This window comes from Limanda limanda, chromosome 9, assembly GCF_963576545.1.
Source record: "Limanda limanda chromosome 9, fLimLim1.1, whole genome shotgun sequence".
Classification (NCBI taxonomy): domain Eukaryota; kingdom Metazoa; phylum Chordata; class Actinopteri; order Pleuronectiformes; family Pleuronectidae; genus Limanda; species Limanda limanda.
Genome location: NC_083644.1, coordinates 10,210,914 through 10,281,105, shown reverse-complemented (window position 1 = coordinate 10,281,105; position 70,192 = coordinate 10,210,914). Strand labels below are relative to the sequence as shown.

Genomic DNA, 70,192 nt, shown 5'->3' with positions numbered 1-70,192 from the left:
TCAGCTGCACGGCACAAAAACATATGACGTAACCAACGAATCATGGACGATTAAATTCGTCGGCGACTATTTTTGTCATCGATTTTTGTCGACTATGTTGATTAATCGTTGCACCACTATACGACAGTACAAATAAAATAAAATGTGAACTCTTGAACCTTTTTTTTTGGCAAGCAAAGTTGGCAATCTATCTTTGCAGGCTAAACAAGCTTGAAAACTCATTCAACGTAGACGTAACATGCAGCTGTATACGGATGTTAAAAGCCAGGCTGTTTTTTTGAGCAATTAAAACTCTCTCTCTCTCTTTCTCTCTCTCTTGCCCTCTCTCTGCTGAAGTGCATAAGCGAGCCAATCAAAACCTGTTAATGCAAAAAATAACACAATAACAACATTATTAAGAAGGCCATACACTTGCATTGCAGTGCCGTACTGTAGGTCTATATTTGTTTGGCTGATGAGACCGATCCTGTATCTTCCCTGCTCTTAACAGTTAGTGTAGAACAACCTACAAACATAATGGGCATAACCTTCTATATAAAATGTTTTAAGTCACCTGACTGACTTTGCTTATTAAGCTTTAGATAACGGCTATCCAGGGGTGTGTAAAAATGTGTGTTTGAATGGTTTTCCCCAACTTTTTCCCTTAGTAGGCCCATTCTTTGGGTTCTGCCACTTTACGGCTTTTTAGAAAGATATGTTAAATAACTCTCTTAAATAACCATGTATGTAAAACTATTTTCAAATTGCTCTATAGGTGACAGCACATGTTTCAAACATGTACCATGTATTAGGTATGTGCCAGATTCAAATGGTTAAATAACTGATCCAAAGAAGTTAAAACTGAATCAACTTCAGTTCGCAAAGGCAAAAATGTTTCAGAGTTACACTGTATTTTGGACAATAATTCTCTCATGTGTCATGCAAATATAAATTAATGTTGCAAAAATAAGCATAAGCAATGTGTCATTGTCAGGGTATGGATTTGTTTTTTGTTGTTGTCTGGTTTAGGTTAAACCTCTACCAGTGACATTAGACCTGCCATCAATTGATCACAGGGTATTAACACCACCAGTGAGATAAATGCTACCAAAAATTTTTTTTTGCCGATACACATTTTAGATTGGGGTCATTTATTCTTTGCCACATAAGATAGATGCCGCTTGGAAGGAATCTGTGCACCAGTAAAATCTCTTTATAATAGCAGGGATCAAATTCATCTAGTTTACGCGAGGGAATGTACATTCCTAATGTCCTCACACCCATATGGTACACTGGACCTAATCCTGCTTTGGCCATACACATCCCCATGTAAACATCATCAATAGGAATAAAAGGGATGGACTTGGACATGTTGTTTATGACCATAGCTGAATAGCCCGACAGGAGGAAGCCTCCACCACCACAATAAAGGGGATAAGAGTTTGACTCCTGCACTTGTACCGGGACATAGTACTTGCTCCCTGGTGATCTGATGGGCCCCAATTTCTTAAGCACATGTCCGGTAAAGAGGTGCTTGCTTCCATCATTGTCCCTGAGGCCTTGGAGATACTCAACCATGTTGTCTGTGTTGGCAAAAACGTCATCATCTCCATTTAGCAAGAAGCGAGCTTTCGGACAGTTTCTTTCCATCCATTCTAGGAAGAGCACCTGCTTTAAGGTGAGGTTATAGAACGTGTCTTTAAAGTCCCATTGAAGAATGTCATTGTACTCATTTTGTTCCAGTTCAAGAAGTCTGTTCTTTCTCTCTCTTTCAAAACCAGAACCCGTCGCTCCTGAGATGAAGATCCTCCGGATCTGCACACCATTGTGCAGCCTCTCTGTAGCCCAGGTTTTGCGCAGTACTTCTCTGCGTTCAAAGTTATCAGGGATGCTTTTAATGACCAGGAGGAGAAAGACCTCTGCAGATTCATCAGCTCCTCCGCATTTGTCAGGAACGTCCAGCAGCATGGGGAAATGTCGACAGTGCTTATGGTAGAGAAAGTCTTGAATATGAAGAGGAAGAGAGCTGAAGTTTTCCACTTTGGCAGCGGAAGTGTTTTGTTGGCATTTCGGGAAGGAGTATACGTAGGAGATGTTCGTGGTGGATCTTTTTATTTCACTTCTCCCCTCTCTCACAGCTTTTGGGATCCAAATGGCTGTTTTGGCAGCAAAGTCTTTACTGAGATAGAGGACGATCAGACACAGAGAAAGCCCCAGCAACACCGTTGTGGTGCAGATTTTTCCCATCTTTAATTCTCTGCAGAGAAAAAAACAGATTTCTTATCAACTCATTTTTTCATACTTGAAATTAATGTTAAAATGTCTGACACAGTTAAAGAATGGACAAAAAGTTTGTAATAAAAAATACACATATTTTAATTAACTGTCTTCCATATACATGGTTAATTTACAGTTGACCATCATCCTGGTCTTTTTAGTCTCTATCGACTCATGGGAGGAATAAAATATCTCTTCAATGTTAACCAGCTGGTCACTGAGGTTGTCGGTCTGGCTCTGAGCAGGATGGGCTCATTAGATGCCAACACTAGCTGCCTGCAGTTTCTGAAAATGCGAATGGTGAGTGTGAATCAAACAGTAAAGTTGAGGCAAGCAGCTGAAGGATGAAGTGAAACTTCTATAGGCCCCGATTTGTGCGTACGCAACGGTTTTAAATGAGACCCCAGGACCTAATGAGTTGAGTGTTGGTGTTTATTCTTGAAAGTGAGAGCAGGTTAGAAGGAGTGTTCAGGACACACGAAACTCCAGCACAGTAAAAAACAACCTTTGGATTATTGCCTATTATAATGGAGACTCTGACTCATGCGTACGAACGTTTTGGAGACGGGCAGGTGGTGAACTGAAAAATATTATTGATCCACTTCATAATTTACATTAAAACCCACATATTAAGTTGTCACATCTGTTCCACACGAACCTTTTAATTAAACAAATAAAATAAAACAACTTTCAGCAAATTGCGTTAATATTCCATTAAACAGCGGAGTTACAGAGCCGAGTCATTAATAGGTTTTATTAATATCTTCTAACTCTGTGCGTGTATCATCAAATTGCTGCGGTGAACGTGACTGTGCCATCAGGAGCACAGAAGATCACTTTGAAGAAATGAAACTTTCCAAACAACATCCCAGAGGAGTTGAGGATCCACTGGTGTGAGGGAATCGGTCCGGTGCTCTAAATAAATAAATACTGTCGTGACACTGATGCGTGATTCTGCGTGATTTGTGCACGCAGAATGGAAGGATGAGGTAGAAACGAGGGTTCATAAATGTCTGATCAGCTGATAGAGATTCTATCGATCTGTGATCTTTTTTCTATTTCAGTCTCCGTTCTTTCTATCACACTCTCACACAGTGTGTTATCCACAGCAGCAGCATAGTATCAGTGTATTCTCTCTATTTCTGACATCACTGCTGTCCCATCGCTCTTCACCTCACCAGCAAACTCCTCATGTCAGTGTCAGGAAGTTTCTCTTCCTCTGAAGTGGGTTTCCTGGAGGGCGGACATGAAGGCACATGCACGTACGAACGTTTCCAGATGGACTGTGATTTATAAAGTGAACCTTGCGTTCAGGTGTACGGTCTGCATCCAGCGCACTGTTCTATAAATGAGACTCTTGGGCAGCAGCCGAGTTCAATTACATGCACACGCCGGGATTGACCGTTAGCTTAGATGATAAAAGTCTCTGAAGCACAAGAGACGTCAGACAGTGAAGTCCTCTGCTTACCTGTCTCACGCTGCGGCCTCAGCTCTCTGTGTCTGTCTGTCTCTCTGTTTCTGTGTCTCTCTGTCTCTGTCTCTCTGTGTCTCTGTCCGTCCAGCCGCTCTGATGCGCGGCTTGACCACCGTGACGTCATGAGCCGGTCCTGGAAAGTCAGCAGAGGGAGGGGCTTGTACCGTGACGACACGACTCGGGACCACCTGTAAGCCTGACAGCCCCGCCCTCCCGATTCAGAAATATTACGAGAATTAAGTCGTGATTTCACAATAAAAGTGATCAAGTTACGAGAAATTAAGTTGTGACATAATGAGAACAATATGTCATATAATGAAAAAATTGTCATAATATTTCGAGAATAAAGTCGTGTTATCACAAGCTCTGCTTTCAATAACTGGTTATTTCCAGAAATGTTTTTTTTCTCTCCCCTTGGTTCTTTAATATTACTTTTTCATATGACGCTAAAACTGTATTTTTGTTAATGAATTTCTTCTCAGGTACGACTTTCTTCTCTTTAAATCACAAAGTTTTTCTTGTAATATTACAACATTATTTTCAAAATTACTTTTTCATATGACGTTATAACTGTATTTTTGTTCATGAATTTCTTCTCAGGTACGACTTTCTTCTCTTTAAATCACACAGTTTTTCTTGTAATATTACAACATTATTTTCAAAATTACTTTTTCATATGACGTTATAACTGTATTTTTGTTCATGAATTTCTTCTCAGGTACGACTTTCTTCTCTTTAAATCACAAAGTTTTTCTTGTAATATTACAACATTATTTTCAAAATTACTTTTTCATATGACGTTATAACTGTATTTTTGTTCATGAATTTCTTCTCAGGTATGACTTTCTTCTCTTTAAATCACAAAGTTTTTCTTGTAATATTACAACATTATTTTCAAAGTCGTTGGATTTATTTTTAAGAGCCTTAATACTGTCAAAAAATGAGCAGTGGGGCAACATTTATAATTTTAGTATTAAATTGATGGCTAACAACACTATACACCAGTATTAATACATTTAATATTTAAACAGACAGTCCACCTGAACAACAACTTGCTGCTTTGATGCTCCTCTAAAATGTTCCTCTTTCAAAATGAACTTGTTGCCCTGAAGTTAGCTACAGTAGATTACAATAAACTATAGTTTTATACACTTTATTGATGTGGTACAAAATTATGTTAGAGTGATGTAAGTGAAGCTGAAGTTTTCACGTGTACATTAACGTTACATTATCAATACTATTGGTGATTAAATGCTAGCTAGCTAAAGTCTAACGGACTGTATGTATAAAAGACTGTGACTGGGTAAATTCTGACATCTGCTTGTGCTGTTTCGTTGATAGCTGATGGAAATTAGCTCCTCTAACTTGGTTTATCTTACATCACAGTACGCATGTATGGATTCAAGTGCATTCTTCTCTTTAATTAATTAAACACACTTTTTGCAAGGATTGACAAATTCCCTGTTTCCTTTTGAAAAAACAACAAACATAAATATTCACAGTACACAGAAATACCGCTACCATAACTCTTTTAATACAATGACATATTGGCAAACTTTTGACTATGACACAAAAAAACAACAATCAACACCCCTGTATAATAGTAACCACGCATGTCAGCTTTATTCCTAAACCCTGAGTTATTTTACTCTCTTAATAAGTTATTTTAACATGTATTTATAACAATAATTAAAAAAAATGTAGACATAATTTGGTCATGGCACGGTGAGTATAAATGTAGGTGTAGAAGGTGCATTTCACATCTGTGAAAGGGTTGTTTTAACATCTTGCAAGAATAACAATTGCCGACTTTGATATAAACATCTTCTATGTATTACATTAAATAAGGAGAGACATAGTAGGTCATCTGTAAGTTTAAAATAGCACAAAATAAATCCTTTTTTTAAGATGTTTAAAAAATAAAGTCGATTTTGACATTTCTATAGAATAGACTGTTTAAAGAACAAAAAATACTTTTATTCAATCCTTGTAAGGTAAAACCATACCCTTATCATTCTGTACATACGAGTCCTGACTGGAGAGGCACTGCCCCACCTTATTACTGTAACCAGAATCTTGTTTTGTAAATGACAGTGCAAAAATGATGTCAGTCCTGCAAAACATCTTGTCTTCTGACCTATTGTTCAAACATAATTACACAAGATATAGTAAACAAATAAAGAAAAATGTACTTAAATGAGCTCAAGCTAAATATAAACTAACATCAAAACACACAAACACACACACCGCATTCATCATTAATGGCCCGCCCACTGATAAAATGGTCCAATCTCTGATCGTCAACAAATTTTGTGTCAGAACACACTTTCCCTCTTCATAGATGTGATTATAGTGCCGTACTGTATATTTGTTTGGCTGAGGAGACCTGTCTCTACCAGTGACATTAGAGGATGTGTCATAGACCTGCCATCAATTGGTCACAGGGTATTGACACCACCAGTGAGCTTAATGCTACTAAAAGGATTTCCTTGCCAATTCACATTTTAGATTGGGGTCATTAATTCTTTGCCACATAAGATAGATGCCTGCTGGAAGGAATCTGTGCACCAGTAAAATCTCTTTATAATAGCAGGGATCAAATTCATCTAGTTTATGAGAGGGAATGTACATTCCTGTTGTCCTCACACCCATATGGTGAGCTGGACCTAATCCTGCTTTGGCCATACACATCCCCATGTAAACATCATCAATAGGAATAAAAGGGATGGACTTGGACATTTTGTATATGACCATAGCTGAATAGCCAGACAGGAGGAAGCCTCCACCACCACAATAAGGGGGATAAGACTCTGACTCCTGCACTTGCACTGGAACATAATACTTGCTCCCTGGTGATCTGATGGGCCCCACGTTCTGAATCAAATGTCCGGTAAAGAGGTGCTTGCTTCCATCATTGTCCCTGAGGCCTTGGAGATACTCAACCATGTTGTCTGTGTTCGCAAAAACGTCATCATCACCATTTAGCAAGAAGCGAGCTTTCGGACAGTTTCTTTCCATCCATTCTAAGAAGAGCACCTGCTTTAAGGTGAGGTTGTAGAACGTGTCTTTAAAGTCCCATTGAAGAATGTCATTGTACTCTTTTTGTTCCAGTTCAAGAAGTCTGTTCTTTCTCTCTCTTTCAAAACCAGAACCCGTCGCTGCTGAGATGAAGATCCTCCGGATCTGCACACCGTTGTGCAGCCTCTCTGTAGCCCAGGTTTTGCGCAGTACCTCTCTACGTTCAAAGTTATCAGGGATACTTTTAATGACCAGGAGGAGAAAGACCCCTGCAGATTCATCAGCTCCTCCGCATTTGTCAGGAACGTCCAGCAGCATGGGGAAATGTCGACAGTGTTTATGGTAGAGAAAGTCTTGTATATTACCAGGAAGAGAGCTGAAGCCTTCGACATTTCCAGCAGAAGTGTTTTTTTGGCATTTCGGGAAGGAGTATACGTAGGAGATGTTTGTGGTGGATCTTCCTATTTCACTTCTCCCCTCTCTCACAGTTTTGGGGTGGCAAATGACTCTTTTGGCAGCAAAATCTTTACTGAGATAGAGGACGAACAGACCAAGAGAAACCCCCAGCACCAACGTTTTGGTGCGGATTTTTCCCATCTTTAATTCTCTGCAGAGAAAAAACAGATTTCTTATAAAAAAAAAGTTCATACTAGAAATTAATGTCAAAATGTCATAGTTAAAGAATGGACAAAAAAATCTGTGATAAAAAATACACAAACAGTAAAGTCGAGGCAAACAGCTTAAGGATGAACTGAAACTTCTATAAAACTCTGTAAAGCCACGAGCAGCTGTAGATTCAGATGATAATTCCCATGTAGGGTCAAAATTGTCCTTATTCTGGACAAATGAGACAAACAGGAGAGAGCAGACTGAGCTTCTGAGCCGACATGAGGTGGTTTGTAGAATCCACATACTGTATTTTTACATGGGGTGGGGGATGGCAACAAATCCAATGCTGTAATGTCTCCTTGCTGTCATGTGTGAATTAAGTTGCACAAGTGATGTCAGACATTAAGTCAGTAAAACAAACTAAAATACGAAAAAGAACCGCCCAAAATAACTGTCGCTCAGTGTGAAGAAGTCATGCAGAGAAACCCATAACTGACAGTTTGAAAAAATCGACCACAGCCAAGTCAGTCAGTCAGTAAGCTGCGAGCAGCTCATGTGTATTTATGTCATGATACTACTGTAGAAGAGCTGTCAGAAGCCTTAATATCACACGTGGTGATTGATTATGTATATTACACACACACACCTTTAACATTACACATTCATTGACGAACTCACCTACCCCTACTTTAAGAAACTTCTTCAAACAGACCTTTGAACAGGTAAGGACTGGACAAAATGTCCCCACTTTACCAAAGTGTCTTCACTCTGTAAGGTCTTTACTCAAAATGGTTCTCAAGTGTCACAAAGAGAAACACACATAAATACAGGAAGTTACAATTTCACCCTCAGCAAAAAGAATTAACACAACAACTTACAAATTATTCCTTCACTTAAAACTGACCAGAGTTCATCATCTCTGCCTATATAACTCAAATGCAGACATTAGAAAAATAAAAAAAATAGGAAACAAAATAAGAAGACTTACAGTCAGTTGGTGGATAAGCTGGCAGGCAGGCAAAAACAAACTCTTAACACGGTAAAAACTGAAGAACCAACAGGAACAAAACCATAGAGGAACAGAGCAGAGGGAAACTGACCTGTTCTGAGAAAGCAGACAGAGGAACACAGACTTACTACCCAGAGCTGAGTTACATATCTCTCTCTCTCTCTCTCTCTCTCTCTCTCTCTCTCTCTCTCTCTCTCTCTCTCTCTCTCTCTCTCTCTCTCTGTGCTGTATGTGAACGATGAATGACAGCAAAAGTGCTTTGATAAAATGACTTTACTCTCAAAATCCTGATTCCTTTGTATCCTGTCGAGTTTGCAATGACCAAATAACCCCAACTAGGGAGGACCTCTGTTTACTCTGGTGTCTGTAAACAAACTGAGCTGGATTGTGTGATGATGAGTGATAAACTGATGTGATTCAGCACAAGACACCCTCTTCTAAGTTTGGCCCACGACAGGCTGATCAGAGCCAAGTGTTTGTTCTTACCACCTTGGGGCAGATAAACCAGGATGTCCGCAACACTGTTTATAAAAATATCTGCAAACAAACAATCAATAACATTGTTTATTGTAGATCTGTTTGAGGGAGACTCCGGAGCATTACCACAGGCCAAGCAAACAGTGACGTTTAGAACTGGCACGTACCCAAGTCAAACTATTTAACTGGTTTACAGAGAGATTAAATTAATTGTTGTCATTGCAACCTTGATGATTTATAAGGATATTGTTCATCAAGTCATAATGGTGTCACTGTCATGCAGCATGTTGTCTCTGGTGGACTCACCGAATCACGTGACAATTATTCAATGAAAACAATTTTTTATAAATTAAATAGAAATAAAACAGATCTGCTGACGCGCTGTTTTTATGATCCTCTACACGTCGTCTGTGTTAGCGAAATAATCCTCCACAGTCAGGTGCGATCGCGACTCCGTTATTGTTTTAAAACCGATTTCTTTCAAATAGTTCCGCGACGCTGTGGCTCATCTGAAATATCTCCCGTTACTTTACAGCGGAAACTCACTTCCGCTCCTTCTACTTCAGCTCGCAGTGGTCAGGACGTGTCGGGTACTTACTGGAAAAAACACGTTATGAAAGTAAAGTGTACTCACCGTAGAAAAGCTACTAGTCCCAATTTTGCCCGTAGATACATAGATTCATGTTAAATTGTGCCATGTCTCTGAGCTGCGGTGCGAGAGCCTGGCTGGGCGGTGCCTGTTGGTTGCGAGAATAAAGACGACTGCTTTGGCACTGAATTTGTGGTCCACTGGGCGTCATTGAGTCATTGATTCTACTTAAATTGCAACTTTGCATTTAATTACATTGAAGATATTACATGTTTTTAAGGACTGACTGACTGTCTGTCTGTAGGAGTGACTGACTGACTGTCTGTCTGACTGACTGTCTGAAATAAGCATCCGCAGTCAGGTGCGATCAAGACTCTGTTATTGTTTTAAACCGATCATTCAAAATGTTAGGGTTTAAAATGTTGTCAGGTGTCATGATGAGGAGAAAAAATGAGGATGTTAAGTTATTTAGTATAGAGAGTTGTTATGTTAGGAGGAAAACCTTCACTCAACAGTCCTCTGTTTATTCAAAACAAGTAGTCAAAGGTTGTCTTTATCCATGACTGCTCCACAACCATCCTATTATTGTAACAATGGAGACGAAGGTCCTATAATCTCAGGGAAGTACTTATCTAAACATGCCTGGAACACCTGCCTTTGTATCCGTGGGTATCGCCAGGCAACTTTATACGTTAAGTTAAGTTGGAGGACTTGTTCCTTTTCATTCCACAACTTTCAAGTTCAACTGGCAAGATAATGCAGCTAAGGCAGCATAGCAGACTTTATTAATTAGTTTATAGGGAGGTGTTCTGGGTTGACTGAGGTCCAAAGAAAATTTTTATAGTCATAAATTTGTACTTTGGGACTGTGATCTGGTGCAACAGGAGTAATCATCATCTCTCTCCCCAGCTACTGATCGTCATGCCTCTGCAACACGCATGCAGCTACAGGTCTCGAATGGACTAATCCTGTTTGTTTGCGGCTGTGGTCTAATTCAGAGCAATTTAGAGACAGAGAGAATTTCATCACCAGGGTTTTAAAATCCAAGCAGGTGATTCATGTTGCTCCAAAGTGCTGAGTCTGATCCCTGTTTTTTATAAGAAGCAGAAGGATTTAAGCAGATACACCAACTGCTACATCCAAGCACACTCTGCTTCGATACCAGGACTCCAGCGAGCTCCTTGACCTTTTACGTAAAATGGGAATGTTTTGTTGTCATCTGCACCTTTGAGAAATAATTAATAGTACACCCAGTTTTGTAAACATCTCTGAAGTTGAGCTTAAGCTGAAGCCATAGAAACTGCACGTCAGCACAGGAAATTAGTGAAAATGACCAAAAGGAAACACGGAAACACTCCAGAAAATGTTGTCTGACACATGGTATCGGGCTGAATCATCAGAAAGACTGCATCTGGTCCTGCAGTAGTGTATTTATGCTTCATCAGTTTAAAATTAAAAAGAAAATCCAAACCTGTTGGAGACATGTAACAAAACAACACACACATTTGTTCCCATGGTAACACCAGCGTTTAGAAACCATCAGAACTTAAACCTGCAACCAAAGAAATATCTCTTTGTCTCTTTACTCACACTCCTAACACTGACTACATGTACAGTTTTATTAGTTTTATTGTCTCTGAACAAGCTACACTTCATTTCCTTTTTTATTTCTTCAAAAACAAAAGTTTGAAATGTGGGGAAAGACACTGATTTAATATCTTACAGTTATCAGTCTGCACAGTGGATGTGAAGCTATAGACGCCGAGCTTTAGAGATGCTGGAAGTTGGGTTTTCTTACCTTTGGACAGAGTCAGGATCATTAATAAAGTTGAGATTATTAACTCCTGGCTTCAAGTTAATATTTACCGAAAAGACACAACAGTTGTATCAATCATTTACCAACATTCAAATACATAAAAAGACAATAAACCTTGGCCCTTCCCCTCTGTGACTGAGCTGAAAAGCAGCAGCCGTTTCATAGAGAGTTGCAGTAAAAACTGTCAAGTTAAGTTTGCAATATATTTTCAGTGAATGTTTTCTTGAAAAGATGTGACGCAGTTGTGTCACCAAAGGTTCGCGCCCTCTCTTGTCTCTCATATCCTCTCATAGACAAAGACAGGAAATGTGGTCAAACTACCAGATGAACTAACAAGATAAGCAGGATCCAGTTAGGACTGGGTTATCACTCAACAATAATAAACCCACACCACTGCACACACCCTTTAATGTGGAGGTGCTGCTGTTAAAAATATAGGGGATTCAAAACCATGGGTTTCTCTTTTAATCAACTGTATTTTCTCACCAGAAAACTGCTCCTCCAAAACGTCACCTGTGAAACATGATGTTCCACATAAGAAACGGGAAATGGTTTACCATGATATTTATGTCGCACTTTTGTAGTCCTGATAACCACTCAGAGCATTTTACAGTCCAGTTTTAGACCCATTTGACCACAGCCAACCTTCTGGTTGGAGAACTACTCGCTCTCCCTTGTCAGCCACAGCCACTCCTGTGAATGATGAATTGAATGTGTGTGTAGAGTGTATTTTGACTGGAACTTGATAAAAACTAAACCGAACTATCAAACTACATTTAGTCCAGGAGCTGAATCATACTTTTGGGGATTTTGTAGAGCCCAGTGCTGTAGATTGTTTGCATTACATTAAAATAAGGAATAAATATATTCTTCTCTCCACCACAAATATTTATGGTTTGAAATAAATTACCATTATTAAGAAAATCTGTTGAATGTGTTGAAGTTGCTCAGCAAGTTTCAATCATGTTGATTACGATTTATTTGGCTTGAAGAAAACAAACAGTAGTTGACGTGACTGAGGGATTCTTCTGCGTGCCCTGTTTGCACATCCTGGTAGCAACCATAACCTTGTGGAAATAACTCATCACTGTGGCGTCTGAATTCCGGTGAAAAAAGTCCCAATAAACATAGAACATTGCCTGATATTCATATTAATTGTGTCTGCGTTGGATTCATCCTCAAACACACTTCACGTGATTCATAAGTCAAATCTGGGTCACTGTTACAGTAAACACATTTGTGAAATGTAGTGGCTGTTCAAACACACGTCTGTACAGGTTATTCTAGTAGTGTTGACCTGGCCTACGTGACATGGATTTGTTTTTTTAATGACTTAATGACTTTTAATAATAGCTGCTAAGACTAGAAGAACAGGGGACTTTTGTTTGAATCAGGAAACAGATTGACAGTGACCTGGTTGACTGCCAGTTAACTTTTCAGTTGTCATCCTGAGCATGACTGAGGGATCTTTCGCGTGTCCTGTTGGCACATCATTATAGCAACCATAGCCGTGTGAAAATAACTCAAACACTGTGGCGTCTGAATTTCAGTGAAAAAAGTCCCAATAAACATAATCGTTTACATCTCTCTAATGTTTCTAACACCGCGTAAACATACTTTTAAGTCGTATACATTCCTCTGTGACTTTTGATATAGCATAACACTAAGGTTAAGATTACGATTGATTGAAAGTGCAGACAGGCTAACATTTGACATCAGACTCAGATTCAAATGTGTCAAATGAATCCTGCCAACCTTTAAATCAGAGCAACGACTTTAGTCGAAAACAAATACAGACCACTGTTCCAGCTTTTGTGCCCATGTAGAAACCAGTCACCTGCAGTAAGACGATAATGTGGAATACATCTTCATGGCCTTTAAATCGAAAAATGTAATCAAATGACATTATGATGTGCACTTTAGATTTACCTTCACTGAAACTAATCCAAACAATGGCAATGGGACTGAATGAAACACCTGAATTCAATACTTAAGAGGTGTGTCCCAATACTTTAGTCCTAAGAGTGTACACTCATAGTATCTTTGTGGTGGGATGTAACATAATATATATATTTCTGTTACTGTACTGAGGTACATTTTTCATGTACCTGGACTTCATTAAAGTAAGTAGGTAAGTAAGATGAACGGAAGTGAAATGAAAGTTTGGCCAAGGCACACTGATGGAGAAAACGTCTTCAGCGCCTTTAAATCCAAAAATTAAATCAAATGAAATTATGATGTACACTTTTAAAACTCTTCTTCTTCCAAATACAACATACAGCTGTTTTTGCGTTCCTTCCCCCTCTTTACAGGAACTTAGGCATGAATCTAACAACCGATAAGATATGAGCTGCATTGCACTACCCACATGTGTGCTTGTGCCTCTAAATTTAAGTGTATCCTCGAATCAAAATATCACAAATAAGTTTTTTAAAAAGTGCTCTTCCATGTTTAAAATGTGCTCCGTGTTTGCCACAAACACACACATGTATATATATATACACTGTATAGTTCAGGTGTACAGATGTGCAGCTGAATGAATGGTATCTCCTCTCTGGAGGTTACAGAACGTGTCGGTCTTTGAGTGTTTGAGTGTTTACTGACTTCTCTAACCTTGAGATTAAAACTCTTTGAGATAGAAACTCTACACAGTGAGAGGCCTGGATGGCTGCTTCGACCGAATTAATGAGCAAATTATAAGCAACATTTGAAAGAGGTTTTCCAAACACGTATTCAAGTGAAATAATACATTTTACCGTTTAAGTTACTGCATTCAAACTCAAACACACTTCACATGATACATGAGTCAAATCTAGTTCACGTAAATGCCTTTAAACAAACAGACTTATTTCCTGCAGTTCTTTATTTGTATTTTCTTGTGTTTTTTTAGCAAAGCTTCACTCTACGTCTTCAGAGCTTTTATTAGCTTGTTCAAACAGTTGCATAATTTGCACGTCTTATTCTCTGTGTGTGTGGAAATAGTGTGTTGTGCGTAAATGCACAAAGACAGATGATGAATGTTCCACGTTTCCAACGGGGCAGGGTGGGACCCTCTTGACGTCAGCGTACAGTGACATCACACGTGTGCAATCTGTCTCACAGTGGACATTTTACTGTTGGTAGGCAGCTGGGAAACTGAAGCAGAGGAACAAAAAGGACAGATATTATATCTGGGAATCAACATTTGATTATGAGTCACTGTTACAGTAAAAAGTTTGAGATATGTACTGGCTGTTCAAACACACGTCTGTACAGGTAATTCTAGTAGTGTTGACCTGGCCTGTGTGACAGGACAGGGATGTTCTGTCACACATGATCTTGGCTGCTGTCAAGACTAAAAGAACAAAGACATCTGTTTGAATAAGGAAACAGACTCTTGCTATTGAGAAAGAGGATTCGAGTGAATGTTTGATCACATAAACCCGAAGCAGGATTAGTGCAGGAGACAGCAAGAGTTTCTTGAGAATTATTTTGTCCTGGAAAAACAAAGCTGAACTCTAGACTCTCAGGCAGCAGGTCGACAACACGCCCCTGCCGGGACTTCCACACACAGATGATGCCTAAGAAGCAGCAGAATGTTGTAACGTTGAGGTGAGTCAGCGACTGCCGGGCTTTCATAGTGACCTGGTGTGACTGAAGGTGTTAATTATTAATTATTAAACTTTTGACTTGTCGTCCTGATGAGCCGGATGTGCTGAAGTTGCTCACACCTAAACTCAAACATTAACATATCATGGAATCTGAGCCTTATCATGAACAGAAAGGTTCTTGACCATGCCATCGGGCTGAGCCACGACCTCACCCCCCGGCGACGTTACATTTGCCAGCAGTGCTCGAAGTTGGCTGCCGTCGTGCTTGTTTGCTCTGCAGAAGGAGTGCGTGACTTCTTCACTCCAATATGCAAAAGCCTGGTTTGGAAACAGAGAGACAGAGCAAGCAGGAGCCATTTCACAACAGAAGTTGCAGAAAGGATTTGATCAATCTTGAAGGTTGAGTTGGGGAATCTTACGCTTCTTCCTACAGTTCAGATGCATGCAGATCAGATTACGGTTGATTGGAGACTCTAAATTGACTGTAGCTGTATTTGTGAGTGTGAATGGTTGTTTCTCTCTGTATGCTGGCCCTGTTTTGTGATAGCGACCTGTCAACGGTGTCCCCTGCCTCTAAATTAATTTTGGAGTTGCCAATTCATCCACAAGATCATTTTTTGAGGTCAGACACTGATGTTGGACGAGAGGGCCTGGCTCATAATCTTCTTTCTAGTTCTTCCCAAGGTTTCTTGATGGGGCTGAGGTCAGGGATCTGTGCGGCCCAGTCAAGTACTTCCACACCAAACTCACCCAGCCATGTCTTTATGGACCTCACTTTGTGCACTGGGGGGGGCCAAGCTGGAACAGAAAAGGGTCTTTGTTGACACAAAAAGCTGGAAGCATAGAACTGTCCCAAACGTCTTGGTAATGTGAAGCATTAAGATTTACCTTCACTGAAATTAATCCAAACAAGGGCAGTGGGACTGAATGAAACGCCTGCTTCAATAATTAAGAGGTGTGTCCCAATACTTTTGTCCTTAGAGTGTACACTCATAGTATCTTTGTGGTGGAATGTAACATAATATATATACTTCTGTGACTGTACTTAGGTACATTTTTCATGTACCTTATTAAAGTAAGTAAATTAGATGTATGGAAGTGAAATGAAAGTTTGGCCAAGGAAGTTTTACAAATATTTATGTATGTGATGTATGCAATATTAAGCATTGACAGTGTGCTGAGAGAGTTCCTTTGTTCATTTCGCTGTGAACCACAGACGGAACGCAGATCAACAGATTGGTAACCTGTGGTTTAGAGACAGACCTTGTGCAAGTTCGTTGATCCATCACTTAGAGGTGCAGATTGATATCTCTCATGAAAGACACACAATCTACTTGTCTTTCGCACAGTGGTAGAGTGACATTCTTTCAGTTCATTGAATTCTGTTTGATGGTTCTCTCACCATCTTTTGTGCATCAGTCACAGGCTGTTGTCATGGGGGTTTCTTGGTGCATGCTTGGGGCGGATGTGGCTGAGGGGGTTGGGCAGTTGTCCTCTAACCAGAAAGATTGGCAGCTCAAACCCAAGCCCACACTGAAGTGTCCTTGGGCAAGATGCTGAACGCCCCCTAAATTGGCCCATAATGAATGCTAATTGTAATTCGCTTTGGATGATACATGACATGTAAATGACATGTAATGTAATGTATTGTTTAGCATTGTAATACGCTAAACCAAGATAGTGAACATGGTGAACATTACAGCTGCTAAACATGTGCATGCAGGTCTCGTCTTTGTGAGCATGTTAGCCTGCTAATGTTGACATACAGTTAGGTCCATAAATATTTGGACATTGACACAATCTTCATCATTTTGGCTCTGTACACTGCCACAATGGATTTGAAATGAAACAATCAAGATGTGCGTTAAGTGCAGACTTTCAGCTTTAATTTGAGGGTATTTACATCCAAATCCGGTGAAGAGTGTAGGAATTACAACACATTTTATATGTGGCACCCACCTTTTTAAGGGACCAAAAGTAATTGGACAAACTAACATTTTCATAAATGTAATTGTCACTTTTAATACTCGGTTGCAAATCCTTTGCAGTCAATGACAGCCTGAAGTCTGGAGCCCATAGACATCACCAGACGCTGGGTTTCGTCCCTGGTGATGCTCTGCCAGGCCTCAACTGTCTTCAGTTCCTGCTTGTTCTTGGGGCATTTTCCCTTCAGTTTTGTATTCAACAAGTGAAATGCATGCGCAATTGGATTCAGGTCAGGTGATGACTTGGCCATTGCAGACCATTCCACTTCTCTGCTTAAAAAAACTCTTTGGTTGCTTTCGCAGTATGCTTTTGGTCATTGTCCATCTGTACTGTGAAGCGCCATCCATTGAGTTCTGAAGCATTCGGCTGAATATGAGCAGATAATATTGCCTGAAACACTTCAGAATTCATCCTACTGCTTTTGTCAGCAGTCACATCATCAATAAATACAAGGGAACCAGTTCCATTGGCAGCCATACATGCCCACGCCATAACACTACCTCCACCATGCTTCACTGATGAGGTGGTATGCTTTGGATCATGAGCAGTTCCTTCCCTTCTCCATACTCTTCTCTTCCCATCATTCTGGTTCAAGTGGATCTTTGTCTCATCGTTCCATAGGATGTTGTTCCAGAACTGTACAGGCTCTTTTAGATGTTTTTTGGCAAATTCTAATCTGGTCTTCCTGTGTTTGAGGCTCACCAATGGTTTACATTTTGTGGTGAACCCTCTGTATGTACTCTGGTGAAGTCTTCTCTTGATTGTTTACTTTGACACAGATAAGCCTACCTCATGGAGAGTGTTCTTGATCTGGCAAACTGTTGTGAAGGGGTTTTTCTTCACCAGGGAAATAATTCATCTGTCATCCACCACAGTTATTTTCCGTGATATTCCGGGTCTTTTGGTGTTGCTTAGCTCACCAGTGCGTTCTTTCTTTTTAAGAACGTACCAAACAGTTGATTTGGCCACACCTAATCTCTCTGATAGGTTTGTTTTGATTTTTCAGCCTAATGATGGCTTGCTTCACTGATAGTGACAGCTCTTTGGACTTCATATTGAGAGATGACAGCAACAGATTCCAAACACAAATACCAAACTTGAAATGAACTCTAGACCTTTTATTTGCTCCTTGTCAACCATGGCAGCCAATTGTCCAATTACTTTTGGTCCCTTAACCCTTTGATACACAAGCTATGCAAACCCCCTCTAAGGCACAACATGGGTCAAAAATGACCCGTATTGACTTTCAATGTTATTTCATGCACGGCTGAGTGGTTCTTTGCTATATTTTTGGAAATCTAATTATTTCATCATTTAATATTCAAAGTATTCATTAAATATCTTGTTTTTGATTACCACAAATCATTATTTTCATTTTATCTTTCATAATTTATGAACTAAAATATTTTTTGTATTTTTAAATCAAGTTTACACACATGGGTCAAAAATGACCCGATGGAGTTTAAATTAATAATATCTTTGCAATAAATGTATTTCATCATTCAGAATTTCAGGAATTCCTCAATTAACTTGTTTTTGATCATCACAAATTCTTATTTTCATTTGTCCTTTTCTACGTTTTTAATAAAAAACATTTTTGTATCACTACCCTTCCATGGATCAAAAATGACCCGTATTCATTTCACATGTTATTTCATGCATGGCTGTGCTTCTTTGCTATATCTTTTAAAATCTATTCATTTAATCATTTAATATTTCAAAGTATTCATTAAAATATCTTGTTTTTGATTACCACAAATCATTATTTTCATTTTCTCTGTCTTAATTTTTGAACTAAAATAGTTTTTGTATTACTTCATCACGTTTACACACATGGGTCAAAAATGACCCATGTATGCAAGTGTGAATTTGATAGGAACCTTTGATTTGTAAATGTTTGTAGTCAGGAACATGTTTACAGTGGACAACTTTTCACATGCCACACTTGTCAAAACTCAAGATTTACACACATTTCCTACTGGCCACTGATGAAACAGGACAGAGAGCAGTTCATGATTCTGTTCCACGTTTCAACACAGAGAGGAGGATGAGGATGTGAAAACCAAGATGCACGATTACCTAAAAGGAAGCACTGCTCTACTTCCCTCTGCTGGCTCTTCAGTGGGTGGACAATTATACAGTTGTGGCCTCTGCTGCTTCAGTTTTAATATTTCTTTTTTTTTTAGATTTGACTCAGCTTTTTGAAAGCATCGTTGTCTCAGGAAAAAGTCAATATCAATCCAGTTTGAACACAAGAATGGAAAAAAAAAACATGCACTGAAGTCCTGACATTTCCTAGAGGGGCTTTAGAGTCTGTTTTTAAGAACATTTTGCGGAACATTTAGTTCAAGCCCTCTGGTAAAATGTCAAAATGTGAGAATACTGCAGGAAAATGTCCAGAAAGTTCACAGAGAGCATGCTGTTGATGACGTTTCTCACACAGGACAAACACGAAAAACTGAATCCAAATATCTCAGGATGAAAAAGAGGAGTCAGGCACGTGGAAGACAAGGGCAACACGACTTGAGGGCCTGCTGAGGGTGTAAAGGACTCGCATGGAATAAGAGAGTAATGCTGCAGTTCTCCTCCGACTCCTCCAGGGGGCAGCCGCGTGCTGAGAGGCTGCCCTCAACACCACAGACGAAGCTCCGTGTCCTTCACAACAGCAAACATGGCGACGGCCACAAAAATCATCCAGAGGCTGCGAAACTTCTTAGCAGGGGTAAGAAACCGACTTTAAACTGAAGTCAGGACGATGAGTGATTGTTACACAGGTGTATCACCGCTGGGAAAGCCCCCCCACATGTGCTATTTAACCTGCCAGTGTCAGTTAGCATGTAGCATTGAGGAGCTAGCTGTTCGAGCTAGCTGGAGGGCTGTGCACACTTTTTCTGTGATGATTCTGCTCTGTTAACGAAATGACTGTGAAACCTTTTCAGCAAGAGCTGCAAACCAAACTCCAGCTGCGATATGAGGAGGTCGGCAAGAGGTAAGACCCCCCGACAGCTGTGGCATTGACCCTGGGAGAACTACTGGATGCTAATCAGTATTGGTACCTGTGCTGTAGGTGAAGCAGGAGCTGCCTTGTCTGAAGAAACACTGTTGAGCTTTTAGCTGGTTCGACACAAAGACATAACTGCTGCATTAATAAAAGCTCTGAAGGAGCAGAAATCAAGAATGAGTAGGGACGGGAATCGGCAGGGACCTCCCGATACGATACTATCACGATACTTGGGTGGCGATACGATATGTATTGCGATTTCTGTGGGTATTGCGATTCGATATTACGATTTCCTGCGATTTCTTTTGGTTATTTTTTTTTTTAAATACTGGACCATGGAAAAAAGTTGAATCATAGTACAAATACAACACAGTCAAATTCACTTAGAGCTTTACAAGTTTTATTTCAAATATTAACATTAACTTAATGACTGCCCAATTATTGTATAGCCCCAGTTAACTGCACACAAACTGACAGATTAAGAAATGTATGCCAGTTAGGCTACTTTTAAACAATAAATAAAAGGTAAATTAAATAGAATGAATAAAAGTTCATTCATAATTTCAACCTTGAAATAAACAAAAAGTGGGCTATGCTTCATTGTTGTCTGCATGTAGGTGATTCAAAGCTAGTGCTTGGGTATGTTTAGATTCTTGTGCAAAAACAAGAGCTGGTCAACTTGCCCCCCCCCCCCCCATATATACCCCCGTATAAACCAATAAATATGTTTTAAAAAAAAAAAAGGCAGCATGGCGATTTAAAATCGTCATTCACAAGAATCGCGATTTGTAACTGAATCGATTTTTTCCCCCATCCCTAGGAATGAGCAGAGCTTCTTAGAAGATCATTAAGTTGCATCTTAAGCTGAATACCCCTCACCTCACCCTCCTCTTCCAAACAAATGTCATTTACATGCATATTCCCCCGCTATTCTGTTATTTGCTGTAGCTACAAGTTGAAAGTATTATGTTTTCTGTAGGACACAGCCTCCGCCCAAACTGCCTGTCGGCCCGAGCCACAAGTACGCCAGCAACTACTACTTCAGCAGAGACGGACGCAGACTGTCAGTCCCTGCCACAGTCATCATGTCATCACAGAAGGCTCTCACTGCTGGCAGGTAAATGATATAAGCTCTGCCTTTCTCTATGCAGTGATAGTTTGTTTGTAACTGTATAAGGACTTTATTCTGATGCTGAACATACTGAACATTTTTACCTTGGACTGATTAACGTAAATAGCAGAGGAAGTATCACTGATGACAAAGATATCAGATACGTTAATGTGCCTGAATTCTTTCATCCAAATCTATAAAATGTACCTGAGAAATTGGTGAAAATTAACAAGAAAATGAACAAAAATTCCTGAATCGGCCCCCTGGTCTGGAGCCACTCTATATTTTAGCAGGTTCTTCCCTGACCCATACTGCATCCTTCCCCCAATCTGTCCAGGATATATAAATATATGATGCTAACGAAAAGACAAAAAAACAAATGCAAATTAAAACATAACCTCCTTGGTGGATGGTCAAATGCCTTAACATAGTTAAGCCTGATCAGCAGTCAGTGATTCACGCACTTCCTGTTGTTACTTAATGCTAAAGGCCATGTTCAGTTTGCTGTTTGGAGAGCTTTTACTGGGAAGTACTAACACATGAAGTACTCTGTTAAAATGACAGCAGATGCATTTTATTGAGTCGGGTGTTTACTAGGTGAATATCAGAGACAGAAAATGAGATAGCAGATATGGTCATAGTTAAAGTAAGAGGAGATGCAGTGGTGCCTGGGCCCCACTGGCTACATATGCAGCCATCTGCTGTTCACCCTGGCATGTGTCTGCAGCAGAGCAGCTATGTAGGTTTCTAGTATGACTACTGTAAATCCTTGAAAAAAAGGCAGCATCTTCTGCTCCTACAATAACAATAAAAAATCTTGTTAAACCAAAAGAATGGCTTGCTTTTACTTTGAAATGGGTACAGGAAGTGTTGTGGATATTTATGTTTGACATATTTGACGGATAGAGATTGAAACTGTGGTGAAAAATCATTGTCCTTGTGTATTGTGCTGTGAACTGCGTGCACACAGAGACGATAGGCGAGACCTGGACTCTAGAAGAGCAGCTCACACGCCTGAGCCTGCGCCAATGTGTATTTGCAGTTTTAGCTGAATCGTTGTAAATGTTTTTTTTTTTTTAATCTCTTCTAGCCAAGTTGCTGAAGCCCCAAAGCCTCCAGTTACCCCAGGTGCTGTATATATAGATCCACCACTGTCCACAGACGAGCCGTACCTCTGAGCAGCAGGACAAACTCCTTCAGCGCCTACAGCCTCATTTCTCCAGCCAGTGCTGCTGTAGAGGCCGAAACCACAGCACATGGTTTCTGTATCCTGTACAATAGAAAGTGTGAATAAAATGTGTCCTTTGTGTAAGTTTTTTGTCGAATGGGTTATTCTGGTTTAATTATGAGCTGAACAAATATGAAATGGATGATAAAGCATCATGGTCAATTGTGCAAATAGACTTACTGGGTGTAAACAATGTGGAAAAGTTGAGGACTCAATAGATGTTTTCCAGATCAACAGTTTGATCCTCTGTGGGGTTGTGGTTGAAAGAGGGGAGGACCTCATATTAAATACTTTTTATAAAAAGACGTTGAGTGGTGACACAGATATTTCGCCTCACTCTTGTTCATGGTGACCCCCACTGTCTGCATGTCAAATTTCATTGGTTTCACAAAATATGGGAGTGAAATAATAGTGCCATGTAAATAACTGAGGGGGTGGGGCAGAGACACAGAGTGCTTGGTGCATGGTGGGAGTTCCTCCAGGTGCCAAGGTAATTCATTTTTATCAAAAAGACATATATATTCCATTTCCCTATACCTGCTATCATTGTCTGGAGATCAAATCAAACACATCCAACAACAGTGTCTTTCTCAAGATGTTTAAAAAAAACGCCTGCAATTTAGTTCACTTTCTCAGAGGGACAATTGCTATATTAATAGAAAACCTGTCTGTCAATGGGAGGCCAGTTGGGAAACCTATTAGTTAAAAAGCTCTTGGTATAAAATCTCATCATTACAAATAGTGTTTATGAGGTCAAGAAATGTGTAAAAGAGAGAAAGTGCTCGTATATCACTTGTCTCTCTGGTACCGGATAAGATCAGTGGAGGTCTTGTGATATTGCTTTTTAATAGTTTTGTATATTTTTCTTCGTGGAGCTTTCCCATGTGAAATCACAGAAGCTCTAATTATGAGAGAGGACACATCACACATGACTTCTATTCGGAAGAATTAAATCTGCATCCAGATTGAGTAATTCATAACCTTCTCAACAATCAGTAAGTTTAGTTTTTCCTTAAAAAATATACAATGTGAATTATTTAGTCATATCTATGTCGGTATTTGTATATAAAATGTAGAAGTCCAATGCCCCCACCCTCATTATCTTGAAATGAAATATTTACATAACGACATTACGCTTTCTTGTCTTGTTAATATACATATATGTTATATAGCAGATTTCCTGTTGCTAATGAATTCGTAAATAAAAAAAAGTTAAATATTTACTTATATGTTTAAAGTAGTGAGGAAAGTCTTTCATTCACACGGGGAGATGGACGGGAGAGCCTCTGACGTCATATCTGTGCGACCGTGTGTATCTCAGCAGCAGCAGCAGCGGTGGTGGTGGTGGAGCAGGACCTGGAGGTGGAGGTGGAGGACTTTCCATACAGAGACAGCGTGGAGGACACATCCAGCATGGTGCACCTCGGGGTCTGGTTCCTCCTGCTCGGCTCGGTGCGGTGGTCTCCCGGTAAGAAGCCCCGCGTGTCCCGGGTTGTGTCGGAGGACAGTGACGAGGACAGGAGCTCACCTCTGTTTGCACCGAGACACTAAAGTCAACGTGATCAGGGGACTTTGACACTGACATGCACTCATCTTACTGCAGGTGCTTGAATATAAGTCCATTAGTATCATAACTATTATTCGTATTATTATATAATTGCAGTTTTGGTGGGTTTTTATTTCAGAAATGTTTTTAAACTTGAGTGAAGCCCCCATGAGGCAACATTCTAATTTGCGAATATGGGTTTTACAAATAATATTTCATGGATTGAATGAAGAAAAGCGGCAGTGACAATACATTTAATCTTCAGTCCCACCTGACAGGCGTCACATGACTGTAAACTCAAAGTCATCATTTATTATTCATCATTATGTCAAGGTGCATCCTGCTTCTGAAGGCTTCACCTCTCCCGTGTCCTGATTCCTTTCTTGTGAATAGGGTTGCAAGATTCCGTGAATAGTCAAAGTTGGAAACTTTCCATGGGAATAAACTGGAAATGTTGTGGGTAATTTATACTAACTGTATTTACCTTGTCATATACAGACATAAATATAAACATTTTGTTGTGTCATAGGCTGATTTGAGCCCTGAGGAAACTTGGGGCACTTGACTATATGCTTCTGCATCTTTGTGTCATTCTTAACATAAGTCTTTGCACAGTATTTGCAAATGTACACAGCCTTTCCTTCTACATTGGATGGGGTGAAATGTCTCCACACATGAGATAGTGCACGTGGCACTGTTCTGAAAAATAAGATGAGAAATAGAGTTTTGAATGATGTTTTTATTGCTCAGCGTTTAATTTGCATAGTTTTTTTTTTCCAAAATTCCCGAGCTTAATATTCCCGTGGAAGGTTTCCGGAAATGTTTCCGGAAATTTACCGGAAACTTTCGACCCCTTTGCAACCCTACTTGTGAACCCTTTAGATGATATTGTTGAGTATTTTATTTTGTGTGATTACACTCTGATAGTGAACTGTACATGTGCACGTGTGTATCAGGTGCTGCAGGCCACTCTCTGCCCGGCTGCCTCTTGCAGATGGAGTTTAAGTGCGACGATGGTTCGTGCATCCCGAGGTCGACGCTGTGTGATGGACGCTCAGACTGTGTGGACGGTTCGGACGAGCAACACTGCAGTGAGTAGAACCCTGGCCATGTTCACCCGTCCTGACACACAGGGGATGAAGATGACGCCATCATAAGCACCGCACCATTCATACAATTACTCATATTATCCCAAAAGTACACACAGTACACAGAAAGGTCCACGCCTGCAGCACAGATCAAATGTTAAAGGGATAGTTCACAGAAAAATGGAAATTCACTCATGTACTCACCACCTTGCAGATGGAGGGGTGGGTAAAGTGTTAGAGCCCAAAAACACTTTTGGAGTTTCAGGGGTAACCAGCGTTCAAAATCCAATACAATTGAAGTAAGTAGTGACCGATTCTCAAAAAAACAACAGGACTGTTTCAAAGCAGAACTTCCTGAATGACACTTGATAATCAACAACGTAACTGTTGTTAGTTGTCTAGTTCCTGAGCAACAGCGCCCTCTGCAGCCAGGCAGTGTGATTTAAAACTGTTGGGCTTGTTTTCCGAGCAATGAAGGGGTTTTCATGTAGAGAAAAACAAACTCCAACAACAACTGAAGAGTGGTTATTACCCATGATCCTTCCTGACTCAGAAGAGCTGCGCCTGTAACAAATTCACCAAACTCTGTTCTGAATTCTTCATATTTTACATGTTTCCTCTCAAAATATTAGAGTTAAAAAGTTAAAAAGACTAATAAGCCGTTACAAAACAGTTGAGGACTACTCTTGAACTTGTGGTCCTGATTCTGAAATGGGAAACATTCCCCCGATTCCAAGTCAAATCATTTTTAAGCTGTTTTCAAAATAAAAAGTTACACGGTTTTAAGTTCATTTTAAACTTATTGTTTTTGTTGAATCTTAATTCTACTTAAGCTTTCGTGCATTTCTGTGTTGTAAACATATACACACAAAGTTGAGTTTTGTTCCTGTTAAAATCATTAGGGATACATTCCAGAGCGACTTACTGTTCAGAGCAACCTTTGAGTCACAAAGAAAAACCCTGCAGAGGAAATTTTATTTAAAAGGATTCAATGTGTTAAACCTTAACATTGTTAATATGGTTGAAGGAATAGTTATTAGTAGGGGCTACTTACAGATTGGAGATTTAGACCTGAAAGTCGCTGCTTTGACTATCTGCCAGGAAAATGCAGAAAGATTTAAATATAGGACGTGTGTGTGTTGTACTTGCCAGTCTATGATAAGTGGAAAATGGTTTTGGTTTTGTATTTATAAAGCGCTTTTCTAGACTACATCAAATCATATGTAGTCAGTGTAGTACAGTGCATCTTAGCAGCATTTCTGGGTTTGCAGATGGGGGAGACTGGGGAATCGAACTGCAGACCTTCTGGTTGCAGGACGAACGCTCGACCCCTCAGCTTCAGCCGCCCTTGTTGAAATGATCGAACTCGGTTTAAACCCGTTAAGCTTTCAAAGCCCTGACAGATTAGACTCCTGAATCGGTTCCAACTCTAACATGTTGCCAAGAACTTCAAGTTAAAGGTTGAAACACGTGTTTTGATAACACTCGTTTGTCAAAATCATTTAGGTGTTATTGGCAGTAAAGAGTGGCTCAGATTGAATCAATGCAGCACCTCTCTGTCTTCCCAGGTCATGTGTGGTGTAAGAAAGATGAATTCACATGCCGCAGCAGACGGTGCATATCCACAAGTTTCTTATGCAACGGCGTCGACGACTGTGGCGACGGCAGCGATGAGGCGTCCTGCCAGATCTGCACCGCTGGCCTCTTCTCCTGCGGTCAGCTTGACGTTTGCCTGGCCAGAGACAAGCTGTGTGATGGACGGACCGACTGCAAGGACGGACGGGATGAGACCCCGGAGCTGTGTGGCCGGACCCAGCCTCGGCCACAGAGCTCTCACACATGTGCAGCTTCCGAGTTTCCCTGTGGAGACGGGCAGTGTATACGCCGGACCTGGAGGTGTGACCACGCCCCCGACTGCTCTGACGCCAGCGACGAGGACAACTGTGGTGAGTGATGTGATCTGACTCTTTCATTTCTGCCACCACCACGGACTGTTACATACAATTTACACCTCTGTCCAAAGCAACTCACATTTTTTGGAAGCTTGAGCTCACTGGCTTCTCAATCTTCTCTGCATTTACCAGAGGTGCTAGGAATTCAACCAACAACCCTACTTGTTATAGCTGAGCTGCTTTACCACCTGCATGCAACATCAATGGGGTTCGGCAAAGTCTCATCAAATGAATGTAGTCAAATGTTTCCCCATTCATGGAGTTCATGGCTGAAACAAGGAAGATTCCTTTTGAGGATTCACTCTTCTGGTTTGTGGTGGCTGGGCCCAAAACAAGACACTACTTATTAATCTCTCTCAAAAGCTACTTTCTGCCTATCAGTGTGTCTGCATGTCTAAATGCCTCCAACAGCAAATCCACACTCAAAGGGTTTAAGACAAGTGACAAGGCGTCAGTCTGTTGAGGCGTGGACTAGATGCTGAGGTTCAGATGAATGATGACATCTACCATCAACTGTAAAAAACAGGATAATTACATGGAGATATTCACGTGGCAAAACAGGTCCCTGTAGCAGCCGCTCAGCAGCTTCTGACCTTCTGCTCCTTACTGACAGATGTTGCAGATGTTCAAATTCGCACTGCACTGAATGATTTAAAGTTTATGTCTGTTTTTGCTCTTGCAGATCAGAATGAGTGTCTGGTAAACAACGGTGGCTGCTCTGATGGCTGCGAGGACCTGAAGATGGGTTTTGTCTGCCACTGCCCGGAGAACATGAGGCTGGTCGGGGACAGTCAGTGCGAGGGTGAGCTGCCGCCTGAAGGAGGGACGTTTATATCACCAAAAGAAAATGTGAAAAAATAGAAACTAGTGTCTGTTCTTTCATGTAGAAGTGGACACATGCCTGAAGACGGATGTGTGCGATCAACTGTGTGTTCACGTAAACGGCAGCTTCGCCTGTGACTGCCTGGAGGGATACAGCATGAATCCAACCACCAGAGGGTGCAAAGCCAAAGGTGAAAAATCCGTTTGTATGTGTGTGTCTGTATGTGTATGTGCTCCTGTACTACCTGGACCGTTTTAAGCACAGACCTTTTATTTTGTTGTTGGCTTTTCCAGGAAATCAGGCTGAGGTGGTTTTCATCTCCTCTAAAGGAGCACAGTGGATGAGCGTGACTGGCACAGAGCACAGGGAACTGGCCCCACATTTATCAGGACCGGGGCCTGTGGCGGCTTTGGCCTCAAACCGCACACTGTACTGGGCCCGGAGAGGACGAGGCGCTATATACAGGTACCAGAGTGGAGCGGTAGCGTCTGCAGCCACCACACACGTCGTCATTGACCAAAGCCAAGAGGAAAGTCAATAAACAATGTGCGATCCCAAAGTAGATACAGTCTGACACTCCACCCACAATTCTGTTTGGCTCTGCAAAACATGGCTCTTAGGGGAAAATCTCGAAATAAACAGGCCATCAGTTAATTACAAAGAGAAGCTCATTAGTAAAAAGATGCTTCTGATCCTTTCCTGCCAGTTAACGTGTGATATATGTCAACATTAGCATTAACATGCTCACACAGACGAGACCTACATGCACATGCTTAGCAGCTATAATGTTCACCATGTTCACTATCTTGGTTTCTCAGAGTCTCCATGGATGGGAAACCAAAGGATGCCACATTGCTGCTGAAAGTAAAAGGTTCGGTGTCTGGCCTGGCCGTGGACTGGATCCACCAGCTCCTCTACTGGTCCGGCGTGGAGAGTGGTTCGGTGAACGTCGGCCTGCTGGATGGTTCGACACAGCGTCCGCTCATCACAGGGCTGGACAAACCTTCTGCTGTAGCTGTGGATCCTCTCAGAGGGTAGAACCATAAAAAAATAAATCGAAAAGTCATCAGTGTTGTGTTTAATTTCAATTTTCACAAAATTGGGAAAAGGAAGAATGAAAGGAGCACAAATTTATTAGAGAACAACTAAATGGAATGAGGCAAGAATCTTATCAGAGAAATCATTTTGTTTTCTCAGGTTTCTCTTCTGGGCTCAATGTGGCAGCTTCCCGAAGATCCAGAGATCTGGCTTGGACGGCCGTGACACTGTGGCCCTGGTCACTTCCTCCATTCGCTGCCCTGGTGCCCTCTCTGTAGGTATGTCGTGATACATATCACAGAAAGTTTTCAATCTCTGTGGAACTTGCAGAAGGTTTTAAATCTCTATTCTCTTTCATTTTGAAATCTATTTGACCTCTTTTGGAAAGTACAAATTACAAAATAAACCCGAGCCTCTACTTTTAAACAGTATGTGTGAGGCCTGACAGCCGTCCCAGGTAAGTTGAGTGTATTTGAACATGTTTGAGTCCCTCAGCAATCCTGTTTACTGTGTCCATGGTTCCTAGATGTGCCTCGTCAACTGCTGTACTGGGCTGACCAGAGAAGCATCTCCAGAATCAATTTTGAAGGCCTTGATCGTAAAACAGTGGTAGAGTCTAATGGTTATCTGGACCGACCCTTCGGACTGGCTGTGTTTGAGGTAAAAAATTCCTCCACACTCACAGCGACAGTCGATTTAGAGGCTGCATTCAACCTAACCCTGATCTGCATGTATTTGAACTGTAGGGAGAAGCCTAAGAAAACCCACGATATATCACTCAACCTTTAACTGAGAGGGATCCAATCCTTTCTCCCACTTCTGAGGTGAAACAGCTCCTGCTTGCTCTCTCTCTGTTTCCATGCAGGGTTTTGTGTATTGGAGTGAAGAAGTCACGCACTCCATCTGCAGAGCAAACAAGCACGACGGCAGCCAACTTCAGGCACTGCTGACAAACGTAACGTCGCCAGGGGGTGTGGTCGTGGTTCAGCCCGTCCTTCAGCCCGATGGTATGGTCAAGGACAGTTCTTTTCATGATAAGTCTCACATTTCATGATTTGTTAAGGTTTGTGTTTAGGTGTGATTAATAAAAACAGGGTAAATCAAATCAACTGACCACCTGCTGCTTGTTCTCAGGGGGGTCTGTGTGTGGACGGGCCGGGGCGGTGTGCCGGCACGAGTGTGTGGTCGACCTGCTGCCTGAGACTCCACAGTTCAGCTGTGTTCTTCCAGACACTGGACAAAATGATTCTCAAGAAACTCCTGCTGTCTCTCGCTCTGTTCCTGCCTCGAGTTTATCTGATCCCACATTCACCGGAATCCTCTCCCTCATCAGTAAGAATCCTTTGTTCTCTCCGTCTTGACAGCAGGACACATTACTGATGAAGACAAATACAGTACATTCCTGTCCTGTCATTCCAAGTCAACACTACTAAAACAACAAGAACAGACTGTGTTTGAACAGCCGCCACATGTCACAAATGGTTTAATATTATAGTGACTCATAATCAAATATTGATTCTTTAAACAAACTAATAAAAGCTTTGCAGAAGCAGAGTGAAGCTTTGCTAAATAAACACAAGAAAAAACAGGGCACCAGGAAATAAGGCCTGTGTCCTCAGGTTTTTTTTTAATGTTTAAACTTGATTTGACTTGTGTATCACGTGAAGTGTTTGAGTTTGAATGTAGAGACTTGACCAGGAAAATATATTTGTTTAGGTGTTTGGAAAATGCCTTTAGATGTTCTTTGTATGAATCACTGTTGATCCTGAAAGACTTTACTTTTTCTATATTTTGTAATTTCCTCATTAATTTGGTCGTAGCGGCCACTTGTTTGTCTGCTCAGAGTTTAATTCAGGACCTTGTCAGCAGCATCTGAACTTGCCCTCTGTGTCTGTGTCTGTGAACACTTCCCAGTCTGTCTTAGTTTGCTGCTGGTGGGGATTGCTGTGTGGTGGTGGAGAGAGGAGTTCAGTCCATCCAGGCCTCTCACTGTGCAGAGTTTCTACCTCAAAGAATCTCAGGACCCGCTCATCATCCAGGGGCCGAGGTGAGAGAAGTCAGTAAACACTCAAAGACGGGCATGTTCTTCACCTCCCGAGAGGAGTCACCATTCATCCAGCTGCATGTGTCCTCACCTGTCCTACATCTCTCCTTCTCTGAAACTGTGGCCGTGAGCAGCTGGAGTGAAGACAGATTTGTCACTGCAGGTGTGTGTGTCTGTAGAGAAGTAACAAGACATTATAGCACAGAAAACTATGAGGGATATATTTATATATGACAGTTAATTCATCACTTTATTGTTTTGTCATGTTACAGAAACTTATCCCACAAAATTATAGATAGTCAATTTTATTTTATATATTCAATGTAAATATTGATAAACCAAGTGTAGCAGTATCAAATATAAACATAATTATTTTTTACATATAAGCATGAATATTGTCTCAATAGTCCAGTATCAGGCCTGTTTGTTGTTTATTTAGATCTCTTGGTTCTAAATGCGGGTCAGCTTTTCTTAAAGAGCACTCTGGGCGTTGTGCAGATAAACACAGCTTGTCGGCGCTCCTCAGGTTGAAGGCTTACAGTTTGCAGCGTATGTCGACTAAGCCGTGTGTTTTCTCCGCTGCCAGGAAACTGGGCTATAAGCTGGACTTGGACGGGGAACGAAGAAGGTGTGACACAGACGGCCAGCTGACCGGGCTTCACCTGGTGCTTCTCAACTCCCCGGACTGAAGGACATGATAACAAACTCTGGGGATCACAACTCCCCCTAGAGGTTAAATCTCCGGAGAGGTGACCTGGTGGTAGATGAGTGAGATCGGAGAGGGGAAAGGGCCTCGAACACTCATTCCTGTTGTACCTTCAGTTCTGGAGGAGTATTACAATCAGCCCTTTAACCTCTACAGTAGATTATCCTTGTAGTTGAACAGGTCAACAAGCAATCATCTATTTATTTGTTTGTGTTAAATATTAATATGGATAAAATATTTTTGCTTAATTTTTCAAGCATAAAATTCTCCAAGATGACCAATGGAAGATAATCTGTTCGGATTAGAGATTAATTTATTAGTTGACTGATCAATAGATCTCCAACAAACTGAAATGAATTGGTATATTTTCATGACTGATTAGCTGATTTCAGATGATATTTTTCTGCTTTTCTTTCAAAGAGTTAAATGAAATTATCTTTTGGTTTTGCACTGTGGATCAGAACACAAAAACAAGCAGTTTGTGTTCTGTGGCCAGTGGTGACAAATTCATTTCGCTGTTATCTAGAGTTTCATAGAGGGAAATAATCAATTCCATACAATTCCAGTTTATTTTTAGTCACTTTACTTTTCCCGTATTAACGATTGATTGGAGGTGTTGTGAATAGTAGAATCTCCTTCCAACAAATATGTTTAGTTCTTGGCCTTCAGGTTTGTCAGTATTCAATTCAATTCAAAACAACTTTATTTGTCCCCAGAGGGAAATTCTAAGATACTGTAATCTGTAAAAAAGATGCTTTATTGTTTTAAAAACGTTGCCCACTTCAGGAAAATCATTCTACACTCTCAAAAGTGCACTGGACTGAGAAAATGATTTTTATTTTTATTACAGTGTAAGAATACTCTCTATTTATTTTACACATGGCCTTAATATTGTCTGTGAAAACTGCTGCCTTTGTACAATATTCATACATCAATTCACGGTATTTATGCAAACTGAAACTAAAATGGCCTTTTTAAAGGTTAATGAATAGATGAAAACACTGGGTTTGACTCACTGGCGTTTCCTCATCTGGAGTCGTGGCAAAATAGCATCCTTCGGTTCCAATTTATCCATCAGAGAAGGTTCTGGTACGGCTTTTCTTATAGTTTTTACTGGATACTACTGAAACTGCTTCTGCTTGTCGTCTGTCAGAGGAAGGGACAGATAATCAAGGTTTTTTTTTTTTTTTTTTGTCTTTGAATGTTGGGAGATGAGTGATGCTGATATTAACATGAAGCCAGCAGCTGGTTATCTCAGCTTTATCACAGAAAAGGTTAAAACAATGAACCTGACTTTGTCATAAAATAAGAAAATCCACCTTCCAGCATCTCTGCAGCTCGGCATCTAGCTTCATATCTACTGTGCAGACATGAGAGATGTAACAATCTTATTTTGTAACTAAGATATCAAATCAGTGTCTTTCCCCACATTTCAAACTATTGCTTTCAAGGAAATTAAAAAAAAATTAAGTGTAGCTTGTTCAGAGACAATAACACTGTACATGTAGTCAGTGTTGGGAGTGTGAGTGAAGAGACACAGAGGAGTTCTACCATGGGAACAAATGTGTGTGTTTTGTTAAATGTCTTCTAGAGGTTTTGATTTGCTCATGAATGTTTGATGGACTTAACTTGTCTGATGTCCAGTCTCCTTGTGTTCTTTTTTTTTTTTCTCAGATGATTCTGTATGAGTGCTCAAACTGTGTGAGTTTCGCTGTTGGTATTTATTTCTAAGGAAGAGTTTTATTTATATTTGGGCAGCTTCACAGTCATTGATGAACTGTGTTTGCGCCAACTGGGATTGGCTTGAATGATGAAATTCACAATGCACATGAAATAAATATCAAAAGTATTTCATGATTTTCCTGTAAGTTTGTCTATTTATGAAAAGTACAATTTGGTGTCGCATCATAGAAAGATGGAGAAACAAAAACGTATCATTTTAATCTTCATTATTTAACACACTAACCTAACACTGCAGCGGTTTGTCTTTAATTAATCATTTAAAACAAAAAGTATTAAGTAATATTTGTTTGCTACCACAGAAGAACAAACAAGTACTTGATTGACCAGAGCAGACTGTTGGTTAAGTAGTGCAAATAGAGAGCCACCATGGTGTCTTGAACTCAGTCACTGTCCCAATGTTTGCATCACCATATAGCATCAACAAATATATTTATTTGTGTGTTCTAAACAGCATTACACAGTAAATCTAATATGCAGGATTTATAAGCAGTATCAGTTCTGTGCACTGAGTCCTGTCTTTACTCGCCAACACCCAATTACTGCAGGGGTTCTGTACTATGAATTCAACACGTGCATGCATATGGACAAGTTTGACTGGCAGCAGAGAAACTTCCCAACCAGGATCAAACTGTTATATAAGTTAAATTGGATGAGAACAAACACATTATCCAGAGTAAATGAAACACAGTTACAGCTGCTAAATGCAGGAAGAACACTTGGTAAAAAAAAAGCTCTGATTGTGTAAGTTACAGAGCCCCTAGTGACATTTAGTAAAAAATTATAACGTAAACCACGATATAGTAACATGTGAGATTAGTAACTCTGGACCATGAGCTATGAATCTGTTCTTTACTAACAAGACCTGTTGAATTGAGGTGAAACATTCACTTAATCACGTGACGTCGCCTCTTTAATGAGCTTTAGTTTGACCCACTGTCTGCACTCTGAGGACACTGTGGTGTAAACGTTTGTGATTACTCAAACACATAGATCTGTTTTCATGCTAGATAGTTAGAGAGTAATTAGGAGCAACACCATTAAAATGATTAAAATAGCACAAAACAAATTTGAGCCATACAGTTCTTCATCTCCACCATGATAGTTATAAATCATAGTTTCTTCAATTTCGTCAACAACTACTCATTTAATTGACTTCAAACTTGATGAATGTGCTGCTGGGGTCCCCGGGACCACCTCCATCCCCCGACACTAATCCTACAGTATTTATCTTGAACTGCAGAGGCCAGAGAACGTATGTTAGGTTTTACATAGAGTACATTACCCCCACCAAGCTGTTTGTATATGTCTGATAGGCTCACATTTAAAACTACATTCAAGGGAAAAAATTGTCCATGGTTGAATGTAATTGCCAACTCCCACTGTATGTCAACTCTGTATACAGCTGCATAATATTTCATATTTGACCTCATGGGTTAAAAAGCAAATACTGCAGGTAGTAGAGAACCGCTATGAAAATTACACACATTCTTTTACACGAAGATACATTTGTAAGCAGTGATTTAAAAGAGGAATAAGAACAGATACAACATAAGGCCTAGGTTGGCTCATTGCCCAGACACTTCGAAATCCTTAAATCAACTTTGTTTCCTAATGCAGACACACACACACGCAAACACACACGCGCGCACACACACACCACCGCCTACAACTGCTTAAGGAGACTTGGAAGGGCACCAGTGAGATTAAATGGAGGAAATCCCTGCTGCTCGTCATTGCTCTCCTACTCTAAAGAATCAGATGCCTTCATTCAGTCTCTGCAGTAACATAAAGTCTTTTCTCTCCGCCTGGATCAAAGCAAAACAGCAAAACAGGATGATCTCGTGTTATCACTTCCTGCAGGACCTGATGCAGTCTGTCTGATTATTCAACAAGATACTATGTGTTGCTAGAATACTTTTCCTGGAGTGTTTGCTCGTTTCTTTTTGCTCAAATTCACTCATTTCCTGTGCTGACGTACAGTTGCTATGGCTTCGGCACAAGCTCAACTCCAGAGATGTTTACATAACCGCCGGTCTACTATTAATTATTTCTCAAAGGGGGCAGACAACAACAAAACGTTTCCATTTTCTCAGGAGCAAACGATCAAAGCATGGAGCTCGCTGGAGGATCTCGACAGTCCTGGTATCAAAGCGGAGTGTCCTACAGCTGAGGACAGACCTAAGCTGCAGCAGAGCATCAGGGTTAACGTCGGAGGGAAAGTTTTTCACATCCCCACACAGTGTGTCATCAAATATCCAAATACCCGCATCGGGTCCTTGGCTCTGTGCATAGACCGAGCAAAACTCTGGACACTGTGCGACGACTACTCCGTACGCAAGAACGAGTTCTTCTTTGATCGGGACCCTGCCTTCTTCCACCACATCTGCCATTTCTACACAAGTGGAGTTCTGTGGGTCATACAGGAAATGTGCCCCATCAACTTTGAGGAGGAAATGACCTTCTGGGGTCTGAGCCTGAAGGACACCCAGCGCTGCTGCTGGATGATGTTTGAGGAGAAGGTGGATGAGGTGAAGGACAACCTGAAGGTGGACAAGGAGCTGATGGCTCAGATTGAGGTGACGTACGACGATGAGTCTTTCAAGGACATGATGTTTGGGGATGTGAGGAAGACTCTGTGGAACATTGTCGAGGATCCGTACTCTTCAAATCTGGCGAAGGCTTTCAACGTGCTCTCCAATGTTTTTGTGCTCCTCTCTATCGTGGCAATGGCTCTCAACACCGTGGAGGAAATTCAAAAGTATACAATTAATGGCAAATCACACATGGAATGGGTGGAGATCATCACCATCGTCTTCTTTACCCTTGAATGTTTAATTCGCCTTGTAAGCACTCCAGACATCAAAATGCTTTTGAAGAGTGGACTTAACTTTGTGGACATGGTGGCGTTGATGCCTTATCTCTTCCAGATCATCTTTGCACCCTTCACTAACTACGAGGATGCGGGCGCACAGGGAGAGGTCAGGTCAATGGCTCCAGTCAGCAGACTCAGCCATGTCCTCAAAGCGGTCAAGCTACTGAGGGTCTTTCGGATCTTAAAGTTGGCTCGACACTCAACGGGCATGAGAGCGTTTGGGTTCACTCTGCGGCAGTGCTACCAGCAGGCCTCTTGCATTTTACTCTTTATCGCAATGGGGATCTTGACTTTCTCTGCTCTTCTGCATTCAGCCGAAAGGGAGACTGAGGGATCTCCCATCAGCAGTATCCCATATGCCTGGTGGTGGGCTGCAGTGAGTATCAGTTGCTGAATAACCAAATGTCATACTCCAACTTTTGAGTTTGACCTCAGTCTGTGCTTTGTTGCTGCACTGGTGACTCCATTTGTTGTGCTGGATTTCCCACATGGCAAGATGAAGGATAAAAGTCTTTAAAGACATACTGGACTCGCAATAGTGTTAGGAGCTAAAAACTAAATGAAATGACTATTCTTTGATGTTATACATCACTACTTGGTTTCAATATCATTTATAAAACATTTTGGGTGGAACACGACTCCTAACGCCGGCCAGTGAATTAAACTCTCTCTCTCTCACACACACACACACACACACGCACGCACGTACGCACGCATGCACCCATGCACGCACGCACCCACGCACACACACACACACACACACACACACACACACACAATACTTCTCACAAGTCAGAAAAAGTTGCTGTATGTAAGTAAATCCTTCTGCTTGTTATTAAAAACAGGGATCAATCTCAGTTGGAGCAACATGAATCACCTGCTGGGATTTTGGACCACAGCAACGATCTAACAGGATTAGTCCATTAGACCTGTAGCTGCATGCGTGTTGCCCTATAAACCAATACTAAAATCCTGTCTGCTCTGCTGCCTTAGCTGCATTATCTTACCAGTTGAACTTAAAAGTTGTTGAATGAAAAGGAACAAGTCCTCCAACTTAACTTAACGTATAAAGTTGCCTGGCAGTACCCACGGATACAAAGGCAGGTGTACTAGACAAGATAAGTACTTTCCTGAGATTATAGGACCTTCGTCTCCGTGGTTACAATAATAGGAGGAGCTTACAGTTGTGGAGCAGTCATGGATAAAGACAACCTTTGACTAGTGGTTTCAAATAAACAGAAGACTATTGAGTGAAAGTCTTCCTCCTAACATAACAACTCTTGATACTTAATAACTTAACCTCCTCCTTTGTTCTCCTCATCCTGACAACAGCAGCAACAGGTCACTTGACAACAGACAATAGGTTTCATTTTGTAAAGAGTAAAATGTTGATGAAAACAGATTCTCATGTCCACTTCTCTCTCTCAGGTCAGCATCTCGACTGTGGGCTACGGGGACGTGGTTCCTGTGACCGTGCTGGGCCGTATCGTGGCCTTCGGCTGCATCTCCTTCGGTATCATCCTGAACGGCATGCCCATCTCCTTGCTCTTTAACAAGTTCTCTGATTACTATGCCAAGCTCAAGTCCCAGGAGTACAACACCACCTTAGTGAAGCGACGCTTTCATCTGAAGGAGCGCCTCCGTCACAGAATAGACACGTGTTTCCATCACTCTGAGGAGGACGACAACACGGGAAACCTCACTCGGCCCGGTCACGGAAAGGATTGACAGATTGATAGCTCTTTCATCTAGTTTATGTGCAGCAGCATCACATAAGACACTGCAGCTCGGAACTGCAGATGGTGCGAATGTCCACATAAAGGGACTTTTAAAGTGGTGTGATAAAGTGTGTAAGTGTTGTGTCTTAAGTGTGTTGCTTTGTAAACTTAATGCATGACACACACCAGCTGGTTTTCAGTCAGCTGTCTGTTAAAGGGACAAACGCTGCTGGTGATGGGTCAAATCAGTTGTAATTCATCTCAGTGAATTCTGTGAGTAACAGAATAAAACGTGGCTGTAGGTTTGTGTGCTGTCTGCATGGTGCTGTGTAAGAACCTCCACTCTGTAACATCAGTGAACAACAAGTGAAGTGTGTGTTTCCTGTTAGTTTCAGCAAGAGAGAATTTTCCTTTCCAAGATCGTGTAGGTCACTGAGTGATGAATGTACATGTTTGCTGTTCACATCTGCCAAGGAGGACATGTTCTCATCTGTGATCGTTTGTCTGTTAAATGTTAATGGTCTTTAGTTAATATAAACTTTTTTTTAAGTCTTGATGACCAGTTTAAGCACTTTACAGAGACGTTTTTAACCCACATACTCATGAAGTACTTTTTCTATCAAACATCACTCATTTATCTCTGGCACAGCAGTCAGAGACAACGTGGGGTTCAGTGTCTTACAGCTCTCAGCAAACTGGAATCAAACTCCTTCTGGTTTGTGGAAATCTGTAGCTTTACCTTCTGGGCCTCAGCCGCCACTACTGTATATCTGCTGGTGGAAGGATGGGAAACGTGCCAATGAAGAACCCATTCAATGTTGGTTCTGGTTTAAATCAGGGTGCTGAATTGTTTTGCATTTTCTCAAGGGTTGTGAGATGAAGAGTTTTACAACGTTCTCCTTGATTTCTCAGAGAATAACTCACAAGTGAAAACAATCTGATGGTGCAGTGATGTTTATGATGTGGCACAGATCCAAATACATTTCTTGATCTAGTGAATTTAAATGTGGTTTCTAGAAAAAAAGGTTACAACCCACAACTGTATTTGCACTCTTCTGTGCAACTTCCGGCGTCTCTGCTCAAACGATGCACTCAGGGGGGGCGAGGCGTCAGGCCCTGCAGGTGGTCCGAGCCCCTCCCTTCCGTGACGTCGTAACTGCGTTCGGGAAAAACGGCGGGTGACGTCACGGTGGTCGCCCCATGCCATAAATCGGCCGGAAGGACCGGGACAGTCACACAGAGAGAGCTGAGGACGCAGCGTGAGACAGGTAAGCAGAGGACTACACTGTCTGACGTCTCCTGAGCTGCAGAGACTTGTATCATCTCACCAGGTGAAACACTGAGAGTACATCGTGACGTCAGGTAGCTCCGGGCCATCAGGGCTGCTTAGCATGAGCTGTTTAGCCATTTCTGTATTTTAAACATGTGGTGGAGGGGGACCACCAATCTTCAAACATATTGTACTATGTTAGACTTTAAATCATTAAAGTCAAATACTCATTGTAGGCCCCAACATTAAATGAAAAACCTCATGTAAGACTATTGACAGGCTGAATAAAAACAGGAGAGTTTAGTAGTCTTCCAAAGTAATATCATCATTGTGTGTGTGTGTATATATATATACACATATATATTTACACTTCAGAGGTAAGGTGGTTTGCAAAATTAAATGATTTATATATAAATCAATTATAGTTCCTTTTGCTCGCTCCTGTTTGCCTCTGCTTGCTGTTCAGAGCAAGGCCTCAGGGAGAGTTTATGTTGGCACAAGATTTCTATAATTAGTCTCTTTCTGCCTTGTATGTTGTTACTAAAGAACACACAGACAACCTTGTTAATGTTCGGGCTAACAAAGGGGAGATATTTCTCTCAGAAGTCGGTTGGGATCAAAAGCAGAGCTAAAAGACTGCGTGAATAATGGGTGACTCAAAATGAATGTAACTGCTGGGTGGCTAAATAAACTTGGCGTACACAGCAACATCTGAAAGCTGGCTTTGAAAAGCAATACAACACTGATTCTTGTGAATAAATCAATCCTTTATTATGAGCTTTATTTGTTCGTTACAGACTATTTTAGCTGACATAAACAGTGTTGACTGAGATCTTTTAATAAGAACCCCTTTTGTTTTGTCACTGCAGAGATCCAAGGATGACAAACATCAGAGTAAGAACAATATTGCTGGCGGTATCTCTTGGTCTATTGTTCCTTCAACTCTGTAAAGATTCTAATTTTCGAGTAACCATCAGCCTCAACAACAAGGTGAGAGAGGAGGACGGTGAAGTAAGAAAACCAGCCGCAAACAACCAGTATGTATACACCTGGCCAAAATGCCAACAAAACACTTCCGCTGCCAAAGTGGAAAACTTCAGCTCTCTTCCTCTTCATATTCAAGACTTTCTCTACCATAAACACTGTCGACATTTCCCCATGCTGCTGGACGTTCCTGACAAATGCGGAGGAGCTGATGAATCTGCAGAGGTCTTTCTCCTCCTGGTCATTAAAAGCTTCCCTGATCACTTTCAACGGAGAGAGGTACTGCGCAAAACCTGGGCTAAAGAGAGGCTGCAGAACGGTGTGCAGATCCGGAGGATCTTCCTCTTAGGAGCGACGGGTTCTGGTTTTGAAGGAGGGAGACGGAACAGACTTATTGAACTGGAACAAAAAGAGTACAATGACGTTCTTCAATGGGACTTTAGCGACACGCTCTACAACCTCACCTTAAAGCAGGTGCTCTTCCTAGAATGGATGGAAAGAAACTGTCCGAAAGCTCGCTTCTTGCTAAATGGTAATGATGACGTTTTTGTAAACACAGTCAACGTGGTTGAGTATCTCCAAGGCCTCAGGGACAATGATGGAAGCAAGCACCTCTTTACTGGTTTTCTTGTGGAGAACAAAGTGCCTAGTCGACTGGCAGACAACAGGTACTATGTACCAGTTCAGATCCAGCAGAAGGATTATTATCCCCCTTACTGTAGTGGTGGGGGATTCCTCCTGTCTGGCTATACAGCTATGATCGTATACAAAATGTCCAAGTTGGTCGATTTTATTCCTATTGATGATATTTATATAGGGATGTGTCTGGATTACGCAGAACTGGGTGTTGTTCCCCATGTGGGCGTGAGGATTTTCGGATTGAACATGTCCTCCCAACATGTAGATGAAAGCGAACCTTGCTTTTACAAAGACCTTTTAATGGTGCACAGATTCCTGCCTTCTCGAGTGTATCATATGTGGCACAGAATAAACGACCCCAATCTGAAGTGTAAACACGCAAAGAAATCAGTTTTGTGTTGGTAATTCTATATCATATACAGACTCCACTGCTCTGTGTTCAATGCATAGACAAGCATTTATTTTATTGATTGATAAAAATTCCACAGCAGCCATGGGAGAAATGCAAATTTAGCAATTGCCAGGTTTTTACTGCCCAATTTGTTCGAATGCACCTGGAGCAATATTAGGAGAGAAAGTGTTAATGTTAAGATTGCTGGGTAAATGACAGTTTGTTGATTCATATTGTCATAATATATATATATAAAAAAAAGTGTATGAATATTATAAACTGTCCCATATTAAACTCTGATTTATTTTTTTGAGCAAACTAAAATTTTTGAAAATCCTTTGCTATCTGCATGTGGCACAAAATGCACATGGTCTGTCTAGAATCGTCTAAAAAGTTGACTGTTTTTCAATGTATTGGTACATCACTGATTCTCCAACGGCAGATGTGAGACTGTCTAGAATTTCCGATCACAATTCTTAAAAAATCAAATAAAAAGAGATTTAAATTCACATAAATCATTTTGTCTTTTCTACAGCTGGTTTATGGAACTGTTTCCTGGTGTCGGACAGTTTTTCACCAAACTTGGTGGAATTATTATTTGTTATTATTGATTGGACTAGGTCAACAAAAATACGGTTTAGAAAATAAGATAACTTTACATTGATTATGAAATTGATCCCATTATGAGAAGTGACGTCACAAAGAAGTCAGGAAATTATCCATTGCATAGTTATCATCACAGTGAGCTATAGTTCAAAAATGCATTTTGGAAGTATCTCTGTGATTTAAAAAAATACATGATGGGGTGGCTGCTCAATGCATGATGGGAGTTCCCCGAGCAGTCTCCGCCTACAGCAGCATCACTAATGGGTGAGATTTATTCATTGTTTGAAGAACCTAATTATCAGCTTTGTCAGACCTGAAAACAATTGATAGCTGGTTTCTCAGGAGAGGAGCCTGGTAGCAAAGTTCTCTGCCTCCCTTTCTTCTCCAAGAGATTAGGACCCAAGAAAGGTTCATACTGCCCCCTATGGGCGGGTGCATCCACCTGTCTGATCATACAGCTTTGACATACAAAATGTCCAAGTGCCTTACCATGCTTCCTATTAACTTGTTACAAATGTCCACTACAATAGGGATGGGTCTGGTAACAGCAGGACTTTTCCAATATGAATATTCAATCCCTCAAAGATTTGATTTCCCTCCAGCTATATGATTTATGAACCTAACCTTAACTACAGCCTTTAGAGACACTGCTAAAATAATATGAAATGTTCTTCACTTTGGTAAGAATGAAACCTTTGGCCACAGCTGAATAAGAAAGTCATACATCTTGTCTTTCATAAAAATGTTTGCCAGTCTAACCCTATGAGTCACATTTTATATTGGCACAATCCCGATTTTAGAGATTCAGGTAAATATCATTCGTTGTTCAAAATTTGTTTTGAGTCAGATGAAGAAATCTGCATCTGGCACTGTGTGGATATTTTTATTAACTCAATTGTAAGAAAATATGATGACATGTAGCATAATCAGTTGAAACTTTTACCCTGCTGATGTGTCAGGCAAGAGGCCGATCAGTGACCAGTCAAACCTTTGTCTTGCTCAGCATCCCAACAACAGACCATAACAAACGACCCCTCCAAAAGTAACAAACACGCAATAAAAAAGTTAATGTCTCTGTACCTACTATGCAACAGTTTGGAATTCATGATGCTTTTTCCTCAGCAGCTTGTTTCTTATTGGACCAAGGAATGTTGCATTCAAAAATGAATTTCAACAGCAGGGAAGGACACTTTGTCACTTCCTACTGAGCATTGCTGTGAAGTGTGAAGCGGCTCCTTCTCGGCCTTTAGGGCTCTCTTTCATCCTGCATGATCGTTTCAATCTGGTTTCCCAGGCTGTAGAAACATGGCCGCTCGTCGAAGTTGTACGCCCAGCACTCCTTCATCAAACTGTACACCTGGTGGTACAAAGAGAAGAATCTGAAATGTGATTTGGCTGAGCGTGACAGATGGGAACATGGTGATGAAGATTATCCGTTAAAAAAAGAAAACGTTTAGGAAAACGAATATTTCTGGCAGGTGTCACATGTGGTCGAAATCCTCTATCAATCAGGAAATGGGGAAATTTGCAATTTTACAGCAGCAGAAGAGCCTCCAATAAGTTGTTTGGACAACTGATTCTTACATTGTTAGTCATTTCTACAATCATCTCCTTGTTATTGTAAAAAAAACCTGTCCGACTCCAGTGTGTACCCTGTTTTATATTGACCACTCTGTCTCCTGCTTTATTCTTCTCGCCCACCAGAGGTCCTCAGACCTCCATCCTGTTCCCATATCCACCTGTTGCCCAATAATCACTGGACCTCCTTGCCAACCTACATACTTATTTTAAGTATGTACAACTAAACCATAATATTGATCTGAATGTACATAATTCATTTGAGTTTATAAAAAATACTTATAAATAGTTTAATCTGAAATTACTGAGTCAAGTGCACCTAACTTAAAAACTATTTGTAGACCCAATTAAGCGATTCTTAGACTCAAAGATTATTTGTAGACCCAACAAAAAAAGTATGAAATTCAACAAAAATATCTCGGTGTCTTTCATTTCCCTCCCCTGTAGTTATACCCTTTCCTCCCAGTTTGCTGCCAGATAAGTCTCTCCTTGTATTTTTCTTCTTATCTCTTGAATGCCACCACCATGCTGGCTTTTGTCTGTTGCCTGCTTGCTCAACTGTCTGCCTATAAGCTTGGTCCTCATCATTTGTTCTGTTAAAGTAACTTCCCTCCAACAGCCTGCCTGTGCGTCTGTGCTTGGATCTTCCCTGCCTGTGCTGCTATCACCAGTCGTGACAATGAGGGTCTTCACAAAAAAACAAACTTCTGCATTTTACCTAATAAACCATACAGCAGAGTCAACATACCTTGGGTGGGCAGTTGGGAGGAGCCGGTAACCTCCAGTCACTCTTTAGAATATTCTCCACGTGCATTGAAATGGATGGACCTTGCACGTTGTGTCCAATCTCCTGCATGTACAGCTGAAATAGTGGCACAGATTTTTAAATAGGTAAAGATAGTAAGGAGTAGGATTTTGACTTAACTGTTGAATTATCGGCCATGTGTCTTACTCGTTTTGGGTTGCAGTTCATGTTGCAGTTGGAGAAAAGCTCGTGAAGAACGACTCCAAAACTCCAGACGTCTGATTTGTGTGAGAATTTGGACTCGTTGATGGACTCTGGAGCGTACCTGCATTAGATGAGCAGTGTTAGACCGTTCAAGTTTCCTGAACCCAATGTAATCTTCAGTTAAAAGATATGAAAGCTAACCTACAGAATGATCTTAAGGGCCCGACCCGGTTTTTAGATGTAATAACTTTTATTTGTCTTTTTAAAAAATGTCAAACAGTTTGTTTTCTCTGTTTTTCATTTCCTAGTATTGCTGCTCTCTCGCATCTCTGTTAAATATTTTTTTAAAAACAGTCAGCATTCAGTTAGCTTAGCGTAGCACAAAGACTGGCTACCAGCCAAGTTGTCTCGTCTCCACTTCAAACACACAGCAGGCTTCCTCAAACCTTTCCACTGAGCTGCTGATAGATATTTCACAGCAGGTGTAAAACAAAAACCTGCATAATTTCATAGATTTCTGCTTTATTACTTTTGATTAAAAAAGAGATTCAAAACATGATGAAAAACAATCTACCAGAAGATGGGGCTCTCGCCAAGCTGTTTGACGCGGTAGTACTCCTTGTCACAAGGAATAATCTTGGTCAGCCCAAAATCAGCGATTTTCACCAGCATCTCACTGGCCACGAGGATGTTTCTGGCTGCAAGGTCTCTGTGAACGTAACGCAGCGTCTGCAGGTACTCCATCCCCTGGGGAAATAATGAAACGGAAGAAAATGAAACAAAAATCTCTTTTTTGTCCATGACATTGTTTAATCCGTGAAAGTGAATTTGATCTGTGAAACCAAAAGTAAGATAGAGGCTACGATGAGTCTTAGTTTTGCATTGAACAATAAAACATTTGCAGCATGCTTTGATTGTATGTTCTTTCACTGTTGCTTTGAAAGTTTTAACTGTTATACTAATACTTGCACGGATGACGTCATTTGGAGCAAGAGTCTATAATGGGTTTATGATCTATACTGCAGCCAGCCACCAGGGGGTGATCAAGGGGGGCGTCAATCTTATACAGATTAGTGTATGATCTACAGGTAGCTGACTCTTACCTTACATATCTGCGAAGCAAAGAGCAGCATCCGCCTAGTGTTGACTTTATGTTGGTTATTCTCCAAGTAGCCAATAAGGCTACCGTACGGCAGGTACTCCATCACCAAGCTCATACTGAGGCGACCTGTGAACATGCAAATATTACACATTAAAGTCAATATGCACAAAATCTGACAAGGCTGTCCCGTCAGTTTGAGCTAAATCTTCCACTGTAAATCCTAAGAGTTTCTGGTATTGATCCAAACTAGCACTTTGAAGTCACATCAACATTACAGCTTTCATTCATTTTGTATTAGATCATTAATTTGAGGTAAAATATCGTGATTTTACAGCTCAAACTGACTGGTGATACATCAAGGCGGTGTATCAATGGGACTGTTGATCTAGCTTGCTCGTTTTGAAAAGGGTTGTGTGTTTATGTTGCGTGTTTTCATTACCCATGCTGTAGCAGACTCCTCTGTATTTGACGATGTAGTCGCAGTGCAGCACGCTAAGGGTTTTGACTTCCTTCTGGAAGTCCTCCTGAGTCGACTGCTGGTTGGGCTGCAGCTTTTTCACAGCGACCAGCTCGCCCGTGTTGTCACCCAGCGGGTCGTAACGACAGAGTTCAACACTGCCGAAGTTTCCCTGGAAAAGTTTTGAGTCACACCCAGAAATTAAGTATGAACCACATGATCTCAGTATGTAACATTGCATAGAGATATGGTCCTGTGGCTGCTCTGGTGTCTCATGCTTACTTTTCCCAGAGGGGTGATGTAACGTAGGTGTCTTTCCTCAAACAGTGTCTGGTCATGTTGAGTGCTGAGGGCTCTCCGCAGTGGGCTCTGTGTGACAGGCTCAGTGGCACGCAAAATCACATAATCTGCCAGGAAACAAGAAGAACTAGTCAGTGGTCACTGGGGATGTGGGGGCGGGCAGCACTCACCAATTTCACAGGTAATAATTAATGTATAAAAATGAATAAATTAGACCTATTTACGGGACTGATATCCATGAGTGTGTGCAATTTGGTGTTCCACATTATTCGTATTTGTTAACTTTGCACTTATTAGTGGGTGGCTGTTGCTCATCATTGATGCTAATTATTGCCGGGGAGCCCTTGATTGTTCGGCCTTTGCGCAGATAATAATAATAAACTTTCTTAATATTGCTTTCAAAACAGTTATACGTTGCTTTACAAGTTAAAATGAAAAAGAAGTAGGCAAACCCCCAAAACTGTTAACTGTGCCTGCCAACTTTAAAATTGTATTTTTCCTCCTGTTGGATCCGTAGCAACACTGATGAACTGACTCGTCTCTAGTTCCGTATCAAATGTGAATTTGAGGTAGGTATGTATGCACATCATTACCTGAAGTGATCAGACTGTTGAGTTGACGGATAATACTGCGACAGGAGGGTCTGAAGTCCGACTGGTACGACATGCACTGACTGATCAGATCCGCCAGCTCCGTCCACTGGGAGGGGGGCAGCTGCTGGAACCCTTCATAAAACTGACGCTTCTACAGAAAACACAGCGGTCACACACATTAATGACTGGAATAGGTATATTCTCTCCTCTTTATTCCTTTTTGCTTCAATGTAATTGTTATATTTGGTTAATTATTATTATTATTTAATTATTATTAATTTATCCAATTATTATTAGATGTGCAGCACAATGTTAGAATGTTGGAATTCTACCAGAACAGCATTCAATGTGCATTTTGTTGGACCCATCAGGGGAGAAGTGGACGTACCTGTTCCAGGTCCCAGCCTCGCAGGGGAGCGGTCCCATTGTTGAAGATTTCCCACACAGTGGCACCAAAGCTCCACTTATCACACTCCGGCGTCAGGTTGTCTGGGCTCTCCAGCACCTCAGGGGCCACCCATGGGATCCGGTCCAGGATAACTGAACACACAGAAATGCGTTAATGCAAAGGCACTGATTATCATAGTATAAAAAATAAGAGTAAAGAATATTTAATCACGCTTATTTATATAGTTGTGTTTTTGTCGTGGATAAATCTTCTATATGGATAATTAATGTTGGACAACAACGTCACCATTTTATCACTGCATGACATTTTAAAGTTCATTGGGTGTGTAAACGTTGAGATTATAGAACTGTATTGTTTTACCATCTTTGCCCAGCATGATGCCCGGGTCACTCAGCTTGATGAAAGGGGAGGAGCCCTGTGACGGGTCGCCCTCTCTCGCCAGCAGCAGGTTTTTAGCACATATGTTTCCATGAACAATGTTTTTCTCTTCCTGTGGGGAACTTACATGTTAATGTCTGCTCAGTGTGATTGATAGATGGATGGATGGATAGATAGATAGTGTGGTGGAAATTTTGCATTTATGTAATGATGATTGAATGAACAGACGTTTATGTAGAAGATATTACAAGAATTTTTATTTTAGAGGGTTTACGATTATTGCTCCGGGAATTTAACTTTATGGCTTCTTGAACCCTGCAACTTTATGGTGTCTCTGAGCAAATGGTTCACTCCAGGGGTCTTGACCAGAAATGAAAGGAAGTATACAGATTTCTCCTCTGTTCTTCACTCATTGTGCATGTGCTTCTGGTGATTGTACTTTGAGTTCATCTGCAGATTAGATTAAACTTACCGAAAGACAAGTGTTGTGCTTGATTCACAGAAAATTGCCATTACAGTAGATAGATGGATAGATGCTGTGGATTGTGATGCAGTCATTACATGTGTGACCACATCAGAAAGTCTCTCACCAGAAAGTTGAGGGCAGATGCGAGCTGTTTGGCTACGTCGAGTTTCCAGCTCACTGACACAGATCTCCCTCTCTTCAAGTAAAGGTCAAGGGCCCCGTGCTTGACAAACTCCTGCACCATGATGTCTGCGAGGCACAATGAGGATTGTTTCAACAGCTGTTCTTCCAAAGCAAGCACAGACTCAGAAGAACTCACCCACATCGCAGGGACTGAGCTGCGGTCAATTGAGGTAACATCGATTTTTGGGTTAAATATGAATTCATGTTTTCATTCAGTATCTTTCTTTTTTTTGAGTGTACAAAATGTACAGGAACAGAACATGTATGGAGAAAAAGTGCTGGTTATATTAATCAAAATATAAACCTTACATAACTTTTTAATATATTAACAGACTTTATATAAAGATGGATGTCTCCGCCTCCTCCCACTATCCATAAATGAGGCCAAAATATCCAAACTACGAATGGCGCCATTTTGGGCATTTGGAGCAAGAGTCTGAGCATCAGGGGCGAGTTACAGTATCAAGGTACCGCCATTCATGGCCCTTTGACTTCACTTTAGGGGAACAGTCATGTCGACCATCTTTATATACAGGTCACAGCACATAGGCAAACGCATATAGGCAAACAATCTGCAAATGAAGTGATGAAGTCAAACAGAAGAGGAACATGCAGTTTGGATAAACATACTTTTGACTCCATGAACACTGATGCCATAAACGTGGAGGATGTGTTTGTGTGAAATCTGACTCATCAAGCTGGCAGCTTCAAAGAATGACTGTTAGAGAAAGAAAGGACAAGAACCTGTGGTTAATCAATAAGAATAACTGACAAAATCTTAAATATTTTCTGTGGTTTTAAATCTTAGGAGACAAACCTCCCAGCCATTCTTGTCAGCGCCATCAAGCTCTTTCAGTATGACTTCTGTCACATGCTTTTCCGCCTCGTGAATGTCTGTTTTGTGGCCTTTAAAAATCCGCGTGAAGGATCCCTGTCCAAGGCTTACCTCCTTATAGGAAAACACAAAACATAATTACATTCCCTCCATCGTAAAGAACTACCTACCTTTCATTTTAGTAATACTGCATTCGTCGTAGGAGCAGTTTTAGCACAATGACAGTATTCGTAATAATCCTAATGGTAGATACAGTTGGAGTCGTGTCTACACACTCACGCATTTCAGGTCTTCGTATTTGATAATGTGGAACTGGATGTGATTGAATTTGTTCCTCTCAGGTGACGGGGAGCCTTGGGTTTCCACAGAGTTGCTGCTGCGTATGATGATGAGATTTGTAAGCTCTGTGGAAACAGCAACGTACATTTTTACTGCCAGTAAGTCGACACAAGAGGGAAACATGAAGGAACATAGTCCACTCCAAGCAGGACATTGAGGTGTTGGGTAGTTTAAGCCGTGTTTCACCGCATGAAAGTAGAGGTGTGAAGGCCCCTTAGACACATTGAGGATGTCAGCACCACAAGGTCCGAATGATATCAGGATAAAGATAATATCATGGAAGTGAGATGCGTTTAAACACTTAAACCAGTAAGAAAATTTAGCTGTTCAATGTTGGGACCAGGTATTTGTGAACTACAGTTCGGCCTACATGCCTACATCTTGACCACACATATTGCCCTCAAAGTGGCCAGCCGCCATTTTGAAAGCACACTCGCTCACACAGACGCGCTTACACATATTGATATAATATGCACAACATTAGTAATTTGTATTTATACTTCATTATCCTCATAATAAATGTTTTTCTTTCACAAATGTTGTTTTCATTAATGTTGCATACGTGTGAATTTTGTCAACCTCTACACTGTCAAGAACTCTATATTCTTCCATTTAGCTAACTATCTATATGGTCATTTTGGTTGAAGTTATTCATTTAATTGTTAATCAGAGTTCCAAATTTGTAGCTAGTACTTTCATGCGACTTAATCAATTAATCTTTTCTCTTCCTTTGAAGGGTGGTGCCCCAAGGTAATTTTAACCAATTAAAGTTATTATTTGATACTAATCTTTTTAATATTATTGTTCAATATTTATTCTGACAACCAAATGTATTGAATGCCCAAAGGCACACCACTTAATGGTGTCACATTTAATGTGCTATTGCAGAACAGATTAAAGATGCTTAATCATATAGACTTTAGTTTGTTATGTCTTCTCTCTGTTGGTTTGTTAGCTGACTAACTGTTGACTTAAAACTAAGATGAACAGAGCGATCACACCCCTGCACGAGAAGCTTATAAAACGATTACATCAGAACGCTGTTTTTTTCCACAGTAACACAACTAATATTCTCAATACATGAATATAAGAGGTGGCTATAACCTGATGTGTACATGCACAACGATTACAATTTTGAATGTGATTCTGGAGTGCATGTTAATACAGGTAGATTTGACTTTTGCCTGCTTTGCCTGTTTAAATTGAGCAAATAATCTAGCACGTGCTGTATGCTCACAGTGGATAAGACATAAACACAGTCCATACACCTAGGTGTTACTGCGACACAGCACCTCATAAATCTTTGAAGGACAACATCAATTAATAGGTATGTATCCTCGTTTTTTAGAATATAGGACAAGATGTTGAATATCACTTGGTGGTTTAAAGGTCTTCTGCCAAATTTAAGATACCGGTTAGGCACATAGTTGTGCACCATAGCATCATCAAGTGTTTTGTTCTTTAAATGTATTATATATGTGTATATGTAGTATATGTTCAGTTATATCCTGGTACTCATGGGTTAATTTAGGAATCAAACCTTGGGGTCTGGGTGGACAGCAGCGGCCCAACTTGACAGGAACTTCAGCCAGCAGCAGCTTGGTGTGTTGGTAATGACTGGTGATCTCTCTCAAGCTGCCAAATGATTTCTGGACACCAGGAAGACTGAATTGCACATTCTTAATGATGAGACAGTCTTTATAGTCGAGTCCAAGTGGGGTCTGTAGAAACATATATTCTGCATGAACAATGTGACATAGAGAGATGGATCTATTTTTGCAAACTTCTAAGTTTCACTATTTTTAAGCCCCAACCCCTCAACCTTTACTGGGTGAGGTTGTTACCATTTATTTCGATGGTGACATGAGCGCATCATCTGCATAGAGATAAACTCGCAGACAGAGGCCTAGAGTTTAAAGTCTAAACTCTTCAGAGAAAACTAGTAATCAGTCTTTACCTATGTCTATATGTCAGTTATGTGGCCTCAACCGGATCCTTTACCTGAACACACACAGTGAGGAAGAAGCTGTCATAGTTCTTCGGACTCTGCCGGACCAGGAATGTACCTCCTTTAAATCCAGATTTCTTCAATTTGTTGACTGCGAACTCAGATCTGATCAAACAAGATACAAAATAAACATCTAAGAACAGATGCTGGTGAACGTTTCCATTGGGTTCAGACTTTCTCACAATGACTCACGTGATTGGGCCATGGCAATGGTTTTTCACACCCTCCAGAATACTTGGTGGAGCAATGTCCTGGCAGAAGTAGTGGCTAGAGTCCATGGTCAGTCTGAAGTAGCCATCGACAAGTGACACAAATGAATGTGCCTCCCTTAGACCCTGGAAATTGACTTCCTGTGGTGGGAATGCATATTTTGCAACAAATAAATAAATTATGAATAAATTAACATTGAGAATTAACAGGAAAATGAAGAATGTGGCGTTTACCAAGTGACTCTCATCTTTGCGGGTTATTGTAACCAATCTGCTGTCTTGGGGAAGCTGCTCCTGACACACCCTCTTTATACTGATGTCAATGATTTCTTGGAAATCACAGAAGGTCAGCCACTCCTAAAAAAGAAGATATACTCCAGGTTTATCACTAAGTTTTGACCTTAGTATGTAAATTGCCTTGAAATAATGTACTTTATGATTAGGCGCTATACAAATGAACATTTATTGAATTGAATACTGACTATTTATTCAAATCTTTTGACATATTAAGTCAAGTTAAGTTCTTACACATGTGAGGCCGAAAGAGCTTTACAAGACAACCTGACCTAGATCGAATTAACTCAGAATAAACTGCAGAGACTAGTGTAACCAAACCAAGTCATTGTTGTTGAAGCTTGAATATGTGTCATCTGATTGATCTTGTTCTTACCAGGGAACTATCAGGATGGCAACTTCCACTGGTTTGAATTCCACTTTCCCCAGTCACCCGCACCAGACTGAAAGCTGACTTTTCCTGGGAGGCAGCAGGACCCACTTTGAAGGTTTCGCTCCCCAGAGAGGGCTCGATGCCAGCCAGTTCAATCAGGTACTTGACTTTCAAGCTGCACGCGTCCACCGAGCAGTTTCCAAGCTTCTTTAAGAAACGCTTGAGGGTGTTTCGGATTCGATAACGATCCAGGCGGTTTCGTCTCTGGATGTCATGGCGATGTGACTTTGGTAGGCAGGATTTGTAGCTGAAAAGGTAGAGCAGAAGATGTGGCGCTGTGGTTGCAAACTCAAAAGAACAATTCTGTTCAAAAACTGCTGAAATATGAATATCTTTTATGTATGAATGGAAAATCCCACATGGATTCAGCTCGAGTGTTGGCCAAAAATGAAACGTTTAACAAATATAGATACCTGACGGTTTTGCAGAGCTCTCTAACAGTCTGGTGGCGCTCTTTAACCATTCTCCATAGGTCTAATACTGCAAGGCCGAGACATTCCTCCTGAGTGCTCAGAGGAGGAGAAACCCCTGCCTCACTAGCAATAAAGTCACTTCGCAACTGGGAGACAAAAGAAAATAGTGACACTGTATTTAATGCATGCAATTATTTCTGGCTGCAAACCTTGCAACATCTGCAATATTCACCGTTTGCATTTTTACAGGAATAATTTATATCCTGCATCTAGACTTATACTGCATTAGTTTTAGAAGTTGGCACAACACACAAAAAAACAATAATGATAACATTCACAGAATAAAATAGTTCCAACATGAAACGTGGAACAGGAATGATTGGGGCTTCATTTAAATTATAAGACCACTTTCATTTCCTCTTACAGTGACACTCAGTTCAACATATATCTTTTTACATGGTACAATGTGCAGCGAAATGTCTTATTGTGCCTGCACCCAGTTTTTTAATGTCTCAGATATAATAAAAACTTCATTCTACCAACACCTAGCAATATTTAATTTTTCAGTGCAAAAAATCAGTGCAAAAGTTTTGACCTATAGAGATTTGTATCTAACAATAGATCCCAACATTTCATTTTTTTCTATAAAAGATAAATTGATGTGATCAGATGGACATTTGAATCAAAAAAACATTTTTAAGGTATATAGACTTGAGTTATTCTTATCCTATGTTTTCTCAGATTGAAAACAAAAATGTCCTCTTGTCCACTACAGTGGACATTTGTTGTAAAATTTGAATGAACTTAAGTTTTAACATTTGTCTCTTTCCAACACTTACATAATATCAGATCAATATAAATTAAAAATACATTTCTTCCTGGGTCATAATATTTTGAGGAAGTGAAAATGTGTGAAAGTCAGGTGTGACTGCTTCCATACTTTATCGACGTACATCATAGCTTAAGCATTTTCATCATATCTCATAAAAGTTAATGATTCAAGTGTAGTTATAGTTATATGAAGTTATAGTTATATTCAAATAAAATAGAATATAAAAACAGCCTTTTGTCTTTGAGTGAATGAATGAAATAGATTGTTGATCAATTACACATGTTCTGCTTTACCTGAGCGAAGAGATAGTCGATGACATTGCAGTCGAGCACCGGAGTGTTGCTGTCTCTGCTCAGACCGTAGCGGTACGATTTTCTTGGTCCTTTACCAAACCAGTTTCCAAAGAAAAATCTGCAAACCAGTAACAAATCCATCATCCATCATCTTATGGACACAACCTTTAGCACTAAGAATTCACAAAGACCTTGTTTCCCATGCAATTTGTGAGCGTATACGTATGCACACTGGTTTGAAACAAAAAACATAATTTCCAGTTCTATTGCTGCAGATTTAGTTTTATATGAAGAGTAAAGGAAAAAAATTAATTGTGGGATTTTGGCTTTGAACTCTGTATGTGCCACCTTTTCTTTAAAACACTTTATTTTGACTGCAGAAATGAATGGATTTGTTAACGCTATCGTTTATTCATGAAGATTGTTGCACGCTACCGTCTATTTAGCTATGTTCCCACATGTGCTTTGTTGGCAGAATTTACCAGAATGATCTTCAACAACACTTGTTTAAAGAAACCAACATTTTTATTTCTAGTTAAATCTATGAATCATTTGATTCCATGTAATACGTTGACGTTAACGTGTCGTTTTCTGAAGTAATGAGTGACTGTATGATTCCTTGGGGAGTTTTCGTCCTACCTGACTCTGAAGTGGACCTGTAGCTTTTCATCTGTGTTGAACATGTGCGATGGCGGATACCAGAATGAGAGGTCAGAGGACGCCAACCCAAAAAGACCCAGGTACACTGGTAGGATTCCTGAAGAAGGACATTAAAATCAGCATCTCATCTCTGGACAAGTGTTTGTAATGGGCTCTGTTGAAGATTTTTTGACCATCCTCACACATAACATCTGCACAATGCCATTAATACATTACATTTCATTGAGCTGAAGCTTTTATCTTGCGCACGGTCAAAGTCATGATTCTCCATTATGATAACCGTACCACATTTCTTTCCTGCTTGGATGCACACATCTTCAGCAGAGACTTGGCCACAGGAAATGTGTATTGTTGTTGTGTCCTTTGTTGCAGGGAAGAAGTAGAGGTGCACGGGTAAACTGGGCCCAGTGCTCGTACTGGACTTGTGGCTGCCTCCTCGGTCTCTGTTCACCAGAGGAGCTGATTCCTCCTCACTGAGATCCATGGTTACTCCTGATGACGACAGCAACACAAGCAACAACAAGAGGAAGTATTGTTCATAAATAGCAAAGGCAACTGAAAATGCTTTTTAGGTGATCAACAAAGCATAGAATGTTAAAGATGGATTCAAATTTAAACATAAACATTTAATAATAGAAAAGACAACAACAAAAAATGGTTAAGATAATAGAGTATATATAATCAACAATACATTTTTAGTAAGGCTAAATTTAATAAGATAAATAATAATGATACAACATAAGAACCTGAATAAGTGAGTTTGTCAGCTCCTCTCAGATCATCTCGTACGCTGCTCCAGTGACAATGAGGTGAACTAAGCAGTGTTAAATGAAAATTAAGTTTTAAGATTATCTTGACAAATGTTAAAATATCATATTTTCTATATCATTGCTCTTGATCCATTGCTTTATGTTAGTTACTCTTAATACAGATACATTGATTTCTCATTTTAAACCACAGTCGCTGATTTTTGTCCTTTGTCACTGTTTCTTTTGGCTTCAAATTAACAACAGCAACTGCATTAACATAAATACTCCCAGAAGTTTTATATAAAATATATATCTATAGGCACCACATTGAACATTTGTTTGATGTAATTTTTATTTAATTGAAAACAAATGGTTAAACATAAAATAAATTGTCTTTAGATCATTAAAATTAAATGTAAAACTGTAATTAGATATAAATGCATAATAAGTTAGTTATTAGACCATAAAAACTCTACAGCATGACCACCATTTTCGTTTTTTTGTGACCAGTTAAATTTTGTACCCTCTGCACCATTATAAATGAGGGTCTTATCCCTCAATGTGTCTTCCGAGGCTTAAATAAATATTCAATCAATCAATTGTGTATATATGATGAAGTATAACTTATTTCAGCAAACTTTGTATTGAGTAGAAGTCCCAGTGTGACACTATATTATGCTTGGGAAATGCCAAATGAAGATTTGTGGGGATTTCCACGATGTGTCACAGAACTGCTCACTAGTTCTGCTGTAGCTACACCAGTCAGAGGAACACATAAGAATAAACAAAACTCAGGATATAAGGATATAAATCATCTATCACTAGGTTTAACTAACCCTTTATGAAACAATCGTTTGATCATAGTTTATAAAACACATCAAGCGACAAATTCCCCACATTGCATTGTGGCTCTTGGCAATATAAAATCAAGCTTCGACATATCTCAGCAGTTAATGTATAAAAAGTGTATATCAAGATCAATATATAAATATCAAGGGTAATTGATTTCATTAAGTTGTACGGTTACCTTTACATCTGAAGAGTGAAAGTCCTCTTGATCATTTGTTCTTGTAAACCAGGCATTTACTTCTGCGTTTGCGCTGTGTGTGTGTCTGTGTGTGTGAATGTCTGTTGACAGGAAGTTCAATTTCCTGATTTAGACAAGCAGATGCAACAGCATCATAACTTTACTGTCGTCGCTGTTCAACTGTTTTCTACCCACAGACTGAACTGATGCACAGCTACAGAAAAAACACATGAAAAATTGTGTTAAACAAAATACTTCACTCTTTTTAAATTATTGTTTTCCAACTGTCAGGGTTTTAATTGTCTTCTACACATTTTCACTTATTTTCATCTTAAAATTTTTTTTTACAAAATGCTCTACATCAGCTACTATAACTTATAGAACTATCAAACATTTAACTGGAAATGTGTTATATAGTTTTTGTGTAATTCTGCTTACTAACGAACTAAGAAGTTACTATGATTTTGTGAATTAAATGTAATCATCAATTCACATTTAATAGATAGTTTGCTGCTAAAGTGAAAGCGAATGCTGACAGGAAAAGAGAAGCAGCTGACAACTGTGGTTTCCCTGTTCAGCGCTCAGGTTTTTATCAGTTTCCTCTTGTAGCTCTAAGAAAACCACTGGGTTTAAACTGCAGAAAGTACACCATGGTACATGTCCTTCTGATGGAAACCTAGTCATCCTCACTGTTGTAGAACGCTTTTCCAAGACTGCCCAATTCATCCCCTTACCCAAATTACCTTCTGCTACAGAAACTGCTGAGATTGTGCTCATTTGTGTGTTTCGTCTGCATGGTCTCCCCAGGGATGATGTCTCTGATAGGGGGCCCCAGTTTACCTCTCATTTCTGGTCTGAGTTGTGCAGGCTCCTGGAAGTGTCCGTCAGTCTGTCCTCTGGGTTTCACCCTCAGTCCAATGGTCAAACAGAACGTATGAACCAGGAGATGGAGACTGCGCTGCCCAACTCCAACCGGTGCAGTCACCCTGCACCCCAATATGCTCCAGGACAGAGCGTCTGGCTCTCCACTCATGACCTCCTCCAGATTATTTTTGTCAGTTTGTGTTTGATTTTGTATTGTTACAAAAACAACCTTCTGCAATAAAAATGTTAATAAAAATGATTTAGTCAGAGCCCATATTTGTATGTCTCTAATTATCTGGACCCCAGAAGGGGAGGAGGGTTGATGTCTGGACCTATTGCAATTTTAGTTGAAGACCCCTGTTGTACTTCATCAATCTCTAGTTGTGATAGCAGTTTCTGACTGCAGACCTTAGAGCACTGAGGTAACAGCTGTTTCTTTGCTAGCTTGTTAGGTTGTGAAGCGTCCATTGATTGCAAATCCTATACAGATATCCCATTTTTATATACATATATTTAGCAAAAACAAGCAAACTGACTGCTGGCTGTACCCTTAGCAGAAATGAAATATCTTCTCCTCTCACTCGTTACCAGAAGCAAAAATCAGTGTATTCCATAAAATGTTGAACTATTCCTTTAGTGTTAGAAACAACAGGCACTGCAGTAAGTAAACAAGAAAAGTACATGTGAGACAAGTCACGAGATGAGGCGTTTACACTAACCAAACCTTTGACATTTGTGCAGTTGACTTAGGATGTTCTTGAGAAACTTTGCACCAACTTTCACATACATATACATATAGGTCCATGAAACATGCCGGATTTTTTTCGAGATCCATGAATTATTTTGTGGAAAATGTTTAAAAATTGTTGTTAGAAATCAAACAGAATGTGGATTCATCAAGAAAACCAATCAGTAGAGCTTATTCTCCGTTTTGGTGCCTTTAAACTTATAACAATCATAAATACACACACAATGTTAAACATATTTTCAGTGAGCACGCAATTGTTAACAGTTTTAATGACTGCACACCTGGGTGAAGTGGGCAGGGGTGGAGTCATTGACTGAACGCACCCCCCGCTGCTGTATGTCAGCACACTCCTCTCTCACTGTCAAACTTGGCTGAACGAAGAAGCAGCTGCATTGGTGAGTGAGATATTTTACAATTTTCTGCTAAAAATAACAAACAAAGATTGTTTCTTTTGATTCACTGTTGGCAACTTGTAAAAACAGACAGTGATATAGTACCACAAAACTGTGTTGACACCAGACCAGAACTGGACCAGATCTAGATTGCTCTGTGTTGAGAGTTTTTCCAGGTTTCAAAGAATGTGTCACGATTGAAAATTTAATCAAACTGTGGTATAATAATAATATTTATTATTGTTGTTTTATTATTTCCTTATTATTTTTATTCTTCCTTATGAGTTCCAATAAGGAAGCTGTAAATGGATGATGCTGCAATTTAAAATATGTTAAAAAGCCTGTTCAGCAGCATTGGTTGCTTCGGTATAGACCTGTTAACACCTGTCATAGCCCGGCTCACGACTGTGACAAGGAGGAGACGACACATGTGAACTGTTGCGGTTAACAGAATTTTATTAACTGAACAGCCAAAAAACAAGTCTCCACAAGACAAAACAGAAACGGCTGGAAGCTACTGGGAGAGAACACCTCGTCCCAGAGGCAGTGTTAGAGAGACCGGGAGACGGATCCGCCAAGACTTTTAAGGACAGAGCACACCTGGCCGCGGTGTGCTCTGATTCCCCCTGATGCCCACTCCACCTGTAGCTCTGGACGATCCGGGGTCGTCACACCCCCTGCCTTAAGATGGGGGTCCTCCCTTGGATCCCCAAAATGTTATTACAAATTTTAATTACACACAATTAGTTATCTTAATGTCAGCTCCTCCAGGCAATCTCACACTTGAGCATCATGACTCTCCCCCCTCAGCAACTTTGTCACCTAGCAATTTAAGAGAGAAGAAAGAGGCTGAATTAAGGGGCTTTCAGCTGCAACATGTAACCTCACAACAAGAGTTCACTACATTTTTCACACTGAACCATGTGTAATGTAAATCTAAATGACAACTACCACCTGGATATGCTTGTGTCATGTGTCTCTATTGATCGTTTGGTGATTTAAATGTCCTCTTACAGATCCACCAAACATCGGAATTCAACTGCAAACCGACGGAGCAGAGCAGAGGGCATCAAATGGAGTCTGATCAGTCTGCCAGTGGACCTGCCAGCTTTGTGCTGGCGGACTACGCTGTCTTTGCCACCATGTTAATCATCTCTATGGCCATAGGTCTCTTTCAGGCCTTGAGGAAGAGGTCGACGAGTGCGGATGAGTTCTTCACCGGTGGTCGGAGTATGCCAGCCGTGCCTGTGGGGCTGTCACTCTGCGCCAGTTTTATGTCAGCGGTCCAGGTTCTGGGTGTCCCTGCCGAGACGTTCCACTATGGCTCCAAGTTCATCTACATGACGCTTGGACAAAGCATCAACTCCCTGCTGACGGCGTACCTCTTCCTGCCCGTTTTCTTTCGACTGGGCATCACCAGCACCAATCAGGTCTTCATGAGGTTTCAGTTATTTTCACACTATCACTATATATTTCAAGAATATGTTTTTAATGATCTTTATTAGTGTTTTTCCGCTTGAGAGCAGGACTTACTGATTTCATGTTCAGATTTTGCAAATGCTTTCACTCAAAAGCCTGCGCTCACACTCTGATAGCCCCAACTTGTGCTCTGATTTGCTCTCCTTCTGCTGAAGAAGAGGTAAAAGAGGAATCTGTCTTAGCAACAAAATATCTGAGTGCAAATGCATAGTTTGAGCACAAGCAGAGCAAATAGAAGCAGAAGAGGAGGCTGTTTGAGTGCGAGTACAGGTGAAAGCATTTCAACATCTGATGGTGACATAAATCCTTAGTCTCTTAAACTGAGAGAGTACACGGTAAGATAAGAGAAGATACAGATGTTATCATTTCACATGGTTTGATCTAAAGATCTGATGTTAAGAGTCAGGACTATGAATATGGCATGCACAAATGGCATATCAAGATCAGAAATGAATATGATGATCAATTATGATCACGATCATGATCGGATTAAATGTCAATCATGATTATGATCGTTTAATTCAATAAACCTCATGACGAAGAAAATATCAATGTGATAAAGTCATGAAATCATCATTGTGCTCACAAGAAATTAAATTTTAAGGCTGCATGAAGCATTTTAACCATAAGGACTGCAAACTAATTTAGACAAAATTATCAGAGGATTAAGAGAATTGATTTTAAGAAGGCAGTGGAAAAATATAACAAAATAAAGGGGTTGTTTTAAAGGTTTTAACAAACTAAACACAAACTAATAAGGAATAAAATACCTCCAGTAAGAGTGACAATTTCTGACCAATCACAGTGTTGAAGTCGAAACAGGATTCCCCAACAAAATGTCAAATTAAACCTGAGGGTCGTCAGAGGATGTGAATATAGGAGGTGAGAAGGGACGTGTGCAGAGATGTGTTTTAACTCCGGTCTTCTGCCTGTCACAGTATCTGAAGATGAGATTTGGCAGAGGGATGCAGCTGTTGGGAAGCATCCAGTTCCTCGTCGCGACGGTAAGAAGACCTCTTGCACTCTGTTCCTCAGTGTTGTCAAAGACCAACTTGTATTTAGACGGTGTCAAGTTCCCAAAAGCTTTCTTTAATACGAAGATTAGCCATGGCTCAGGATCAGACTCCACGCTTCATTGTTTGCACATTTATTGTGTGTTTCCTTTTCGCAGCTGCTTTACACTGGGATCGTCATCTATGCACCCGCCTTGATCCTCAACCAAGGTAGGAGAGATCACCTGACGCCCTCCATGCATACAGCTCGGGGCTTAAGACACTGCCTATTTACCTTCTGTGACTCAGCTGCCCCTCTGGACAGAAAGAAAATGAACTCACTTATTAAAGTTAGACCATGATGAATTGTGAAAAAAAGATATTACATTGCATTACATTTCACTTATCTGACGCTTTTATCCAAAGCGACTTACAATAAGTGCATTCAACCCCGAGGGTACAAACCCAGAACAACAAGAATCAAGAAAGTACAATTTCTTCAAAAATAAAGCAAAACTATTGTAGTTTGTGTGTATTGTGACACCATCAGTGACTAAGCTTCATTTAAAGTCCACATTCCATATGAACAAACTCTAAGAAACCTTTGTTCTTCTTTCAGCTACTGGATTAAATATGTGGGCATCTCTTTTTTCGACTGGGATCATTTGCACCTTGTACACCACAATGGTGAGAACATTTTGTTTTCCATGCACTCAAAATTGTGTCGAACCGGAAACTTCTTCTACAAACATTAATGATGATGACATAGGAACTGACTTGAGTATAGCCAAAATATTTCATTATTCCAAACCTCACTCAGACAAATGTATTCTTACACTTGAACTTTACGTGGCCATTAACCTGCACACTGAAAATACATGACATTTAAAATATCTACCGTTCATATCGCACAAATGTTTTCTTAAGTTTCTATTGTTTATAATATTTTCATACAGTTTTTTACATTTGTGCTTGTTCTAATACACCACAGCACTTTCTTTGTATGTGTAAACCTACTCGGCAATAAACTCTGATTCTGGTAGAAAGAAAAGTGTCCAGATTTTAACTGAAAAGTCTCAGTTGTTGTCTCACTCTCGGTCTGTGTGTGTTTTTCACAGGGTGGGATTAAAGCTGTGATCTGGACTGACGTCTTCCAGATCATTGTCATGTTGTCCGGCTTTGTGGCCATTTTCATCTACGGCACAGTTCTAGTTGGTGGTCCTGCAGCGGTGCTGGAGATCGCCAGGAATGGCTCACGCTTAAATTTTAATGAGTAATTTTATTCTGCTCTCATCATATGATCACAGTTTAGCTACATGATGGTTAACGTTATTTCACATTGATAATGCCTTTATGTGAGAACAGATCCTTTGATCAAAGATGGTCTTTGCATCAGTGAGGTGTGGTCAAAAGTTGCAGAAGAAAGTTAATATGTTGACCTTGAGATACTGCATAACTACATATACTTATAGATCGACTTTTTGGTAAAAAAAAAGCCAATTGCAAAAATATGAACAATTTGCAATCGGATTTCAGTTGCTCTGGTCGTGGAACACGTTTCCAGAATGTTAATATGAACTGCTGGTGTTTGGAATGTGACTGATTTTGTTCGATAATGTTTTTCTCCAGCTTTGATGTCGACCCGCGGAAGCGCTATTCCCCCTGGAGCCTCACTGTTGGTGGTGCAATGGTTTGGCTGTCCATGTACGGAGTGAACCAAGCTCAAGTGCAGCGTTACATCTCCTGCAGGACAGAGAAGGACGCCCAGTGGTGAGTGGGAACCATAGACTATTAGTAAAGATGGAGCATAACATGGAGGAGGTGAGGTTTCTAAGTTTTTCTGCAACCAGCCACTGGAGGCAATCAAGATGATTTAGTTTCACTTTTTTAGGAACTGTCGAAAATTCGTCCACCTTTATAAAGAGTCACTGATGGAGGCCTGCTTGTTGTCAGTAAAACCTGAAGACCAGGTGTGACCTTGACCTGTACTTTGATGCAGGGCGCTGTTTGTGAACCAAGTGGGTCTGTTCCTCGTGGTGGGTAGTGCAGGAACCTGTGGCATCGTCATGTTTGCATATTACGCCCACTGTGATCCACTGAAGTCTGGGAAAATTGCTGCTCCTGATCTGGTAACAATGACACACCAGAAACAAATCTGCATATTGATCCATGAGCATAAGCCTGTGTAGCTGATCCAGTGTGAAAGCCTCACTCTGATACTGATATTATAACTTTAATCCATCTCTAACTCAGTGTGATTCCTTCATGATTTTACATTCATCCTTTCTCACTGGAAACATTTGCCCCTTGAGATTTACTTCTATCAATCACTGAATGGTTCTATTATTAATTGTATTACCTGAGATAAACATGACACAACTCCTTTAATTCAATTTTCGTGCTTCTGATATTTGTTATAGATTAAAATATTTTAAAATCACATTTTATCATTTTAATAAGTACGGTATTTAAAAATATTCAAAATCATACAAAATGTAAGAAGCACTAAAATATATTAAAAAGAAGTCTGTCCTGTTTGGTGAGGCCAGATGTTCTCAATATTTTCTCAGCCGAGGACCCCCTACAAGATAGAAAATATTCCAGGAACCCCCGTATGTTTCTTGGAATAATAACTAAACTTCTGCTTAGTAAGAAGAACACAAGAGAAAAGTATTAAAAAGATATTAAACATATATGTGTGTTCCCCCATTTGAGAACCACTGATCTGAGGTATCAATAAAATTTGGCGTTTGTTTTGAAGAAAGTAGGTCACGTGACATGGAAACTGTATTAAATGATGTGATCCAAAGTGAATGTCTATGAAGATCCAACCAAAAGCTAACTTCACCGCCAAGACTCTTATTATGAGTCATTATTTTCACATTATGATTATAATTATTGAAGAGCAACAGAAAAATATAGATTTTTGATATTCACTGATATTAACTTCTCTCTTTTACCCCTCTCACTGGTCTGATGAAGTACATGCCGTACTTTGTATTGGACATATTCAGAAATCATCCGGGCTTCCCGGGTCTTTTCCTTGCCAGTGCATACAGCGGCACTCTGAGGTATTAGAATCTTATCATATCCCCATTAAAGTCCCATTATGTGGAGTTAGTACTAACTATATTGTTTTGACCCTATGTTTGGTGCATTACCACAATGACTAGTTACTGTGATTGTCTTTGGAACCAAAACAAATAAATATCTGACCAATCACAAGTCAGTCTCAACTGTCAATCATATAGTTTCACCCTGTTTTTATAGCATCAAATAACTTGGAAACACATCAGTGTCAGTGTATTCTTGGAGAATAAATGTACTTGACGTGTACTAACATGGAGAAGTTGAGTTTTCTAACTTTTGCTGCAGCTAGCCACTATTCTTCCAGATGATTTAGTGTCACTTATTTAGAAACTGTCCTTTAAAGTGGGGAGGAGGAAAGGGTTATGATTTATACATCAGTCAGCCACCAGGGGGCGATTAAGATGGTGTGGCTTCCCTTTTTGGGAGCCGTCATGTCGTAGCAGAATATAAACATGGCCAGTAGGGGGATGATGTGTGATAACACATGTCTTTTTAATAGCACAGTTTCCACCAGTATCAACGCCATGGCAGCCGTGACGATGGAGGATTTGCTGCGACCTCATCTTGTCAACATCAGCCAGAAGAAGCAAATTCTTATTTCCAAAGGACTGTGTAGGTTAATTCTCACTGACCGTGTAACAATTCAAACAACCACTGCTAATATTGTGGGAATGTAAAATTGGTATTGTCCACACCTCTGCTACATTACGTCTGTGTTTGCTCTTCTGTTTTTCTCCAAGCTTTCTTGTATGGAGCTGGTTGTATCACTGTGGCGGCTCTGTCCTCCCTGCTGGACTGGGGAGTTTTGCAGGTGTAATATATGAATATAGCCATATCGCATCATATATAATCCAACATGTAACGGCCATTTTACAAATGCATCATGACAAGAAGACAATATGCAAATAAATTCAATGTCCTCTGAAGTCAGAGACACCAAGTGATATAACACAAAATCTAAAATAAAACACACCATCATTTAAAAATATTGGCAAACGGTGATGATGAACTGCACAATGAGATCTGTACTCATTATTTACATATTTCTAAGCTGAATCACCACTGTTTCAATAGTTTCTTTTATTCTCTCTCCTCAGGGATCATTCACCATCATGGGTGTAGTCAGCGGGCCCTTACTAGGTGTTTTCATTTTGGGGATGTTTGTTCCGGCGACCAACCGGCCGGTGAGTGGCAGGTGATCCAGTTTATCAGAAACACATTGTACATTATTTTTCACACACGTTGAATTGTGTTGTTTGAAGTCCATGTGGATGAAAGCAGCAGAATCAAAAATCCTGAGCTGAACCAAACAACGCTTCATTATCATGTCCCCAGAAACACACCATCTCAGAGGAACAACCTCTTGTTCATACAATCGAATTGTTCTTATATACTTTATTTTATTCTAATTTTATCAATTTCTTTTCAGCCCGTATTCATTCTGTATTCTGTAAACGACTCTGTGATCTTGTCTCTCAGGGGGCGTTCGCAGGAATGATATCGGGCTTCTGCATCTCTCTGTGGCTGGCTGTTGGTTCCACTCTTTACCCTCCCAGTAAAGAGACGATGGGTGTCCTGCCAAGCTTCACCGGCGACTGCCCACGTGTCAACATCAGCCTGACCAGCAGCCCCGACCAGGACCAGCAGTCAATCTTCATACCACTGCAGCCGGATGATAAGGGGTCAGTGAGTTATCCGGCAACGACTGACACACAACTCTACTTTTTTTACTAACTGCTTTTCACCCTGCCTTTTCCAAAACTAGGGGCCTGCTTAACTTCTACTCCATGTCCTACCTCTACTTTGGTGCTACAGCAACAAGTACAGTTATTCTAGTCGGGGTCATAGTGAGTTATGCAACAGGTGAGGAGATAAAGGTCAATGAACTGCTGTTGAGTTTGGCTGAAGTGAAAACTGCTGATTGAGGTTGAAACTTTAGATCTGCTGTTTGAATTAGAGCCAATAAAATACACTGAGCTGCCAGTTCAGACATTTACTTACATACAATCCAGTACACCTGCTGTGGCATGAAAATACAGCTTTGTTCATATATTCTACTAGACAGTTAATAATGAAATTGTATTACGTATCATTAATAATCAACGATAAGAATAAGCAGATGTTTCTCTCTCCACACAGGAGCGACAAAGAGGAGTGATATTCAAGAGGGTTTATTGTGGTGGGACCTGAATAAAAAGCAAGTGGAGCTTCATTCAGAGCAAAGGGTGAGTACTGTGATAACAGCTTTAGTTGATGCAAGTTCTCAACCAAGGAGGTTATGTTTTCACTGCCTGTGTGCTTGTGGGCTGGATTGTTTGTAAGCACGGTTACACCATAGTTATTGAATTGATTTAAATGTAGGTGTAGGGATGTGGTTTGCCTCAAAGAATAACCAATGGAGTTTTTAATGTGGATCCAGATCATTGGGAGGATTCTGGATTTGTATTCCACTGAGTGTAATTCTATCACATCCTTCCATTGAGTTTCATGGAAATCGGTTCCGTTGTTTTGTATCTTGCTTTCAAACAAACAATCAAACGAACAATATCCACAGGATTGAAAACAACCTCCATGACAGAGGTTATATAAATAAACCTAAAAACATAAATGTAACTAAACTCATGTTTCACATGTTTCTCCTCCATGTCAGCCATGTATGAATACATCCTTTTGGAACACAATTATCATGACACTCATGTATAAATGTGAATGTGTTGGATGTCTGTGTTTGTCCTAAGACTGGAACAATGTCCAGAGTGTGTCCCTGTCTTCTGCGCGATGCAGCTTCGGATATGATGATGACGCCTGTGAGCCTGAACGGGGATAACAGGGTAAAGAAATTAATGATTATTATAGATTAATGAGATATCACATTTAGCTGCGTACTAAATGTATGAATGCAATATACATATGATGCACATATGATAGCATCATCTACACAGCAAATCCACACGCATTTAAACCAACACTCCGAGTCTCAACCTGAACTTAGACTCATCTGCCTAAAAGCACACACACTGTTTCAGTGTAGACAAGCAAAATTAAGAATATGTCAAGGATTCGGATTTTAAAACGTAAACTTAAAGTGTATCATGAATTCAGAATTTTGGTCTTTTTTTCCAGAGCGACAAAGCAGCTGAACCACAGCTCGTGCCTTTGAGGAACCGGCACAAAGACGATGTAAATGGAAAAGAACTGACAAATCATGGGAATAATACTTCACCACTTATAGCATAAAAGTACTGAAGATTATTGAATCCAAGTAGTGGTATTTCCTCACCAGAAGCAGTAATCATTTGTAGCGTTTGTCTATTTTTCTGCTGTGAATCTTTTTGAAGGTATGACATCTGCCCCGGGTTTGGAGCTATTTAATTATTGTGCTGAGGAAGATATCGACTGTAATCAAATATCCTCAGGTGTTGTTTAAATTCCTTTAATGTTGAAAGTGTCTTTCATCGGGACGTTCATTCAGGAATGCTCCATATCTTGCTTGGTTACTGGATATGTGACAGTCTGAGGTAAACAGAGTCTGGTTTGTGAACAGACCACAGACTGAAAATAAAGATGGACGATGCGTCTCCACTTCCTCCCACTGTACTCCCGCCAAAATAAGTTGTATACGAACACCATCATTTTGTACATTAGGAGCCAGAGTTTGTGCTGTAGCGATGGCGGGATATAGCTGCAGTAGCGAGGTCCTGTCGATACCCACACTCAACCATTTCAGAATTTGTCTTATCTGTCACTTATTCAGCAAATTCCTTATTGACAAATTCACCTTTAGACTCAGACCAGTGTGAACTATCTGAAATGACAGAAACTTCAAAAAAATGTATAGACCTTTTGTTTGGTCTATGTCCCACCCATTACCATGGAATAGGCAGTGTTTATTACCTATACTGCGACCAAACACCAGGTGGCGATTGAGATGCTCTGGCTTCATTTTTGGTATGTCGCTGGCATGTCGTCCATCTTTATATAAAAAAATAGAGTCAGGCACCTTTATTGTAATTCAACTTAACCTTGTTATCAAACTCCTCTTTTAACTGTATGTTCAGTACGCTCGTTGTTCAATGTGACTCCTGCCTGGGCAGATGTGATGGACATTTCGTCCTTTACCTTTGCCTAAGGAGATTAGGTAAAAAGCAATGTGAGACCCCTGGTGGACGATTAATGGCATAACCTTGATCATCACAAATGTCAGCAGCATGAGAACAAACTCAACAACTCTCAGGGTGGATGCACAGGGAAGAGTCTAAAAGGAAAACACTCAGTAGAGCGCCCTACCCCCCATACCCCAAGTCACTTCAAATAAAAAATAAGCTGCACCAAACTGCACAGACTCATAGATATCAGTCCTCCAAAATATGTCTGATGGTTTTCTTAAAGATCTCTGCATTATTTTGTGGGGAAATCTATTCAATTAACTAATTCTAATAATCCTATTTCATAATGTTAAAGAAAGAGAAATATCCTTATTCCTTAATTGAATCCGCTCCTCTTCCTCAGCCCATGTTGCATCCTGCCACCAAGTTTCAGTGAAATCAGTTCAGTGGTTTTTGCATAATCTCACCAACAGACAGAGAAAACAATGAAACGCTCGATGGGTTCGGTAGCTTCTGAAGTTTAGCTGCTTAGTTAAGTGACTTTGTGTTTCTTTTACAAAGGTTTTCTTTAACATTAACTATCGCATAATTTCTAATTGTCGCCTCTGTTCAACCTGGACTGTTTCAGTTTCATAGAACCTGTAAAACATGTTACAACTTTCTCTGTCTGTGACCACCTTCATGAATAAACATCACACTATACTGGAAATATGCATTTCATTTTGTTGATGAGCTGGATTATAAATCCTTCTCTTTGGATGTGATGATGCAGGTTTGGCTCTCAGTAAAATAGCGGTTACTAGATGTTGATCCCCAGTTAAAAGTCTTTCTGACTCCTCAGAAGCCTGTGGAGCCTCCACCAGTAGACAGCTCGTCAAGATAACTGGTGCATTGTGGGTCAGATATGTGATCAGCGGGGAGGATCCACTTCTTTGAGTTTGTATGCAGTGCAGTGCAGCAACACATTTCCTGTGTCAGGAGAAAGTTGCATGTAAAAGCTTTAGGCGTTAGTTTACAAATGTCTGAAATCAAATACCTCTTTTAATCCAAAATGACTGGGTGTACTTTTTAAAAGGTAAATTTGAGTTTGACCTTTCAGTTCTTCCCCTCTTGAATGCATTTTGTAGGATACAAAGTCACCGTTGAACGTCCAAAATGTAAAAAACAACATGTCCACAATTATGTGCCAATGCCCACATGTTCAATTAGCGTCATAATGTCTCGCAGAAGAAGTGTAGTCCCATTTATCAGAATTTGGCTCAGATCTTACCCCCACTGAAGGATGGCAAGGGCGGTCTGCTCCTCTTTGCCAGATCTGGGCCACAACTGAGCCATAGCAATACCACGTCAACCAAAGGGGCAAAAGGTGGCCCGAATTTAATAATTCGATAATTAGTCCATGTTTTAGATTTTACAAGTGGGCCTCTTCAGGCTTACATACACTTTGTTCAGGGCCACAAGAAAGCCGGAAGTGCCACATCATTACCTGAAGTGGCCCACATCCGTATATGCTGTTGAGGCAGCGTCTTGGGCCAACATAAAGAAATAAGGAAATTGGCAAAGTTTACAGCAGTCATTTGAATCTGCAGTTAAAAAAAGGGGGGTAAAGAGCAGCTTTTATATACAAGATCATACTTTTGTAAATTTCAAATTGACGTTTACTGGACTAGATGAATCGACTTCAGTACATGTATTTATCTTTGGACTTATAAACACTTTTGTTCAAGTTCCTCACTGTCACCATTCTTCTATTACATTCAATCTAATTATAGTTTATTTTAAGGCCCTATTGATGGGACTTGAGGAGTAATAAAATGCATCAGTCTTCAGAGGCTGAGTGTATATTTTGGTGCATAGTGACATCTGCTGTGGATTGGATGTCACTTCAAAATCCAGATATGCTCCCAGCAGCCAGCTGTGAGTAACCAGAGTACAACACACTTCATATCATAGTCATTTATTGCATTTTCTTAATTCGTTTTCACCCATTCTCACCATTGAAAAACAGCCACCTCTCCACACACACCTCGCAGGGTAGATATACACAGGACATAATGTAAGTCTCTCTTGGAAGTGGCAAGGTGGTGCTTCCTGTGCACGCTGCCGTCATCCACCCCTCCGTGGCCCCGCTGCCTTCCTCCGCCCCGGCCCGGTGCTTCACCAGCCCGGTGCTTCACCACTCCTCCGCCCCGGTGCTTCACCAGCCCGGTCCTTCACCACTCCTCCGCCCCGGTGCTTCACCAGCCCGGTGCTTCACCACTCCTCCGCCCCGGCCCGGTGCTTCACCAGCCCGGTCCTTCACCACTCCTCCGGCCCGGTCCTTCACCACTCCTCCGCCCCGGCCCAGTGCTTCACCAGCCCGGTGCTTCACCACTCCTCCGCCCCGGCCCGGTGCTTCACCAGCCCGGTCCTTCATCACTCCTCCGCCCA

General features: G+C 40.5%; 8 protein-coding genes across 9 annotated transcripts; 5 read left to right on the top strand and 3 right to left on the bottom strand.

Moving 5' to 3' along the window:
• Positions 1 to 1,083: 1,083 nt before the first annotated feature.
• Positions 1,084 to 2,226, bottom strand: LOC133010620 (N-acetyllactosaminide beta-1,3-N-acetylglucosaminyltransferase 3-like). The gene has a single exon (XM_061078214.1). It carries the CDS (start codon positions 2,224 to 2,226, stop codon positions 1,084 to 1,086), a length of 1,143 nt encoding a protein of 380 aa, XP_060934197.1.
• A 2,942-nt stretch (positions 2,227 to 5,168) lies between these two features.
• LOC133010440 (N-acetyllactosaminide beta-1,3-N-acetylglucosaminyltransferase 3-like) lies at positions 5,169 to 9,544 on the bottom strand. 2 transcript variants are annotated; one of them, XM_061078021.1, is made up of 3 exons: positions 9,478 to 9,544; positions 8,346 to 8,462; positions 5,169 to 7,355 (listed from the first exon to the last, which is right to left on the bottom strand). In XM_061078021.1, exon 3 carries the CDS (start codon positions 7,343 to 7,345, stop codon positions 6,206 to 6,208), a length of 1,140 nt encoding a protein of 379 aa, XP_060934004.1. In that variant the 5' UTR covers positions 7,346 to 7,355; positions 8,346 to 8,462; positions 9,478 to 9,544; the 3' UTR covers positions 5,169 to 6,205. The 2 variants fall into 2 exon arrangements, with proteins under 2 accessions (XP_060934004.1, XP_060934003.1); XM_061078020.1 differs by lacking the exon at positions 8,346 to 8,462.
• Positions 9,545 to 19,469: 9,925 nt separating this feature from the next.
• Positions 19,470 to 22,248, top strand: ndufa7 (NADH:ubiquinone oxidoreductase subunit A7). The gene is made up of 4 exons (XM_061078024.1): positions 19,470 to 19,546; positions 19,764 to 19,813; positions 20,805 to 20,942; positions 22,027 to 22,248. The coding sequence occupies exons 1-4, from the start codon at positions 19,496 to 19,498 to the stop codon at positions 22,112 to 22,114; spliced, it is 327 nt and encodes a 108-aa protein (XP_060934007.1). The 5' UTR covers positions 19,470 to 19,495; the 3' UTR covers positions 22,115 to 22,248.
• A 1,323-nt stretch (positions 22,249 to 23,571) lies between these two features.
• LOC133010438 (low-density lipoprotein receptor-like) lies at positions 23,572 to 33,219 on the top strand. The gene is made up of 13 exons (XM_061078018.1): positions 23,572 to 23,632; positions 24,667 to 24,801; positions 26,367 to 26,744; positions 27,433 to 27,552; positions 27,638 to 27,763; positions 27,867 to 28,038; positions 28,392 to 28,607; positions 28,771 to 28,889; positions 29,138 to 29,271; positions 29,477 to 29,618; positions 29,746 to 29,943; positions 30,526 to 30,658; positions 31,242 to 33,219. The coding sequence occupies exons 1-13, from the start codon at positions 23,578 to 23,580 to the stop codon at positions 31,342 to 31,344; spliced, it is 2,031 nt and encodes a 676-aa protein (XP_060934001.1). The 5' UTR covers positions 23,572 to 23,577; the 3' UTR covers positions 31,345 to 33,219.
• A 1,870-nt stretch (positions 33,220 to 35,089) lies between these two features.
• On the top strand, positions 35,090 to 37,704 carry LOC133010618 (potassium voltage-gated channel subfamily V member 2-like). The gene is made up of 2 exons (XM_061078211.1): positions 35,090 to 36,352; positions 37,405 to 37,704. Exons 1-2 carry the CDS (start codon positions 35,090 to 35,092, stop codon positions 37,702 to 37,704), a joined length of 1,563 nt encoding a protein of 520 aa, XP_060934194.1.
• Positions 37,705 to 39,843: 2,139 nt separating this feature from the next.
• Positions 39,844 to 40,992, top strand: LOC133010615 (N-acetyllactosaminide beta-1,3-N-acetylglucosaminyltransferase 3-like). The gene has a single exon (XM_061078209.1). The coding sequence runs from the start codon at positions 39,844 to 39,846 to the stop codon at positions 40,990 to 40,992; it is 1,149 nt and encodes a 382-aa protein (XP_060934192.1).
• Positions 40,993 to 42,451: 1,459 nt separating this feature from the next.
• Positions 42,452 to 56,167, bottom strand: jak3 (Janus kinase 3 (a protein tyrosine kinase, leukocyte)). The gene is made up of 24 exons (XM_061078017.1): positions 56,092 to 56,167; positions 54,601 to 54,807; positions 54,295 to 54,412; positions 53,656 to 53,773; positions 52,531 to 52,676; positions 52,061 to 52,364; positions 51,625 to 51,747; positions 51,374 to 51,531; positions 51,175 to 51,286; positions 50,714 to 50,894; positions 49,114 to 49,238; positions 48,817 to 48,948; positions 48,630 to 48,717; positions 47,941 to 48,065; positions 47,333 to 47,462; positions 46,952 to 47,103; positions 46,564 to 46,714; positions 45,953 to 46,077; positions 45,653 to 45,842; positions 45,215 to 45,339; positions 44,686 to 44,858; positions 44,115 to 44,232; positions 43,911 to 44,024; positions 42,452 to 42,941 (listed from the first exon to the last, which is right to left on the bottom strand). The coding sequence occupies exons 2-24, from the start codon at positions 54,797 to 54,799 to the stop codon at positions 42,831 to 42,833; spliced, it is 3,318 nt and encodes a 1,105-aa protein (XP_060934000.1). The 5' UTR covers positions 54,800 to 54,807; positions 56,092 to 56,167; the 3' UTR covers positions 42,452 to 42,830.
• A 3,001-nt stretch (positions 56,168 to 59,168) lies between these two features.
• On the top strand, positions 59,169 to 68,471 carry slc5a5 (solute carrier family 5 member 5). Its single transcript, XM_061078019.1, is given in 16 exon segments — positions 59,169 to 59,525; positions 60,513 to 60,578; positions 60,746 to 60,797; positions 61,186 to 61,253; positions 61,685 to 61,839; positions 62,196 to 62,336; positions 62,566 to 62,695; positions 63,549 to 63,637; positions 64,156 to 64,268; positions 64,397 to 64,467; positions 64,754 to 64,840; positions 65,136 to 65,302; positions 65,344 to 65,519; positions 65,796 to 65,881; positions 66,395 to 66,487; positions 66,780 to 68,471. Coding segments are annotated over 16 exon segments (1,965 nt in total). The 3' UTR covers positions 66,894 to 68,471.
• Positions 68,472 to 70,192: the final 1,721 nt, after the last annotated feature.

Coding starts and splice junctions, on each gene's coding strand:
- LOC133010620 (XM_061078214.1), bottom strand. CDS start 2,226: ATGGGAAAAATCTGCACCACAACGGTGTTGCTGGGGCTTTCTCTGTGT.
- LOC133010440 (XM_061078020.1), bottom strand. CDS start 9,518: ATGTATCTACGGGCAAAATTGGGACTAGTAGCTTTTCTACG. Junction 7,356..9,477: donor GGACTAGTAGCTTTTCTACG/GTGAGTACACTT, acceptor TTTTCTCTGCAG/AGAATTAAAGATGGGAAAAA.
- ndufa7 (XM_061078024.1), top strand. CDS start 19,496: ATGGCGACGGCCACAAAAATCATCCAGAGGCTGCGAAACTTCTTAGCA. Junction 19,814..20,804: donor TATGAGGAGGTCGGCAAGAG/GTAAGACCCCCC, acceptor TGTTTTCTGTAG/GACACAGCCTCCGCCCAAAC. Junction 20,943..22,026: donor AAGGCTCTCACTGCTGGCAG/GTAAATGATATA, acceptor AATCTCTTCTAG/CCAAGTTGCTGAAGCCCCAA.
- LOC133010438 (XM_061078018.1), top strand. CDS start 23,578: ATGGTGCACCTCGGGGTCTGGTTCCTCCTGCTCGGCTCGGTGCGGTGG. Junction 28,039..28,391: donor GGACGAGGCGCTATATACAG/GTACCAGAGTGG, acceptor TTGGTTTCTCAG/AGTCTCCATGGATGGGAAAC. Junction 29,944..30,525: donor CGGAATCCTCTCCCTCATCA/GTAAGAATCCTT, acceptor AACACTTCCCAG/TCTGTCTTAGTTTGCTGCTG.
- LOC133010618 (XM_061078211.1), top strand. CDS start 35,090: ATGGCTTCGGCACAAGCTCAACTCCAGAGATGTTTACATAACCGCCGG. Junction 36,353..37,404: donor ATGCCTGGTGGTGGGCTGCA/GTGAGTATCAGT, acceptor TCTCTCTCTCAG/GTCAGCATCTCGACTGTGGG.
- LOC133010615 (XM_061078209.1), top strand. CDS start 39,844: ATGACAAACATCAGAGTAAGAACAATATTGCTGGCGGTATCTCTTGGT.
- jak3 (XM_061078017.1), bottom strand. CDS start 54,799: ATGGATCTCAGTGAGGAGGAATCAGCTCCTCTGGTGAACAGAGACCGA. Junction 47,104..47,332: donor CATCATGCTGGGCAAAGATG/GTAAAACAATAC, acceptor CTGTGTGTTCAG/TTATCCTGGACCGGATCCCA. Junction 42,942..43,910: donor CTCCCAACTGCCCACCCAAG/GTATGTTGACTC, acceptor TTGTACCACCAG/GTGTACAGTTTGATGAAGGA.